The 61,856-nt window shown below is 55.3% G+C and overlaps 3 protein-coding genes across 7 annotated transcripts; 2 read left to right on the forward strand and 1 right to left on the reverse strand.

Moving 5' to 3' along the window:
• Positions 1-3,677: 3,677 nt before the first annotated feature.
• On the forward strand, positions 3,678-7,654 carry LOC123635437 (CD209 antigen-like). Its single transcript, XM_045547597.1, is given in 6 exon segments — positions 3,678-3,708; positions 4,252-4,335; positions 4,719-4,871; positions 5,299-5,450; positions 6,179-6,273; positions 7,105-7,654. Coding segments are annotated over 6 exon segments (717 nt in total). The 3' UTR covers positions 7,307-7,654.
• A 14,654-nt stretch (positions 7,655-22,308) lies between these two features.
• On the forward strand, positions 22,309-50,478 carry EVI5L (ecotropic viral integration site 5 like). Of its 5 annotated transcripts, none has more exons than XM_045547630.1 (21): positions 22,374-22,472; positions 34,127-34,226; positions 34,348-34,531; positions 35,561-35,750; positions 36,083-36,307; positions 36,405-36,479; positions 37,080-37,205; positions 38,411-38,554; positions 38,757-38,846; positions 39,824-39,921; positions 39,999-40,059; positions 42,888-42,941; positions 43,900-43,932; positions 44,957-45,097; positions 46,364-46,492; positions 47,888-48,028; positions 48,115-48,270; positions 48,378-48,524; positions 48,613-48,708; positions 48,783-48,878; positions 48,989-50,478. In XM_045547630.1, the coding sequence occupies exons 3-21, from the start codon at positions 34,395-34,397 to the stop codon at positions 49,265-49,267; spliced, it is 2,418 nt and encodes an 805-aa protein (XP_045403586.1). In that variant the 5' UTR covers positions 22,374-22,472; positions 34,127-34,226; positions 34,348-34,394; the 3' UTR covers positions 49,268-50,478. The 5 variants fall into 5 exon arrangements, with proteins under 5 accessions (XP_045403573.1, XP_045403586.1, XP_045403563.1 ...); XM_045547607.1 differs by lacking the exon at positions 43,900-43,932 and adding an exon at positions 44,624-44,731; XM_045547617.1 differs by lacking the exons at positions 34,127-34,226; positions 43,900-43,932 and adding an exon at positions 44,624-44,731 and having other exon boundaries at positions 22,309-22,472.
• A 2,746-nt stretch (positions 50,479-53,224) lies between these two features.
• On the reverse strand, positions 53,225-57,653 carry PRR36 (proline rich 36). The gene is given in 6 exon segments (XM_045547652.1): positions 53,225-54,094; positions 54,252-56,627; positions 56,718-56,830; positions 57,066-57,165; positions 57,272-57,359; positions 57,361-57,653. Coding segments are annotated over 6 exon segments (3,369 nt in total). The 5' UTR covers positions 57,541-57,653; the 3' UTR covers positions 53,225-53,582.
• Between the last annotated feature and the right edge of the window lie 4,203 nt (positions 57,654-61,856).

Below are 61,856 nucleotides of genomic sequence, written 5' to 3' on the forward strand. Positions count from 1 at the left end.
TTACTGCAGAGGACATCAACCAGATGTGGAAGAACTGCCTCAAATCTGCCTCCCCAACCGACAGGGTCAGGGGATTTTCTAGAGGTGAAATGAATAATGCGTGCAGTGAGTGAGCACCATTACATGTTTGTGGCAGAGTGCAGAGCACGCAAGTGCAGTGAGAAATCATACTGCCACATACATCACATGATCAAAAAATGACAGATAAGCCCCTCTCAGGGCAGAGATTTTAGTAGTATGATCTATGGGTTAATACTGGTCATTCTTTTTGGCCTGTGCACAGGTGAGATGTGGGGAGTAGGTTGCTCAGTGGATCCTCAGGCAAATCTGAGCCGGGGTGTGATGTATCTTGACTTCTCTGAACAAACAGGTGGTGTATGGCATTGTAGTTACCTCGTGGCTGCAAAGAGGTTCAGCTGTTTCTTTAAAAAAAAAAAAAACTCAAAAGGGGATGATTCAGTGAAACAAAGTTACAAAGTTCTGGTCAGTAAATCTTACTGGCCTGGGAACTTGAAACATAATCTGATGGGGGTTCCCTTATATGTGACCAGATGTTTCTCTCTTGCTGTTTTGAGAATTCTCTTTTTGACTTTTGACAGTTTCGCTATAATGTGCATTGGGAAAGACTTTGGGTTATATCTATTTGGAATTCTCTCAGCTTCTGGAATTTGAATATCTAAATCTCTTTCTAGGCTTGGGAAGTTTTCAGTTATTCTTTTGTTAAATAGGTTTTCTATGCCTTTATACTTCCCTTCTCTACCGGTTTGCCCAGCTTAAATATTTGGTCACATTATGGTGTCCCATATGTCAAGTGGGCTTCCTTCATGCTTCTTTTTTTTTTTTTTCACACAGAGTTTCACTTTGCCTTCATGCTTTTTTCAAATGCTTTTTCTTTCTTTCTATTCTGTTGGACTGAGTTATTTCAAAAAATGTGTGTTGAAATTCTGAAATTCTTTCTCCTGTGCATCTAGTCTATTGTTGAAACCCTCGATTGTATTTTTCATTTCATTCGTTGAATTCTTCAGCTCCAGGATTTCTGTTTGGTTCTTTTTCATGGCATCTATCTCTTTGGTGAGTTTCTCACTCATATCCTGAATTGTTTTTGTGATTTCTTTGTTTTGTTTTGTTTTGTTTTGTTTTGTTTTGGAGAAAGGATTGCTTTTTGTTGCCCAGGCTAGTATTCAACTCCTGGGCTCAAGTGATCCTCCTGTCTCAGCTTCCCATGTATTTAGGATTATAGAGACATGCCACCACATCAAGCTAATCTTTCTATAGTGTATCCCTATAATCTCTCTCTTTCTCTCTTCTTTTTTTTGGGGGAGGACAGAGTTTTGCTCCATCACTCCAGGTAGGGTGTAGTGGCATCATCATAACTCACTGCAACCTCAAACTCCGGGGCTCAAGTGTTCCTCCTGCCTCAACCTCCCAAGTAGCTGCAACTAGAGGCATATACCCCCACACCCAGCTAAGTTTTCTATTTTTTGTAGATACATTGTCTCGCTCTTGCTCAGGCTGGTCTTGAACTCCTGACCTCAAGTGATCCTCCCACCTCAGCCTCCCAGAGTACTGGGATTACAGATGTGAGCCACCACCCTGGCCTATATTTGCTTTCTTGTATCTCACTGAACTGCCTTAATATGACTATTTTCAATTCTCTTTCAGGCACTTCATAAATTTCTTCTTTATTGGAATATGTTTGTGGAGAATTATTGTGTTCATTTGAAGATGTCATATTTCCTTGCTTTTTCCTGTTTCTTGTGTCCCTATATTAACATCTGTGCATCTGGTGTAACTGTCACTTCTTCCAGTATTTGCCAATGGCTTTCATAGGGGAAGAGATTTCCCTGTTGACATATCTGTGGTGTTGGTCGGGTAAGGGCACCTCAGTTTTGCTTCTGGGTGCGTGCAGTAGTGTAATGTCTGTATGATTTCTTTGGATGTGAATCGCATCAGTGGTGTCTGTAATTTCCTCAGTGCCTTAGGCTGGGGTTGTTAGTGGAGGCTGTGGTGAGGCTTTGCTGGGGAGAGGAGCACCAGGTGGGCCAGTCCTTGGATCTCAGTGGGACCAATATCAGACCAGGTGTACCTGTCCTTGAGCCTCTGGGAGGAGGGTGCAGATGCCAGTGGGTGAGGTGAACCCAGGTCTCTGGACAGTGTGCTTGGGTGCCAGTGGCAGTTGTCCTGGGTCCATTGTCAGACCGTCTGATGAGGTAGGGTGAGGATAGGGCAGGACAATATCTGGGTCTGTGGGTGGCATTCTCAGGTGGCAGCAGCAAGTGGTGGTGGTCACAATGGGTGCAAGGGAACTGTGGCCCGACTGCTGGACGGGGGACATGCCCATGTCCTTCCATGCCTCAAGTGTTTCCTGTCACCTCTCTGCTGAATTCCAGTTTTCTCTCTCAGATGCTCAAAATGAAGTGTGATCCTCTACTCTCTACTTTCTTTGAGGAGGGGACAAGTCCCACGTGCCTCGACTCAACCATCACATACTGCCTCTGCATTGTCCATTTTTAAATTGAGATAGAACACACAATACCATGCACCAGTCTGCAATATGCAGCTCAAGACATTTGGACATACAGATTCATGCCTGCAAGCACCCCTCTGGTCAAAATGTGGAACGTTTCATCACACAGATGAATCCATTCTACCTGCTCCTGGTCAATCTCCACCGGCTCCTTCCAGGTAACCCCATTTTCAGTTCCCATCAAGATAACTTCCGCCCTCTCTTGAAAGTCATATGAAATCAAATCTTATGCAATGTACTCATTCTCCCTGGGTCCTTTTGCTCCTTTGTGAGATTTGTCCACATTGTTGCATGTATCAGTACTTTCCTTTTTCATATTCCACACTGTCAATATGCCACAATCTTTTTTTTCATTCAACTGCTGTCGGCCACATGAGTTGTTTCAGTTTGGGACGATTCTGAATAAAGGTGCTAAGAATCTTTCTTTGTTTCCTCTGTGATACTATTTGACTCTCTTTTGTTAACCATGTGGACTGTGGAGACACACTGTCTGGGTTCAAATTCCAGCTCCACCAATTACTAGCTGTGTGACCTTGGGCCAGTCACCTAACCTCAAAGTGCCTCAGTTTCCCACTTCTTTAAAATGGAGGGTATATGATCTGCCACACGTTAGGAAGATTAAATGAATGACTGTATGAAGCAGTTAGGAAAGTACTCAACTGTAATGGGCATTAAATAAACAAGTAACTATCATTCAGCCCCAACTACCAAAGTCAGCAGAAATCACCGTAAATGAAGACGTCAGCAGAACAAGGCAGCAAAGACTAGAGGTCAGAGGGCTGATATTTCCAGAAAAACGGGGGGCCCTGCCTGCCCTCCCCAGCCCCAGGTGGAGGGCATAACAATGTAGCTTTCTGTTACAAGATGCTGGATTTCACTGACAGCGTCACACAGCTTGGCCACGTCATGAGTGGACAAGTCCTTCTCCCTGTGAATCTCAGACCACCCCTGACGACTTCCCTGAAATTCCTTGGAAATCTGGCCCATCCACTCTCTGACCACTCCCACTGGCCTTTCCGGTGATATGTCCCTACCCACTTTCCTGTTTCTCTTCCTGTGTGAGAGTAGATTTAAGAAGTAAGGATCGTGGTGTGGGGTATGAAAACCGTGGTTCCCAGGAGACCTGGGCGTTGTGGGACAGTGAGTTGACATGAGTGACTCTAAAGAGCTTGGTGTCCTGGGTAAGGCTGGGGTGGGACTCTGAGGAGGGGACAAAGAGGATGGGACCCAGGGGATGGCCAGCCTCAGCTTGCCCAGGCTCTTAGTTGATGTCTGTCCACTCAGAGGAGGAACAGGTGAGAAGCAGCAGGAGGAGATTTTTTGCAAGAGACTTAGGATCCCACCAGATTCGTGGCCTCAAGAGCTTTGCAGGTAGAGAAGGGTTAGGGGCCAGGGAGGTGGTTTCTGAGGGTCTGGACTCCTGGTTCCTGGAGAGGTGGGGGGCTGGACTCTTGGTTCCTCAGGAAGTGGGTCTGGGGGTCTTGAATCCTGGGTCCTGGGGAGCTGGGTTCTGAGGGTCTGGACTCCTGGTTCCTGGGAAGGTGGGTGGCTGGACGCCTGGACCTTGGGGAGGTTAGGGTCAGGTCTCCTGTGTCCTGGGGAGGTGAGGGGCTGGACGCCTTTGTCCTGAGGAGGTGGGTGCTGGGGCCAGGCTGTCTCTGTGCCAGGCTGAGGGGGGGGACACTGGTGTGCTAGGCCAAACCTCCTACCCCCGCCCCCCGCAGGGTGTCTGGGCCGCGGCCCCCTAGGGCTGCTGTTTCTGGCCTTCATGCTCCTTGCTGTGCTCCTGGTGACCATCGTCATCCAAGGTCAGGAAGGATTTTTGGTCTGGGTCCCAGGCCTGGGCCTTTGGCTGTGGAAAGAAGCAGGGGTGGTCAGTTCCAGGATGGAGGTGGGGCTGAAAGCCATCAGGTCCCTTGGGGTTTCCAGGGGTCTCTCCCACAGCCCCTTCCATTCTGGGCCGGGGAGTGCAGGAAGAAGGAGGAGAAGGAGGAGGGAGAAGAGGAGGAGGAGGAAGGGCCTGGCTCCCCTTGCCCTTCTGTGCTGCCCTCTCAGGGTGTCAGTCTTCCTCATCTTCAAAGGGGATTAACCAAGACCTTGGCTCTCAGAATCCATGACCCTGGAGGCCCAGTGCAGGGCATGGCACACAGTAGGTGTTTAATAATTGCGGTTCCTTTTTTTCCTGGCACAGTCTCCAAGCTTCCCAGCTCCATGGGGCAAGAGCAGTCCAGGCAGGAGGCGATCTAGGAACTGACCCAGCTGAAGGCTGGAGTCCATGAGTTCCCACAAAGGTCCAGGCAGGAGAAGATCCACCAGGAACTGACCCAGCTGAAGGCTGCAGTTGGTGAGTGACAAGTCACCAAGGGTCCTAGCCCTGATGGGGCCTCCATGTGCTGAGACTATGCTAGGGTCATCAATCCTCTCTGAGCCTCAGTTTCCACATCTGTGAAATGGGAACACAGGGTAATAGGCATGATTGCAGTTGGTATTTGCAGGAGAGCAGGTATACAGTTGGCTCTCAGTTAAGGCAGTCTCCTGGCTGCTGACTTGAGCTGTAAAGCCCCTACTACTCCCAGTCTGGAGGAGATAGGGCCAGGAGTCCTGGGTTCTCCGGGGGATGGGGAGCGTCTCAGGATGTGGAGAGGGGAGTGTCCCACCCAGCATGGACAGTCAGGGAAGGACCCCCACCCCCAAGGGCTTGAAGGGCGGGCAGGTGCAGGACTTTGGGCATGCACACCTGGGTCCCAGCCCTGGCCCACCTTCTTCAACAGACCACCTGTGTCGCCCCTGTCCTTGGGAATGGACATTCTTCCAAGGAAACTGTTACTTCTTCTCCTACTCCCAACGGAACTGGCACGACTCCATCACCGCCTGCCAGGAGGTGGGGGCCCAGCTGGTTGTCATCAAAGGCGAGGAGGAGCAGGTACACCTGATCGGGGCCTCGTCCTGGTCTGGGACATGCAGGTGGCCACTGGCCAGCTTGGCTGCAGGTGCTCAGAGAGGACCGTCTGGCAGTGGGGCTGCTTGTTCACTTGGAAACGCAGAAGGAGAAGGGTACACACAGGGGGTCCCAAGCACCTTGCAAGGAGAGACGGTTTCTGAACACCTGTGAACGCTTTGGGGAGCACAGCGAAGGTACGTAAGCCCCAGTGGTGTGCTGGCAAACGCCTGACAAGCAGCTCTCTGGGGGAATAAGTCGTTAGGTGTAGGGTTTGCCAGTTTCCCTGGTGTAAATATTCCCACTGTGGCTGATTTCAAGTTATTGATGTGATTTCACTCACTTGGGAGCTGAAAAGAGACAATTGTTGCATGACCAACAATCCCGATCTGGTACGATCTGTCTCCAGGACATTAAACCAGACATAAGAGAATTCACGCAAAAGACAAAAAAATACAGTATTTCCACGTGTTTGTGAGGAGAGACCAACAGTGCATGTAGGTCTGTAAGTCAGAACCCATGTACGTGGGACACAGATGTGAGGGACTCAGACATGTGGGGGCTCATGACCCAGTATACTAGAGACTTAAGGTTAGACTGAACGCAGAACTTCCTGCCAAGAGATGGGAAGACACTGAGCCTGGCCAATGGGAAGCAGAGCTCCCCTCTGACTCCTCCTGTACCCCCTTACCCAGAACTTCCTACAGCTGCAGAGTTCCGGGAGGAACCGCTTCTCCTGGTTTGGGATGTCAGACCTGACTCATGAAGGCACGTGGCAGTGGGTGGATGGTTCTCCTCTGCCACCCAGGTAGATCCCGGGAGAAGGGGACACCTATGCCGTGGGGTGGGGGCTCTGGGAGCTGTCCTTGGGGATGCTGCCCCACTCCCTGACCCCGTGGGGCTTAGAGGGTGGGATTTTCTCAATCCTGACTGATCTGAGGAAGGTGGTCTCATACTCACGCTCAGATAGCAGCGTTCATGTCGGTGCCTAAAGTTCCACCATCAGAGCTGAAGGAGGAGCTTGTCGCCGGGGCAGGTGTTTTAAAATATCATGTATGAATAGCAGTTGGAGGTATGGTAAGGCCAATGGCTCAGGAGACAATTGCCATTGTAAAGATACTTTGTCATACTCACAGGTCCCAAAGGCGGGGCTCACATCACACTAGGCTGGGTCTCCTGGGGAAGCCCAGGGGTCGCTTCTGAGGCAGAGGAGGGAACGGGTGAGGCAGGGTAAGCAGCCTTAGGATTGGCTAGTTGGAGTTATTTTCAGGGGCTCTGGCATAGTGGGTGTCCCCAGCTGTCTGGCACCTGGCCATGGGGTGATAAGGACAGGGGGACAGGAGCCAGGATTAGAGAGCCCAGGAAGGGAGGTGGTGGGGTGTGGGCTCTGGATCGGTTGGTGTGTGTTTGCAAATCTCTCCGACTCCGGTACAAGGACTCCTCCCAAGGAGGGGTACGATAGTGGGGCACATGAGGCTAAGGCACTCGTGTCTCAGGCATATTATGGGTAGTCCAGGGCAATGCCTGTCAGGCATACAGATGTAGGGCAGGTGTTAAAGCATCAAGTTCACTGGAGGTGGAAACATGATTCCTGTAGTGGGGCGAGGGCAGAGACTCATGTCCTGCAGGGGCTTTGCAGCTTCACCAACCATTGGAACAGCGGCGAGCCCAACAACATCGGGGAGGAAGACTGTGTGGAAATATTCAGCCAGGGCTGGAATGACCGCAGATGCGATATTGCCAAATTCTGGATCTGCAAAAAGTCTGCCGCCTCCTGCTCCAGGGAGGAAGGGCGGGTTCCTTCCTCAGCCCCTGCTGCCCCAACCCAGTCTGCTGAATAGCAAAATTTTCCCCACTTTTAAGGCAGGGTTCCTTCTCCTGTTCCCGGACCTTAGCAAAGCCCTGGGACTGATCTCTATAAGATTCCTCATCCCCCATGGGCCTGGGTCCCCTTCTGTCCTTCCTCTGATGCCTGGCGGTTCTCCTGGCTCAGAGGTTGTGGTTCCTGCCCCTCCTGGGAGCTTTCGCAGTGACCTGGTGTGGGCGCATTCAGGGCATGGTGTGCTCCGTCAATCTACTCTCTCTTCTCCCCAACATCAGAATATTTGAATGGCCATGTGTAGCTGCCACGTGCCCGGGGCTTGACCCCCTCCGTGCACACCTTCCTTGTGCTCACCTTCCACCTCCCATCCCTGCACGCCTTTGCCTGAGCACTTGTTGGTTGCAAGAAGTCATCTCGCAGGCTGGAAGCACCAGGTTATTAAATGCCCCAGTTACCCAGTGGCACCTGTAGATGGCATGGAGCCCCCCAACACCCCCGCACACACATACAACTATTTTTTTGTTGTTCTTCCATCTCCTCTGTTTGACTGTTTTGAGGTGCATCCTTTATAATAAACTGATACATACAAGCAAAGTGTTGTCCTGAGTTGTGTGGGTTATTCTAGCAAGTTCCTAAACCTGAGAGGCGGTTGTGGGAACCCTCAATTTCTCATCAGCCAGGTAGAAATGCGAGTGTCCTGGGCACCCCTTTGCAGCTGGCATCTGCAGTGGGTTCCATCTTGTGGGATAGAGCCCTTTAACCTGTGGGATTCGGGTGCGAACTCCAAACAGCCAGTGTGAGGGGGAAACACAAGTTCCCCAGACTAAGGAGACATGATGACTGATATGAACTGAACTGTGTTCTCTCCGAAATTCGTATGTTGACCCAGGAGTGCAGATCCCATCTCGTACCTCCCCAGGACCCGGGAGTCCAGACCCCATCCCCCACCCCAGTCTTGTGGGATTAAGCCCTTTAAGTTTTGTGATTCTGGTGCTAACTTCGAGTAAGTACAGTGAGGGAAACATGCGAGTTCCCCAGACTAAAGATGAATGATATCAACTGAATTGTGCCCCCAAAATTCACACATTGAAGTCCTAACCCCAGTACTTCAGAATGGGCCCATATTTGGAAATAGGGTCTTTGCAGAGGTGATGAGGTTACGATGATGAGATTGGGTCCTGATCCAATGGTACTGGTGTCCTTACAAAACGGAGAAACGTGGACACAGACACACATAGAGGGAAGATGGGGAGAAGACACAGGGAGAATGTGGCCGTCTACAAGCCTAGGGAAGAAGCTCCGAAGAAACCAACCCTGCCCACGCTTTGATCTTGGACTTCCAACCTCTAGAGCTGTGAGAGAGTACATTTCTGTTGTTTGTGCACCACAGTCAGGGGCGCCTAGTTTCGGCGGCCCTGGCAAACTCTGGCACTGACTCGATGCAACGCGGGATCCTGTAACAGAGAAAGGACACGGATGGAAAAACTGGTGAGATCTGAATGGGGTCTGTAGTCTAGTTCACGGTATTGCACCAATATCAATTTCCTCATTTGGGCAAAGGTACAATGGTGATTCAAGATGTTAGCATTAGAGGAAGCTGGTTAAAGGACATACAGAACTCTCTGTGCTGCCTCTGCAACTCACCTGTACAGCTAAAACTCTTTCAAAATAAAGTTTGAAGAAGACTCAAAAACCCTATACAGCTGCAGTTCCCAACCCCCAGTACTGGCCCGTGGCCTATTAGGAACCAGGCCGCACAGCAGGAGGTGAACGGTAGGCGAGGGAGTGAGTGAAACTTCATCTGTATTTACAGCTGCTCCCCATCGCTGGCATCACCGCATAAGCTCCGCCTCCTGACAGATCAGTAGCGGTATTAGATTCTCATAGAAGCGCGAACCCTACTGTAAACTGCACATGCGAGGGATCTAGGTTGTGTGCTCCTTATGAGAATCTAATGCCTGATGATCTGAAGTGCAGCTGAGCGCAGGGGAGCGGCTGCAAATACAGATTATCATGAGCAGAGAGGCTTGACTGCACAATAAATGCAATGTGCTTGAATCATCCCAAAACCATCCCCTGCACCCTGGTCCGTGGACAAATTATCTTCCATGAAACCGGTTTCCTGGTTGGGGATGGCTGCGGAGGGTTCCATTTCTATGAGACATCTAGAGAAATTTATAGGAAAAGAAAGTAGAATAGGAGGTCGGGCTTGATGGCTCACACCTGTAATCCTAGCACTCTGGGAGGCTGAAGTGGGAGGATCGCTTGAGCTCATGAATTTGAGACCAGCCTGAGCAAGAGAGAGACCCCATCTCTACAAAAAGAAAGAAAGAAAGAGAGAGAGAGAAAAAAGAAGGAAGGAAGGAAGGAAGGAAGGAAGGAAGGAAGGAAGGAAGGAAGGAAGGAAGGAAGGAAGGAAGGGAGGGAGGGAGGGAGGGAGGGAGGGAGAAAGGGAGGAAGGGAGGAAGGGAGGAAGGGAAGGAAGAAAAAGAAGGAAGGAAGGAAGGAAGGAAGGAAGGAAGGAAGGAAGGAAGGAAGGAAAGAAAGAAAGAAAGAAAGAAAGAAAGAAAGAAAGAAAGAAAGAAAGAAAGAAAGAAAGAAAGAAAGAAAGAAAGAAAGAAAGAAAGAAAGGAAAAGAGAGAGAGAGAAAGGAAGGAAGGAAAAGAGATGTGGAGAGAAAGAAATGAGGAAATAGCATTTCATAGGGACAAAGCTTCAGTTTACGAAGATGGTACATTCTGAAGATTGATGGCCGGTGGTGTTAGCACAACAATGTCAGTGTACTTAATGCCACTGCATCCTATGCTTAAAAATGGTTAAAATGGTGCATTTTATGTTTATGTGTATTTTATCACAATAAAAACAACTATCAAAAAATTTCTTTGGGATTTTTATTGGGGTGGCATTGGTTTTAATTTAGGATGTTTAGGACGGAGAGCACCCCTTCAGTGGTTAGAAGAGACAGAAGATGGAAATGAAGATTTTATTACTTACACATCCTGGGCGGTACATGCCATGTCCAGGGGCCACACAGGGAGCTCAGGGAGCACTTGAGGGGGCAGGGGAGAAGGAGAGAGAAAAAGAGAGGGAGGGACCCGTGAACCAGGGCCTTTACTGGGGTCCATGGCTTTACCCAAAGGGATGTCCTGCGGGGGAGATTTAATCGGTGGGTTTAACACAAGCCGGCACGGGTTCCAGGAGTCACGCTGTGACTGAGAGGTGGTCAGTGGGAAACATCTCTGTCGGAGCAGCACAGCAGGGGACAGCAGGCCAGTGGAGGAGGCCGGGTCCAGCTGCTTCCAGGGAGGGGTCCCCCGGAGGAAGTTGTATTAAGCAGATATCTGGGTCGACCCCATTGAGGAACTGAGAGGAGGTGGAGAACTGGAAACCGTGTAGACAGTGAGCGAGCTCTGCTTCTGGCAGGAGAAGGTATAACTTGTATTAGGACTGGATGTTGAGGCGCCATAAAATTACGGGAATGCACTATGGCTTTGGGTTTATAAATGAACTTGCAAAGTGTTAACCTCTTTAAAATATGGAGTGTCCTTTTTGTGAATTCATGCTGTGTCTTTATTCAAATCTTAGTTAAGTTTAAGAGCTTCATCCATATTCATAAATGATTATTCTTTTTTTTTTCTAGAGGGGGGTCCTGCTCTGTCACCCAGGCTGGAGTGCAGCGGTATCATCATAGGTCACTGTAGCCTCAAACTCCTGGGTTCAAGTGATCCTCCTGCCTCAGCCTCCCCAGTAGCTGGGACTACAGGTGTGCACCATGACAGGCAGCTAACTTTTTTTATCTTTGGTAGAGACGAGGTCTCTCTATGTTGCCCAGGCTGGTTTTGAACACCTGGACTCAGGCGATCTTCCCACCTCGGCCTTCCAGAGTGCTGGGATGACAGGCGTGAGCCACCTTGCCCAGCCATCACCTTTATTTCGTTCTCGATTTTACCAAATATGGTTCTCATATTTCATTATCAAATCATTTAAGCAGCATCACTGAAATTGTCTCTCAACAAGCAGTATCATTTTGCTAGGGCTGCCATAAAAAAGTGACACACACTTGGGGGGCTTAAAACAACAGATATTTATTAGCTCACCTTTCCAGAGGCCAGAGGTCTGAAAGCAAGGTGTCAGCAGAGCCATGTTCCCTCTGAAATGTATTGGGGAGCCTCCTCCCATGCTCCTCCCTGGCTTCTGATAGTTGCCAACAATCTTTGTCATTCCTCGGCGTTTAGACACATCACTTGAATCTCTGCCTCTGTTGTCGCGTTGTTTTCTCCCTCCCCCGCCCCACCACAGCTTCATGTCACCTTTCCTCTGTGTCTCTCTCCTCTTCTTATAAGGACATAGTCATATTGGATTGGGTGCCACCCTCACGACAACACCATAACCTAGTTACCATCTACAAAGACCCTATTTCCAAATAAGGTCACAGTCACAGGTACTAGAGGTTAGGGCTCCAACAAACCTTTTTTGGGAGATGCAATTCAACCCACTAAACATCATAGAGTCTTCATTTCATTCTTGATTTTACAAAAAAATGGTCCTCATATTTTTCTATTCACTAAGACATTTCTGTAGGATCCTAGAAATTGCCCCATCTCAAATTAAGGAAGCTTTACCCTATTTCTTGTTGACTAAGCACTTGTCTTCCTGTGTTTATTTTTTTTTAATGACATATCAGTGCTGAAGAGTCATATCTCCTAATTATAATGGGGAGAGGACAATAGTTGCCAGAGGATAGAGATTACATGGTGACATTTTTATACAGATTCTAGATATGTAAAACAACCCAATATATGGTCTATGGATCCATGCATGATTGAAACATTTGTGGGCAAGCCAGCACTTTGGGAGGCTGAGGCAGGAAGATTGCTTGAGCCCAGGAGTTGGAGGCTGCCATGAGCCGTGATAGCGCCACCGCACTCCAGCCTGGGCGACAGAGAGAGAGACCTTATCTCAAATAATTAAGTAAATAAATACGTATTTTAAAATATGGGTCAACACCAAGTTCTTGGAGGGAGGATGCCTCAGGGAAGGAAAGAACGGAATACGAGCTTGGAGGGGAACATGGGACCGCCACTCTATTTGTTAGGATTTACTTACTGTTAAGGGGATCTGAAATGGGTGAAGACGTCAAACCTTGATGAGCTCAGTAGAAGGCATTTTTTTCTGCCTACCTCTTTGCATGCTTAATAATAAAAAAGCAAAGCCCAAATTAACAGCAACAAAGAAAGTGTAACATGCCCTTGGCCTCGAGCTGGGGGCCCTCGTTGAACCCCTCATTTCTGCAGAGAATGGAAGCCACAGAGCAGTCCTGGTCTTGGAGCTGAATCCTAGGACTTTCACCTTCTTCCCACATTCGTCCAAACCCCGTATCCCCAGCATTCAGGTCCTTGTGTGATCCGGTCCTAGCTGACACCCCAGCCCCAGACTGTGGCCCCTGAATCAGTCTCGGCTTCTCCAACGAGTCCTGTTCTTCACCCTCCCAATCTCTGCATGTGCTGATACCGTGTTGGGAACATTGTTTCATGTTTCCATCTCCTCCAGAATAATTCTCACTCCTTCTCCAGGCATTGCCTCCTCCAGGAAGTCCTCCCAGATCCTCCAGGATCAGTCAGGTGTCTCCGGTGGTTCTCATCGTCCCCTGAACTTCCCAGACTCAAAACATTGTCTTAAAATACCCTGGTTACACGTTCCCCACTGTGCTGAGACCCCCAGAAATGGGTCTCCCCTGCCTGTTCTGGGCCAGGACTAGAGGTTAGAGGTCAGCTGCCCCCTCCACCCTCGCACCTCTCTTCTCCTTTCACTTCCCCTGCAGCGAGTTGTGGGCACAGCACAGGGCATGGGCGGCCTCTGGCTTCGTCGCTGAGCTGCACAGCTCCGCCTGGCTCCCCAAGGCAGCTTCAGCCACAGCTTTACGCAGGGGAGACCCACTCTCCTGCCCACTGTGCCTTTGCCCTGGCTGTGCCCTGTGTCTGCTGTGCCTTCCTGTTCCCGTCAACACTGCACGTGTCCTCGGAGGCACAGTTCCAGTGCTACCTCCTCCAGAAAACCTCCTCTGACCCCCAAACGAATTCATTCTTTCTCCTCCATAAGGACCAATGGATCATGTCCGTCTAAATCCTTTCCCAGGAACATATTCTGATGGTTGCTTTGGACAGAGACTGTACAACCCTTTTGGTTTTTTCATTTCCTCTCTCTGAGCTGCCCCCGAGAACCCCAGAAGGAGAGTGTGCCCACCAGAAAGTTCTGCCTCACAGTAAAGTTCTGTTGCTAAGTCAGCTTCCAGCACTTGTTGACTTGGGTTCCATTTCTGATGATGAAGGCAGGATGAGTCTCAGAGCAAGATGATTATCTAGGAAAACAAATCTAGCAAGTTGTGCTTTGTCCACCCTGCATTGTCTTCTAGGCATTGTAGACCTTTAATGTTTAACCCTTCCTCCTCCCTTGATACCACAGACATCCACTCTGATGTGTTTGATACGTGTCCTTACATTTATATGTACTTGGGAGTTGTGTGTGTGTGTGTGTGTGTGTGTGTTTAATTGAATCTGAAGTTATTTCTGTTTCTCCCAACTCTAGGTTATTGATATCTGGACACGTTGCTGCCTGTACAATGAGCTGACTACTGCTTTGGTGCATGGTGTGCTTCCACCATATTTTACTTCCTTAATGCCAGCTCAGAGGCATGTAGATCACCCCAACTCTGCTACTACAAACAACACTGTCCTGAACATCTTTGTAAATGCCCCTTGGGGAAACGCTTCTTGAAAATGTATCTATTTGTTAAATATTACAGGGCAATTGCCATCTCTATTTCTTTTTATTCATTTTTTAAATTTTTATTATTTTTTTAAAGCCAAGGTCTCACCAGGTTGCCCAGGCTGGCCTTGAACTCCTGATCTCAAGAGATTCTCCCCCCACTTCAGCCTCCTGAGTAGCTGGGACTCCAGGAATGCATCACCACATTGAGTCCATTCATAAAATTTCCACATACAGTTTAGAATACACGTACGTGTTAAGGTCCTCAAAGAAGTTGATCTGGAATTCTGATGTGGTTTGTAATTAATTTCTAAATTGAATTGGGAAGAATTGGCACTTTTACTGTGTTAATTCATCTAACATCTGGAACTATGATATGTCTATTCATCTAAATTTCTTTAAAGATATTCTTTAATAGAATTTAAATTTTTTTCTCTATAACAGTCTTGTGCATTCTTCATTGCCTTGGTTCTTAGATACATAATACTTTGAGTTACTATTTTGGAGGTCTTATTTTCCATTATCTTTCTGTTTCATTGTTTCTATTAATTTTAGTAAGATGATCACTCTGTTAAGAACTCTTTTTATTTGCAATGCTTCCATTTGTTCTTCTATGAAGTTGATCATACTATGTTAAATTAACACATTGACTGCCACACAAAAAACCCAGAAACTTTTCCTTGGAGCCACAGTGTTTTATTACAAAAATAGAATTAAAACTTTGAGTGTAATTTAAAGGTAAATGTAAATAGAAAAAAATTATTGACTTCTATTCATTTAATCCACATTTTTAGAATTAAATTGTCCATATTAATTGTAACAATAAGAATATCAACAAGTATAATTTTATATATGCTTCACATGACCCCGGAGTCAAAACTAGAGTGAGTTAAATACAACTCTCATGGCAGTTGATGTGTTAATAATGGTTTTCTCTCTTCCCTTCTGATCCTTACAGCTTTTACACTCTTTTCATGTCTTATACCTTTTGCTAGTATCTCAAACACTATGCTAAACAGTATACTTTAAACACTATGCTAAACAATAGTGGTGATAACAGCTTCCTTGTGTTGTTCCTGATCCAAATTTCTTCCCACTGTGCAGGTGGGAGGTAGAGAGGGATTGGGTCTAGCCCAGCTCTCATATGGCAAGTTTCCTTAGAGTTGGCAACTGCCTACTGAGTACCAGCTGAGGCTCGAAGGGTCAGGAAAATCAGAGCAGTAAACAAAGATAAGAAAAGAGTGGAAAACAAACTAAGAGCCAACTGAAGAGTCCAAAGTGGTTACCCAAATTTAAGAGCCAGAAGCAGTATAAAACCACAAATCTAGGAATCAGGGAAGGTCTAAATACACTACTTGGGCTGGGTGCCTTTTTAGAATGTTAGTTCTTGAACCACCTTCCTAATATCTTCTTGATTACTGTCTGTTGAGACTTTCTATTTTGACTTGGGTTATGTTTTGTTAAGAAACTGAAAACAGTTTGGCAGTTTCTTAAAAAGTGAAACAGACCAACTACCATTGACCCAACCATTCACAACTAGGTATTTACCCAAAGAAATAAAGTCATACACCTACCCAAACACGTGTACACAGATTTTCATACAGCTTTATTTGTAATAGCTAAAAAGTGAAAAAAAAATCAAACATCTATCAACAGGTGAATGTATAAAAGAAACCTGTGATACATCGACAAATGAAACAGAACTCAGCATTGAAAAAGAATAAACTACTGATACATGAAACAACATGGATTGATCCCAAAATAATTATGCTGAGTGAAAGAAGCCAGACTCAAAAGGCTACACATATCCTAACAAATATCCCCTGGTGGGCATAATGGCCCCTGGCTGAGAACCACCATGCTATATAATTTATTTTGCTTTTTATCTTTCTCTTTCTTTCTTTCTTTCTTTTTCTTTCTTTTTCTTTCTTTTTTTCTTCCTTCCTTCCTTCCTTCCTTCCTTCCTTCCTTCCTTCCTTCCTTCCTTCCTTCCTTCCTTCCTTCCTTCCTTTCTTTCTTTCTTTCTTTCTCTCTCTCTCTCTCTCTCTCTCTCTCTCTCTCTCTCTCTCTATCTCTCTCTCTCTCTTTCTTTCTTTCTTTCTTTCTTTTTCTTTTTCAAACAGAGTCTCACTCAGTTGCCCAGTCTACAGTGCAGTGGCATCATCATAGCTCACTGCAGCTTCAAACTTCTGGGCTCAAGCAATCCTCCTGCCTCAGGCTCCCGAGTAGCTGGGACTACAGATGCACACCACCACGCCCAACCAAGTTTTCTATTTTTTGTAGAGACAGGGTCTCGCTCTTGCTCAGGCTGGTCTCAAACTCCTGACCTCAAGCAATCCTCCTACCTCGGCCTCCCAGAGTGCTAGGATTACAAGTGTGAGCCACCGAGCCTGGCCTACAGCTTACTTTTTAAATTATGCTCATTATGTTTAGTATGGGGTTTGTCTCCTCTCATGCTCCACTAGAATGTTGGCTCCAAGAAGAGAGGAATGTGCTTATTTGTTCTCTGTTGTCACCCCAGTGCCCAGCCCAATGCCTGGCACCTGGTGGGTGTGCAATATCTGTTGAAAGAAATGCACCTACAGTTAGTGTTTTTGATGTGCCTGAAATGGTGGTGGGTAGACATGCACAGCCTCATTTCTTCATCACAGCATCCCTTTGAGGGAGATCCTGTCACTGTCCCCCTTTTCACACAGAAGAAATCTGAGGCTTCTAAAAGCTACCTAGAGCTCACACCTGTAATCCCACACTTTGGGAGGCTGAGGCAGGAGGATTGCTGGAGGCCAGGAGTTGGAGACCAGCCTGAACAACATGAGACCCCATCTCTAAAAAAAAAAAAAAAAAAAAAAAAATTAGCTGGGCATGGTGACACTGCACACCTGTAGTCCCAGCTACTCAGGAGGCTGAGGCAGGAGGATCGCTGAAGCCCACGAGTTTGAGGCTGCAGTGAGCTATGATGATGCCACTGTACTCTAGTCTGGGTGACAGAGCAAGACTCTGTCTTAAAAAAAAAAGGAAGAAGAAGAAGAAGGAGAAGAAGGAGAAGAGAAGGAGGAGGAGGAGGAGGAGGAGGAGGAGAAGAAGAAGAAGAAGGAAGAAAAAAAAGGAAAAAGAAATAAATTTTAAAAATGCCTTTCAGTAAAGTTTCCTCATTTTCTTCATCTAACATTTTTAAAAACATTACTTCTGGGTGCATGTATTCATGTCCTATGGCTACTGAACAAATGTCCACAAAACGTAGAGGTGCAAAACAACTCAAATGCATATTTTCTTAACCCTTCAGGAGTCAGAAATCAGCGAATAGGCAAATTTCTGGGTTTCTCACAGGACTGGACAACACGAAGGTGGCTTTGGCCACAAGTTGATGGAACACAGAACACGTCCTTCCTCCGTCTCCCTCTGGGTTGGCTCATCCCAGGCACGTTGAGCCCCGGCCCCTCCTGGCACTGCCACCCCCAGAAACCCAGGATGGAGGACGAGCCCCACCACAGCACTCCGCCCTGCAAGACAGGCAGCTCCGGAGTCCGCCCCCAAGAAGGAGCTCAGATTTCCAAGGAACACGCTTTTCTCCTTTTGTGGGGGGGGGGGGGGAACCTCCCTCAGTCCTCTAGGTGTCACCAAACTTCTTGGAAAGGAGGTCTGGGATTGCACCTGCCATCTCAGCACTTTGGGAGGCTGAGGCAGGAGGATCGCTTGAGCCTGAGAGTTTGAATCCAGCCTGGGCAACATAGCAAGACCCCAATATCAAAGAGAAAATCTACAAAGCAGCAAAAGAAGTGACTCATCACATACTAAGAATCCTCAATAATATTAACAGGTGATCCAAACAAACTAGATACGTTTTTAAAATAATAATATTACTGCAATATTAACAGCTAATTTCTCATCACAAATCAGGAAGGCCAGAAGATAGTGTGATGACGTATTTAAATTGCTGAAACAAAAAAAACTGTCAACGAAGCATTCTATATATTTCAAAACTGTCCTTCAAAGATAAGGAAGAAATTAAGACATTCCCAGATAAACAAAAGCTGAAGGTGTTTGTGACCACTAGACCTGCTTGCAAAAAGTGCCAAAGGCAATTCTTTAGATTGATATGAAAAGACACTAGGTAGTACCTCAAAGTCAAATGAAGAAATAAAAACCGCCAGTAAAGGTAAATACATGGGCAAATATAAAAGCCAGTAGTATTGCATTTTTTTAAAGTTGTAACTCCTTCAGAACTTAGAGAAATAAATTTTTATTGTTTATAAGATACCCAGTTTATTCTATTTTGTTATAGCAGCCCAAAGGAACTAAGATGCTAAGATAGCTACAATTTTTAAAAATAACAAATAACAAGTATTGGTGAGGATGTGGAGAAACTGGAACCCTCATGCATTGCTGGTGGGAATGTACAATGGTAAAGCTACTGTCGAAAACAGGTTGGTGGTTCCTCAAAAAGCTAACGGTAGAATTACTGTGTGATCCAGCAATTCCACTCCTAGGTATCAACCCAAAAGAATTGAAAACAGACTCAAACAGATACTTGTGTGCCAATGTTCATAGCAACATTATTCACAATAGTCAAAGAGTGGAAACAGCCCAAGCACCCATTAATAAATGAACAAAATGTGGTTTATACATACAATAGAATATTATTCAGCCATAAAAAGTAATGAATTTCTGACACAGGCTACAACATGAATGATTCTTGAAGACATTATGCTCAGTGAAATAAGCCAAACACAAAAAGACCAATATTGTATGATGCCACTTATATGAGGTACCTACGATAGGCAAATTCATAGAGACAGAAGGTAGAATAGGTGATACCAGGGGCTGAGAGGTGGGAGCAAGGCATTATTGTTTATGGTTACAGGATTTTATTGTAGGACGACAGAAAAGTTTTTGAAATTGATCATGTTAATGACTGCAAAATTGTGGATATAATTAGTTCCACTTAATTCTACACTTAAAAATAGTTAAGTGGCAAATTTGATGTTATATATATTTTACCAAAATTTAAAATCTTAAAAAAAAATAAATAAAACAGCAAGCACAAAAGCCACAATACTTCTTAAGGTTGAGGTTCCAAACCACTAGGGCATGACTTCTGAAGCATTCTGTCGGTCAGAACAAGACACAAATCAGGTCACATTCGAGTGGTGGCAAAACAGCCTTTACCTCTTGAAAGGAAGAGCTACAATTATTGTGACCATTTTGGCAATCGGCGTGACAAAGTATCGGTTCCAAGTCCACATTGATCAGCATTCATAACAAAAGAATTTTTTTTATTTCAGCTCATCATGGGGGTACATAAGTTCAAATTATATACAATGTCCACGTCCTGCCCATCCCCCTGAGTCAGAGCCTCAAGCGTGTCCATTCACCAGACAGTTCGCCTGGCACTCACCATGTAGTCATACCTCCATCCCCTCCCCCCACCCAACAAAAGAATTTTGAGTCCAAAGCTTCATCTAGAAAAGAAAAATTTTTCATTGTGGTAAAATTTGTTATTGGCTCAACCCTGGCAGAAGAAAGTCTTTCAATAAACTCAAATATGCAGAATTTGTCTCCAAAGAAATGACACTCACCCCCAAAAAAAATCACGATGTTAAAATTGACAGTTTGTAAAAATTGTACAAAACAGCCTGCGGAATGCATGAAATGGTTGTTGTAAAAGTCGCATGAAAAAAATGTTCCTGATAAAAATGACTTCTATCAAATAAAGATTCAAAACTGAAAAATTCTGGAAACCGTTTCACTGCCCCAAATAGAAAAATGATCCAGAAATTGAATTGGTTAAATGCAGTTAATGATGAAAAAGTCTTTTCCAACAGGAATCTGTTGGATTTTTTTTCTCACTGTGCTTATAAAAATGGAATCAAAGTGTCCCCAGAATAAAACCATCCTCTGTGTGAAAATGGTAGTGTGAGAAGGAGAAGGTCGAAAGTCCTGTGCATCTTTCTTGTGTTTGATTTTATCGTCAGACACCATTTACCGACTACGTCCCAGACAAGGCCCCAGAAACTAACTGATCATGACCTCTTTCTGGGGTGGGGGGGTGGAGGGTCCTGGACTCCACCTAGGCCCGAACCTTCCAAGACCACTCTGTCTCCTACATCACAGCTACTATTCTAGGACCAGAGGCCCTGGGTTTTTCTGTTCCTCAGAAGCTGTGGCACATACCAAACTATTATTCCCTGAGGAGATCACTCCTGAGAAGATCTGGTATCCGCAGTGAACCCCAAGACTTTGGCCCTTGTGATGGCTCCTTAGTCCCCCACACTGAGGGACCATGGGCAGCCAGTTCAGGGATTGTTGCTTGCTGGTCGTTTGACCCCTACCATGTCCTGGTCTCACATCTGTCCTTCTAATGTAATTAATACTCCACATCCCATCACTTCCCAAGTATAGCTGGGTCCCCAGCCCCCTCCCAGCCCCATTCAGGAATTAGAGGACAAGGTCAGTGAGATTCAGCTGGCTTTAAAGGCAGGAAGGTAAAGATCTATTCTGAAAACAAAACAAAACAAAACAAAAATTGGAAGGGGAGGGGTATGGGAGTGGCATTATATTTATTATCTGAGTTTTCAGAAATGTTTTGGAGCTTTTGTTAACAGTTCCAAAATAGTTTTTCCCTTTATTTATTTATTTTTGAGCGACAGGAGTGGGGGTCTCACTATATTGCCCAGACTGACCTCAAATTCCTGGGCGCACGCAAGCCATCCTCCAGACTCAGCCTCTTGAGTAGCTGGTACTACAGTGCCACTCTGCTCAAATTCCAGAATAAATGTGCAATGTACATAGGAAGAGGGAGGGAGAGAAGGAAGGCATACAGAGGTGGGGAAAGGGAGGGCAGGGAACATAGCATGCCTGTATGTCAGTCCCCAAGACCAGAGAACCGCCTACTCCAGATCCAGAGAAAGGTTGAAATCTCAGACTTTAGAAAGTCCTGAAACGCCCTACCCGGGGTCCAGCTCTCCAGTCTCCATTCTGAACTTATGACGTCATTCTTTGTTCTGTGACAGAGTTGTTCCCCGGCCTATCCCCCTTCAGGGCCCATCGCTGCATCTGGGGGTGGTAACATGTCCCTTTTGCTCGGTTTTGCCCACTGTCAGTGACTGTCCCTGCTTGTCCCTCCCCAGCTTAAGTTACCTCCACACCTCCCTTTCCCTGTTCACCAAGAGTCATGGGCCCACGAATTCATTTATTCATTCATCAAACATTTATAAGCAGTTCTCATGTGCAGGGCCCCGATGCTGGGGACCTGGGAGAGACTAGACTAGGCCCTGCATCCCCACCCGCTTCTGGGTTGGCGGGGGAGGTATCAATCTGGGAGGGTGGGACATGGGAGGGCCGTGGAAACAGTGGTCACAGTGCGATGAGCTTTGGTGGAGGAACATGCTGCCCTGTGAGCTTCAGAGAAGACACTTAACCTGGACAAAAAAAAAAAACTGGACTAGACTAGGGCAGGAGAACGGCCTGATCCTTCTATGCGATTCCCCCCAACCCCGACCGCCCGGTTCCCTGCGCAGAGCCGGCTCAGACAGGATGCAATCCTATCACCTGCGCCTTACCCTTAAGAATTTCTGGCAACGCCCCTTCTCAGGCCCAACCCACGAGCCCCGCCCTTACCTGGCCCCGCCCCATCGTCGGCCTAGGCCACGCCCCTTCCCTTAGCCCCGCCCTCCATTTCATTCACCTAGGCCTCAAGCCCAACCTCCCAGGACGCTAACCTCACACCAATCTCACATGGCCATTGGTCAGAGAGTGTCACTCTCCCACCCTCCTTCAGTGTCATTGGCTCCCTAGGTGTCAATCTTCTTTATAGTGTCCCATGAGTTGCCTGGGCCGAGGTTTGAGGGGCAGATAATAATGGATGTCTCAGGACGTCTCGTTATTGGGCAGAAAGCCTGGTCTTGGGCGGGGCTTAGTGTCAAACGCTTGGCCGCCTCTGCCTGGGGTTGCTCTGCGGAGGGGCCGCAGCCTTTCCTCAGAGACACACCCCTCCTTCGTCACTATTGGCCCCACCAGGCGTTGCTCGATAGTAGTCTTCATTTCGATAGGCAAAACCACCTGTCCTTCACCACTTCCCTCATTTCAATTCGCTTCTCTCCTCAGAGGCGGCAACCTTCTGACCGTAGCCAGGGCCCGCCTCACGGAATGGCCACGGATTGGCCAGATATCCCGTCACTCCTGGATTGTGGGCGGAGCCAGGGTGCCTGGGGGTGGTGAATTGGTCGACCAGGCCTCGGGGGCGGGGCAGCGGCTCCTGTCAGCGGGTGAAATGGCAGCGGTTGAGCCGGCGGCGGCCGCGGTCCCGGGGGGCGGCTGAGGGGGCCGGGCCGGGGCTGCGAGGCAAGCGGCGCGGCGGGGATCCGGCTGCACAGCCCGGGACGGCGAGGCTCGGCACGGCGATGGCGGCGCGCTCGGCTCAGGTAGGACGGCGCGGGCCGGGCCTCCCGGGAGCCTGCCCAGGCCGGCTGCTCCGCGTTGCGGCCCGCGGGGGCCGGGCAGGACCGCGACTCGGGCCGCCTCTCGCCCCGGAACACGCGCTGGGAGCCTCGGACCCCCAGTATCGGACCCTCGGACCCTGGGCCCCCCCATCCTCGTCCCCGGTCCCTCCGGACCCCTTCCCGGGAGCCCCTGCAGGATGCCCCTCCCCCACTCCGTCCCCTCCGGGTGCGACCCTGCAGGCCCAGGACCCCCGCCCACCCTTTCCACTGACATTCAGGACACTTCCCCAGGAGCACCTTCAGGGCTCCCCATCCCCCACTCTGCAGATGTGCCCCCCCCGACAATCGTTCCCCCAAGCCCAAAACCTCCACCCACCCTCTGCCCTGATCCCTCAGGACCCCTCCCATCTGCACATTTGCCACCCCTTCCCCGCACCCCCTCTTTTCACATCCTATCTTCCTCCCAGACATGCCCCCTCCTATCCCCAGGAGACTAGCGTCAGGACCCTACCCCTCCCTCTGACCCCACAGGACCCCTCCCTGGCCTCTGTCAATCAGATTTCTTACCCGCACCTACAGCCCCCTGCTCAGCTTGCTGGCCCAGCTCCCACCCAACCCGCTCCATGCCCAAGGGCACCCTTAAAAATCACTCCTCGGGGTCCACCCATCACACTTCCATAGCTCCACACACTGACCCTGAACCTGACCAGTCTGAATCCTGGCTTCCTGGAAAATCCACCCATGCTCAGGAGCTCCCAGTGAATATTCCGAACCACCCCACTCCCCACCATAAGCACCCATCTTTCTGGGAGCCCCAAACACACACACACACACACACACACACAGACACACACACACACACACACAGTGGGTCACTTGGATCCCCCAGTATCACACAGAGAAACTTAGGAGCTCCAACACAGACCAGGCATTTGGGATCTGTCTCTCCCTGCCCAAGACTGCTCAGCACTTCTACACTCCCTGGATCCCACCTTCCCAGACCCTCCCAGAGCCCCTGACACCTCCCCCAGCTCAGGCAGAGACTCAGGAGGCCGTGAGATGACTGTCATGCCCCAGGCAGCCGGCCTGCCCCTCCACACCAGCCTCCCTGAGACAGCACCCACTCTGGGGCCCTGGAGAGTGGCAGGGCCCAAGAATCTCCCAACACCTGCCCCTGTGGGCACCTGCCCCATTCCTCTTCCTTCTAATCTACCGCTCCCCTCTGTGCCCTTTTCAAAAGGAAGGACACTCACTCTCTCTCCTACATCAGTGTCCCGAAAGGAACCACTGCCCGCCCCCCTGATTTATGCCACCACCACCCCCAGCAGGGAGGGAGGGGGTTCAGACTGCTCCTGGCTTCCGTCCTGAAGTCTGCCCAGACTGGTAGGACCAGCATCCCGACCCCGTCGCGCCTGCTGGCCTCAGATGGCAGAGCCAGCGCTGCTGTCCAGGCTGCTCCTCCAGGCTGGCCCCTGGCAGCCTGCATGAGTTCTTTCACCCACGACCAGTGTGTTTGGCCAAAACAAAACGGCTTCCTTCTATCCTGGCATTTGAGACCTGGTGGGGCTGGGTTGGGGCCTGCCAGAAGCAGGCAGCTCTTTGTTAAGGAACATTTTCAGAAGGCAAAAATGTGCTGAAGAGGCTCGGGTGGAACATGAGTGAATCGTCTGCTTCATTTTTTTCCTCGGCCGGGTGTGATTGAGATTTCATGTCCCTGCATCTTCCCAGGTTGTGCTGGCTGTTCCCACCCGCCCCGCCACCCCGCAGCTCTGGCCCCCTAGGGTACAACCTGTGACTTCCCCTGGGTTTGTGTGGTCAACTGCTGGTGGTTTGGAAGAAATCGCAGGTGGCTTGGCCCTGGCACAAGGAATGAAGTGAGACAGAGAGGGGATCTCAGAACTGGCACGACACTGTGGCAGGCACCACAGGGTGTAAGGAGGAGGGCACAGCCTGGGCACTGTGTGCTTGGGGCCCTTCTCACAACAGAAGCTTGCCTGGAGAGCCCTAGATCAAAAGCCCAGGCTTCCTTGTGGATACTCATTAGCGGATTGTTGACAGCCTTGGGAAAAAGCTCAGCGTGGCTCAGTGCCTCATCGTTCCCATCTGGAAAATGGGGAAATGAATTCTTAGAACAGTACCTTGTACTACAGGGGAGCCAGTGAGGTTAGGGTGTGGCCTTGAATGTTCTCTTGTGGAAGGGGACAGCGGTATCTAGGAGGGCAGTTCTGTGGGTGCCTATGAATCACTGGCCACTCTAGCCCCTGCTTGTAGTTAGTGGACACCTCCCTGGATAATGGCTGTCTCTCTGGGGCTCAGCTGTATTGCAAGAAGCCAGCTTGGATTGGGGCTGGGAGGATGGGGATGGGAAATGGTCTGCTGTAGGATCTGTGGCCTCCCAGGAGGGCTGAGGGGAGCAAGGTGGGGGTGGGGGCACTACAGGCTGGCCACACTGGTGCCCCACTTAGACCTCTGATGCTGGGTAGGGCGAGGTTCGTTCTGTCCACTTGCCAAAGGAAGGAGTGGATGAAAAGACTCCTGAAGGTCACATGGCACATGGGAAACAAACTCCACGCATCCTCCCCAGGATGGGACTTTGTGCAGATACAGAGGGGTGGGAAGGCTCCCCAGGAATGACTGTGAACTCTGCAGGAAAACACGAGAAGGCTTTGGAAAGGGCTTATGAGCAGTATCAATGCAGTTTTACCCTAGACTGGGGCCAAGATGTATCTCTTTGTGTGTGTGCTCTGAGAGGTGCAGGGAGACAGGGAAGAATATGTTTGCAGTTTCCTCTTGCAGAATATAGATGCCTCCAGTTACGGAAATTGAGTCAGACGCTGGGGTATGAAGGAGTGTGAGATGTGGTCCCTGCCCTGCATCTAAAGCCCCTCTGCCTGGCATGAGATGGCCCGTGCCATGTGTTCGGCACTGTGCCAAACACCATTTACATATTATCTCATTTAACCCTCCAAACAATGTGGAGGGACCAAGATCCCAGCTCATGTCCTTGCCATTGCATCCTGCTGCCTGCTGCCTGCTGCAGGGAACATGAGACAGAATTATGTACAGTGTACTGCAGGAGCCCAGAAAAAGACCCGGTGCATCCCTGGGGCGTGGGGAAGGCGCGGTGGCAGCAGGGATGACGTATGGACTGGGTCACAGGCAGACGTGGCAGGGAGGGATGTTCCAGGCAGCAGAAGCGCTTGGACAGAGGCCCAGGAGGCAGGAGCAAGCATGGTGTGTTTGGGGAGGCATGCCCCTGTGCCTCATTTGATGGGCTCCATCCTCTAGGCTTTGTGCCCCAAATACGATCCACACACAGTGCCTTTGTGGGGCGCTCCTCAGCAAAAGGCATCTGTAGTTAGGAGAACTTGGAACGGTAGCACACGGCACCCTCTCCAGGGAAGACTGTAGCATACACACTCTAAAAGCCAAACACAGGCCGTGAAGGAGGGAGGTTAGTTAGGAGACCTAACTCAACTCACCAGGGTTAGGGAGGAGATGCATGTCTTCCAGGGAGATTTCCAAGGCCCTGTTGGCATGACTCACCTGCCCTTTTGTTTCGTCTCTCATCATGCCATGATGTGTATGTGAGATCGTTTCATTGAGATCTGTCTCCCCTCCCAGCCTGGGAGTCCCAACGAGGGCAGGGTGCGAGTCTGTCTGTTTACAGTTGAGTCCCAGTCTGATGAGGCACATAGCAGATGCTCAGTTTTAGGAGCTGATGGTCCTCCCTGCCCCCCTGCTTCTCAGAGAGGGCCTGAAACTCTTCTACAGAAAGAGTTTGGGTCCATCTGCCCTGGAAAGCCCCCAAAAGCAGGGCTGCCCCCCCCCCCAAACCCTTCCCTCTAGTCCAGTGGCCTCCACAGTGGCACAAGGAGTAAATTTATTTTGGGGGCTTAGAAGGGATTCCATAGGTCTTAGTGGGCCACCCCTCAGGTTTTAGCCTGAAGGCATGTGTTGCTGTAGCTGCTATTATCAGCAATAAAGATGATTCTACTTTTACTGTGTCTAATCTTTAAACAGAGCCACTGTATAAGGGGCAGGCCTGCAGCGGAGGGGAAGTTTATTTATTCATTCCACAAATACTGGATGCCTGGTAGACTCTGGGGACATAGTCATGGGCCCCTGCCCTCATGGAACTTTCCATCCAGCAGAGACCAAATATCATGGGGCAGGCCCTGTCCTAAGTACATGACAGGTTTAAGCACATTTATTCCTCCCAGCAAAACCTGGGAGGTGGATACTGACATGAGCCCTGTTCTCAGATGCAGAAACTGAGGCAAAAAATATTGTACCCAAGATCACAAAGATAAAAATGGGTAGAGGAGGGATTCGAACCCACGGTGCTGGCTCTGAAGTTCTCACCTGCAGCCAAGAAATCTGGGATAACTATCCTCACTCCAAGGCCAGGAATGTGGAATCTTCCAGAGCAGTGTGGAGGAGCAGCTAGACTGGAGACCTCTGAATTCCACCTGCTGTCCTTGTTCTCTGAGGCACAACTTGCCCATTGGTTGCCCACCCCTTGCCAAGGAAAAGGACCCAAGTTGCTAGAGGCCACTTTCCCAGAGGTTGGTGTCAGCCAGGACAGCGATGGCTGGCGATAATCTGTCAGGCCAGGTAAATTGGGGTCATATGGCATCTTTTTTTTTTTCTTGAGACAGAGTCTCACTCTGTTGCCCAGGCTAGAATACCGTGGCATCAGCCTGGCTCACAGCAACCTCAAACTCCTGGGCTCAAGTGATCCTCCTGCCTCAGCCTCCCGAGTAGCTGGGACTACAGGCATGCACCACTATGCCCAGCTAACTTTATATATATATATATGTATGTATGTATGTATGTATATATATATATATATATATATGTATGTATGTATATATATATATATATTTTTTTTTAGTTGTCCATATAATTTCTTTCTATTTTTAGTAGAGACAGGGTCTCGCTCTTGCTCAGGCTGGTGTCGAACTCCTGGCCTCAAACGATCCTCTCACTTGGGCCTCCCGGAGTGCTAGGATGACAGGTGTGAGCCACCACACCCGGCCCATATGGCATCTTTTGAGGCTTCAGATTCAGAAATGAGTTCTGTGTCCCCAGTAATTATAATATTAGAGGTAGGGGATCAGAAATGAGGGGTGGAGGTGGGGCAAAGTTGAAAGGAAAGCCAGGGTCTTTATTGATGCCTCTGAAAATGCCATGCCCTGAAAGGTGGCTCATACACACTCGCTCACCCTCCCTGTTGAAAAATAATGTCTATTAGCCAGGTGTGGTGGTGGCACCTGTAGTCCCAGCTACTCAGGAGGCTGAGGCAGGAGTATCGCTTGAGCCCAGGAGTTGGAGGCTGCAGTGAGCTATGATTACATCACTGCACTCCAGCCTGGGTGACAGTGACATCCCATCTCTTAAAAAAAAAAAGAAAAGAAAGAATGTTTGTGACTTACCGAGTGCCCCCTGCACTTGGCATTTACGTATGAATGTCATTTCTAAAGTAAGAGTGTACAGAAAGAGTGGCAGCACAGTGGGTAGATTTAGGGCCAAGACTCTGGGGTCAGAAATCCAAGTTTAAAACCCTCTTCCCCTCCAGCCTAGACGAGGGACCCTCTGCACAATACCACACGTCTCATGTGTTATAGCTGTCGTTGACTTTTCTGTCCACACTGGTACAGAATCTCTATTTTTTAATTTTTCAAATAGATTTTTATTTTGTAGAACAGTTTTAGATTTACAGAAAAATTTGTGAAGCTAGTCCAGAGTCCTCCCCATACACCCCATATGCAGTCTCCCCTATTGTTGATGTCTGATATGGCACATTTGTTACCATTAATGGACCAGTATGATAACATTTTCAACTAAAAGTCCATACTTTATTCAGGTTTCTTCAATTTTTCCCTAATGTCCTTTTTCTGTCCCTGGATCCCATATGACATAGGACATTTAGGTGCCACATCTCCTTGGGCTCCTCTTGGCTGTGACAGCTTCCCAGACATTTCTTTGCTATTCATGCCCTTAATGGTTTTGAGAAGGACGGGTATTTTGTAGAATGTCCTCTAGTCTGGGTTTGTATAGTGTTTTTCTTGTGATTAGACTGGGGTGATGGGTTTGGGGGAGGAAGACCCCAGAGGCGAAGGGCCTTTCCCATCGTATCCTATCAAGGGCACATGGTAGCCACGTGACCACCTGGCCGAGCAGCGTGAAGATTTTTTGTCTTCATTTATTCAAGAGATGTTAGTTGAGCATGTACTGAATGCCAGATAGTGCATTAGGGGCTTGGAGGAGAGACTGAAGAAGACAGGCCTTTGCCCTTGAATCGTTCATGACCCCATAGGGTGGGCAGGCAGGCAGGTATGGAAGTCCTTGCCATAGAACAGGCATTGGCTGGGGTGCGGGAGGTAGGTGTTTGCAGGGAGAAAGAGGGAAGAAGTGAGTCAGGATGCTGGAGGGAGGGAAGCTGACAGGGAAGATTTCACAGAAAGAATGGCCACACCAGGCCTTGGAGAATGCCCTTCTAGTCAGAAGGAACAGCAAGTGCAGAGACACAGGCAGGAGGAAACCGTGTGCCCGGCGGGCTGGGACTGTAGGGCTGGGAGGGGAGAGCGTGTGCATCCTCCAGAGATGTCTGTGCTCCATCTCAACCTCTGGAGCTGCTGAAGGGTCTTGGGCCAGCAGGTGACATGGCTGGAGCCTAGTTTCTATATGGCTTTCGTGGCCCTGTGGACAGAGCTTCAGAAGGGACAGAAGCCCCAATGAGGAGGGTGAGTGCTAGGCCCAGATCGCAAGTGGGAGGTGGCATTAAGACAGCAACTTTTTCGGCCAGGGCAGAGAAGCCAGCAAGGGGTAAGACAGGGGTAGTGGGCTTGACTGAACTCTGGACAAGAGAAGGAAGGAGGGGGCACCCAGGCCTGGCTGGAGTGGGGTGGGTGGAGGGCGGCAGAGCACCATGGACCCAGGTAGACGCACCTGCAGTAGGAGAAGGTGCCTTGTTTCATCACGAGAGTGTAAAGTTTGAAGAGCATCTCAAAATGCTCTCTACAATGCAAACGCAAGGGCTGGGTGGCAGGGCTCACACCTGTAATCCCAGCACTTTGGGAGGCCCAAGTGGGAGGATCGCTTGAGGCCAGGAGTTCGACACCAGCCTGGGCAACATAGCAAGACCTCGTCCCCACAAAAAAAATACAAAAATTAGCCGGGCATGGTGGCACACCCGTGGTCCCAGCTACTCGGGAGACTGAGGCAGGAGGATTGCTTGAACCCAGGAGTTTGAGGCTGTAGTGAGCTATGATGACGCCACTGCTCTCCAGCCTGGGGAACAGAGTGAGTCTCTGCTCAAAATTATTTCATTAATGAATTAATTTTAAAAATGCAAACCCAGTCAGGTTCATGCCTCAGCCCACAGGCCTTGGGGGAGGAGTCTGGCCCCTGCAGACCCTCCAGCCCTCCTGGAGTCATCACTCTCATCACCCCATTGCTTGCACCCCTCAGTTCCTCTGCCAGCCCACCCCATCCTTTCTCTTTTTTAAATGAGGTTTAATTCACATGGCATAAAGTTCCCCCCCTTTAAGGTGGACAGTTCTGTAGTGTTTAGTCCATTCACAGCGTTGTGTAACTGTCACCACTATCTAATTTCAGAACACTTCCATCAGCCCAAAAAGAAACCCTGTGCCCATTAAGCAGTTTCTCCCTCTTGCGCCCTCCCCCCAGCACCTGGTGACCACGAATCCACTTCCTGTCTCTGTGGATTTGCCTGTTCTGCACATTTCATGCAGATGGCATCACACACCATGTGGCCTCTTGTGTCTGACTTCTCTCACCAAGCATGATGTCTTCAAGGTTCAGCCAGGTTGTAGCCTGCGTCAGAGCCTCGTTCCTGTTCCTGGCTGAGTAGTATTCCATTGTGTGGATGGCCCACATTGTGTTGATCCATTTATCTGCGGATAGACACTTGGGTCTAGGTTCTACCTTTTGGCTCTTGTGAGCAATGCTGCTGTGAACATTCACGTGCGAGTTTCTGTGTGGATGGGTGTTTTCCATTCTCTTGGACAGACAGACCCTAGGAGTGGAATTGCTGGGTCATGTGCTAACTCTGTGCTTGAGTTTTTGAGGAACTGCCTGGCTATTTTCCGTCCTACTGTCTCTCTTATTCCAGACATTTATTGCCATCTGTGATGGGGAGTTTGCGTACTTGTTTCTTGGTCTCTTCCCTCCTGATTCTGCGAGGGCAGAAGTGATTCCCGCCCTGGTGGGGGAACCTGGAAACAGGGGATGGGTGGGTGGGCTGGGGGTTGATGGAAGTGTTCAGGGGCCAGTTGGCAACCTGATACTTGGTCAGTGCTTGGGAGAAAGGAAAAGCTGGTGACATATATTTGGTCATTTAAGCCCTAAGAGTGAGATCCCCATGGGCATGAAGGGCCAAGGCCAAGGGCAGCACCTGAGGAGGAAGAGGGGCCACATGGGAGACTAGGAAGCCCTGACCAGAGAGGTGGGGTAGGACCAGGGCTCCCATCTCATCAGCCAGGTGGGAGGGGATGTCACAGTGTCCAAACAGCCCAGAGAGGGAGAGTGAAAAGGTTGAAGCCACCTAGCATCTGGACCTTTCTGTTCCTTTTGTCCCTATCCATCCCCCTTCCCACCCAGCTCCCCAGCACAGCCTCTTCCCAGCCCTCTGGCCTGGCTTAGCTTCCTAAGCTGGGGGTCCCCCTAAGGAGGCACGGCAGGAGCTGTGCCATCAGGGGCAGAGGCCAGGACCCCCCTTCAGATGGCTGAGCTGGAGTTGAGGACATGGACAGGCTGGGACCCCAAACCTTGAGGCCGATGTCCGTCCATCATGGCGGCATGCAGATGGGCCTCGCCTGCCTCACTCTGCGCCACGTCCCCTGCCTAGAACGGTGCCCGGCCCCCAGTAAGTGCCAGAGTGAGTGACTGAGCCAGTGAGAGTCATGGTGCTCTGGAGGGGAAAGCAGAGCCACCCTCGGACCCAAGACAGCAGCCAGCCTCCACCCCTAAACCCACTCGGTTCCCAGGGGTGAGGGCTGGTTGGTGCAGGAAACGCGTGTATGTGAATGAGTGTGTGGGGGTGAGTGGGTGTGAATGAATGGACGTCTGAGTGTGGATGGGCGTGAGAGAGTGTTATGGGCGTGTACATGTAAGAGAGGGTGTGAGTGTGAATGGGCATGGTGTGTTTTGTGGATGTGGGTGCAGGAGTGAATGAGTACATGTGTGTGAATGAGTACATATGTGTGTCCGAGTGTTTGTTGTTTTGTGTGCGTGTGAGTGTGAATAGGTAGAGATAGATGTATCTCTGAGTGTGCACGTGTGTAAGAGTGTGCGCATGTGTAAGAGTGTATGAATTGCATGAGCACACGTGTGTATGTGTGTGAGAGAGTTTGTATGTGAGTGTGTGGAGTGTGAATAAGTATGTAGGTGGGTGTGTGTGTGTGTGTGTGTGCACGTGTGTGTGCACCTATGTACATGCATGCTCCAGGAGGATGGTTTCCAGGGCTGGGCAGTGTTTACGGAGCCCAGGGATGAGTCAAGAGAATATTCCGGTAGGACCAGAAGGTTCCTGGTCTCGGACTGCAAATTTCAGCCCTGTGTATTTAATACATTTTACTTCCTGTATGAAATGGACATTAATATGTGATAAATAGCTGACAACCTCTGCTGGATGGACCCTCAGTGGATGGACCCTGAGTTTGGGGGAGTGTTTTTAATAAGAAACTCAGGGCTGAGGCCATTCTCTCAGGCTCCTTTTTAGGGTGATCATGGGGCCAACATGCTCTGGGGCTCGGGTCCCCTCAGCTCAGCAAGAGAGTGGTCCCAGGCTACTGCCTTGGCCACATTTCTCTGAGCACTCACTGCTCCTCGAATCCAGCCGTGGTCCTGTGGCTCAGGTCCTGGCCTCCACCACCTCCTTCCCACTCTCCCAGCTCTGATGTCGCCTCGCTAGCGCCCCACAACCCCCTGCCCAGAGAGATCCTTCGATCAGCACTTCTTGTCCACAGCCCAGGTCTCTGCCCCAGCTGGCTGCAGACTTTGCCTCTGCAGGAGGCCCCGGAGCGGCCCCACTGTCCCTCTGGGGAATGATTAACTCCTGCTGAGGCGGTACACAGTGGCTTGGTCTTTAGGGCAGGAGGTCCCTGGCCCACTGGGCGACAGGAGGGTTCCCACCACTCACCAAAACCCAGAGCCCTTGGCACCCAGCAGACTGAGGAAGCAGTTAAAGGCCAGAGGTCGAACCAGTGGCCCTGGGGAGCCACAGAGTCCTGGGAAGGGAGGGTTCTGGGCCCCTATGAGGTGAAGAAAGAATGGTGGTTACCTGCCCCCATGGCAGGGCAGCATGGGTCATGTTCAGCTGACCTGTGGGCCCTCAGGTGTTGACTGCGGGCTATTTGGCCTGCAGGAAGGTTCCCAGTGGCTGAGGATGGCCAGCATGTAGAGTGATCTGCTGCAGTCCTGCCACTGTCCCCCTGATGCCTTAGACACCAGATGCCCCCCTCCAGGGGTCCAGCAAGGCCCACTCTGTGGGCTGAGCTGACAGAGCCAGGCAGGTGGTGTTCTGCAGCACCAGGGGGACCCTTGGTCAGAGTGTACAGGGGAGGGGGCAGGTGTGGGCAGGGCAGGCAAAGCAGTGAGGCAGGCAGTGGGTTTTCTTCCTGCCCCCGTGACCGTGGTATCCCTGGGATCACCAGGAAGAAGCATGAAGGAACACTGTCTCCAGACCCTGCCTCCACTCGCATGGCTGTTTCTGCCCCCTAGACCCCCTACCAGGGTGATGCCCCCCTCCTCCAGCTGTCCCCACATGGGCCATGGCAGAACCCAGCAGCCCCGACCCCAGGATGGATAGCGATGGCTGACGTTTATGGGGCAATCACTAAGTGTCCGATGCTGCTTTGACTTCGTCATGTGCAGTAGCCACCCTCCAAGGTAGGGCCCTGTATGAGCTCAGTCTATGGAGACTCAGAGAGGCCAAGTGACTGGCCCAAGGTCACACAGCCGGTGGAGGGGCAGCCACGCCGCAGACACAGGTCCATTTGAGCCTGGGACCTTTGTTTTCCACATGGTGCTGATCTGCCCCCCACCAGGCTGGCAGAAGGCAGGAGGCCAGTGTCCTTGAAACCCTCAGAAGGATCAGGCCAGACCACACCCTGAAAGGATAGCAGAGATGTGCCTGGCATTCCCCAGCACATGGCAGGCTGAGACCAGGGTACGGATCAGAGCCCGCAGCTCTGGCTCAGCATCTGCCAGGGCACAGATTCCCAGCACTTTCTCTCGTCCCTGGCTTCCCAGCCTAAGGGAGTCACTCTTCCAGCCACTGGCAGTGCCAGACAATTAACAGTTGAGAATAATTGCTTCTGGCTGTGCCAGCAGCCCACTCTCGTTGATGAGACGGGAAGGTCAGATGTTGATGTGGGGCTCCCGGGGAGGCCACAGCAGGGGACAGGGACCCAGCTGTCTGGAGGGGCCACCGAAACAGGGGCTCCTACACCCTGAGGTCCCAGCAGGGTCCTTGAGGCCTCGAGGGATGGGGACCTCTGCCCCAGGCCCTGCTGCAGACTCAGGGGTGTCAAGCTGAGCCTTGGCCTTCATGCCCAGGGACAGCAGGATGGCTCAGGTCCTGGCTATGTCCCCCTGTCTCCATGCAGATGTCTGGCCTGACTGCACAGGCAGGGAGCCTGGTCACCAGGGTCTAGAAGAGAAGAGTGGCATGGCTGTCAACTTGGCTGGGGCATGTGGGGACAAGAGGTGCACAGAGCGGACAGAGCCTGGGCGGGAAGCTCGAGGGCAAGGAAATATCCCAAGGGTGGGCAGGCGGGACGGGGTGGACACCCACCCAACACCGACCACGTGCATCTCCGGCCCCCAGACAGAGCTGTGAACCAGCCCCAGGCGCGGCTGACGAGCCTGCCCACCATGGCGAGCCCCACTCTGAGCCCCGACTCCTCGTCCCAGGAGGCCCTGTCGGCCCCCACCTGCTCCCCCACCTCTGACTCTGAGAATCTCAGCCCGGATGAGCTGGAGCTGCTGGCCAAACTTGAAGAGCAGAACCGGTGAGTTCAGGCCCAGGGGCAGGGGGCTGGGGCGGGGATTTGGGGGTGCAGCCCAGCCACACACAAAGTGACAGCCACCACCAAGTGCTGGACAAGGGACACCTCCTTTCCTTCTCCCAATCTTAGCTGAACAGGTCGGTCCCCACCTGGTTCAGAGGACGACACTGAGGATTGGGGAGGTCAAGGGAATCTTAAGTCCGGCTATCATTTACAGGGCCAGGGTTGGAGGGAGAGGCTAAAGCCCTGCCCCTTTTTACAATGTAGCTTTTAGTATTATTATGGGATAGCTAGGCCAAGAGATCAGGAGGCATCTGCCGTTGCAAAGATAGTTTGTTAGTCCCAGTTCCCGAGAGGAGAGAGTGCACCACACCACGCAGGGCCACATGAGGCAGCGCCATAGCCAGTCGGGAACCTGAGGGCAAGAGCCTTTATTGTGCTTTCCTAGGGGCTGTCCCTAGGCCAGCTGTCTGGCACCTGGCCCTGGGGTGACTAGGGCAGGGGGACAGTGGCCCAGAAGAGTGTGAAAGCCCGAGAAGGGAGGTGGCTGAGCAGCGGGCTTGGGATTGGTTGGTTTGCGTAGGAAAGGCATCTGGGCGGTCCCTTACCCTCTCTAGGAACTAGTCAGCCTGGAAGGGGCCATCGTCCAGGGCCAGCAAGGCCCCAGATGTCAAAGTGTCAGAAACACACAGCTAATACAGCCCCTGGCTAGCTGGGTGCCCTCGGCTGGGGCTCACTCTCCCCACACCTCACCTTGAAAGTGTAGGTGTCCCGAAACCTGGCCCGCAGGGTTGGTCCAAGAATGAAATGAAGTGAATGTGCAGGGTACTGGAGCTGGTGCTGGGTGCAGGATGGGACACAAGATTGGAAGCTCCCAGGAGCCATGGGTGAGGGCGTGGCCAAGTTCACTCAGCAAGAACAACAGGGACCCAATCCCTGGTGTCCTCTGAGACACCCCCCGGGAGGAGGGGCTGGGCTCCCTGTCCTCAGGGAGTCATTGGCACCCCCTTGGCCGGCCCCTCCTGCTGCCAGGCTCCTGGAGGCCGACTCCAAGTCCATGCGCTCCATGAACGGCTCACGGCGGAACAGCGGCTCCTCGCTGGTGTCCAGTTCCTCGGCCTCCTCCAACCTGAGCCACCTGGAAGAGGACACGTGGATCCTGTGGGGCCGGATCGCCAACGAGTGGGAGGAGTGGCGGCGCAGGAAGGAGAAGCTACTCAAGGTGGCGGGGGCAGCCAGGCACATGGGGCAGGGCAGACGGCAGTGTGGTCACTTGGCAGCCCAGCCTGGGCAAAGGGGACAGGAGAGAGTGAGGGGTGGGGCTGGGTAGCCCCCGGAGCCTCAGGTGCCCATTTGCTCTCTGCCCTGCAGTATCCATGAGGAATGGGGGCCGTGGGACCTCTGTCTGCAGCGCAGTGGCTCCGATGAGCTCCGTGCTGCCAGCGAGGCGTGTGCCAGCCACACCTGGGGGGCTGGCCTGGGTGGCCGTGGGGAAGCTGGCCTGGGATGGAGTCCAGCCCCGGCTGCCCACTCCCCGACCCTCCCCCTGGCCAGGAGCTGATCCGTAAGGGCATCCCGCACCACTTCCGGGCCATCGTGTGGCAGCTTCTGTGCAGTGCCACGGACATGCCCGTCAAGAACCAGTACTCCGAACTGCTCAAGATGTCTTCGCCGTGCGAGAAGCTGATCCGCAGGGACATCGCCCGCACCTACCCTGAGCACGAGTTCTTCAAAGGCCAGGACAGCCTGGGCCAAGAGGTCCTCTTCAACGTCATGAAGGTATGGCTCAGGGGCCCCGCGGAAAGGAGCAGGTCCCCCATAAGCCTGCTGCGCCAGGCACTGGAACCTGCCCTCATGCCCCGTTGTTCCCTTCCAGGCGTACTCGCTGGTGGACCGGGAGGTGGGTTACTGTCAGGGCAGCGCCTTCATCGTGGGCCTTCTCCTCATGCAGGTGGGTGGCCAGGCCCACACCAGGAGTCCCCTATCCATTGTCCTCCTCGAGCCTCCCTCTCCATGCACTGTGACCTCCAACAGTCCCCAGGCCAAGCCCTGGTGGGTGGGCTGGCTGTGTCCTGTCCACTGTGCCATCCAGGACAGAGACAGGGGCTGGAGGGGCAGGCCATCCTTCTCAGCCACCTCCAAGGGTTGGAAGTGCCCTCAGACTGGAGACTCAGTCAACCAGTGTGGTGTCTGTAGGGCTTATGAGTTTCCTCCAGAGAAACCAGAGGGCTTAGGACAGGTAAAAGGACAGAGCTGGGAGGGGACATGAGGCCGTCCTAACCAGGTGGCAAGACAGCAGGTGCTGGAGGCGGCCAGCCGTGGGTCCAAGTCCAGCTCCACTGTTTCCTCCCGGGTGGCCCTGCGCAGACAACTTCAGCCTCAAGTTTTCCAGCACTGAAATAGTGGTGACCACATGGCCCAGGGGTTTGTTGTGAGGGTCCAGGGAGCTGGGTACAGAAACAGGCCCCCATGCAACACCAGGGCCTTGGCAAGGGCAGTGATCACAACCCCCACCCCACCTTGAGTCCCCGCCACCTGCCTGTGCCCCCAGATGCCCGAGGAGGAGGCCTTCTGCGTGTTCGTGCGGCTGATGCAGGAGTACCGCCTGCGGGAGCTCTTCAAGCCCAGCATGGCCGAGCTGGGGCTCTGCATCTACCAGTTTGAGTACATGCTGCAGGTGAGCAGGGCCAGGCGGCCCGCCCAGGGCTGACAGCCCTGGCTGTCCCCAGGAGTCTCTTGGACTGAAAATTCCAGGCCTGAGAAATCACGCCCGGATGTTCCAGCTCCAGACAGAGCCCCTATCCCCATGGAGCTGCCCAGCACTGCCCTGAAGGATGCCTGGAGGAGCTGGACAGGGCCACCCGCGTACAGCGGGGGCTCCCTGGGCCTCTGAGGCAGAGAGGTAGGGCTGGCCCTGGTCTGACACACCCACAGCCCCCTCCCTGGCTGCTCCCAGCTGTGGCGGAAAGAAGGAAAGTGGTGTCTGCCTGTGGCTGCTGATTACCAGAGAGCCGCAGACGTCTGTTTATAAATAGCAGCCCCCGCAGGGCCTGCTCCTGGCTAGGAGACACACACACACACACACACACACACACACACACACACACACACACGCCGGCCTGCTCCAGTAGCAGGTAGGGCTGTGTGATCTGGATGCATCTGGTTGGGAGATTTCCACTCCTCAGGTCTGGGGCATGGGTGGCATTATTATAGCTCAAAGGGCCTGGCAGTGCCACAAGCAGGGAGGCCGGTGGCAGGGAAGACTCCATCCCACCTGAAGCTGGATATCTGGGACCTCCTGTAGCCAAGCAGACGAACAAATGAATGACGCTGTGTAAACCCAGGGCACAGAGAGCCCCTGTCATCCAGAGGAAGCTGGGGGTCCTCATGCCTTCTGCAGCCTCGGTTTCCCCAGCCACCTGCCACTTTCCACCTGTCTAGAAAGCTGTCAGGCCAATCAAACTGTGATGTGGCCAAAGCTTCGTGCTGGGGCAGTAGGTGGGCAAGCGGCCGGCAAGTCCCGTAACACAGGGTGAGCAGTCGTGGGCTCTCAGAGGCCGGGGACCCCAACCACCCGGGCTCCACCTCTGCTTCTCTGGGCAACTGTGAGGAGTGACCCAACCCTCCTGAGCCTCAGGAGCTCCCTCACAGGAGGACCCCATGAGCTGCCACCCTGCCTGGGTCCCCACCCCCGGCTACTGGAAGCTCTGGGGTGCTTCGGCCTCCCCCAGACACGGTGCTCAGGGAGCACTGAGGAAGGGAGCGACGGGCTGCCTGGGGCAGGTCGAGAAAGGCTCCCTGGAGGCAGGGGTGCCGAGGCCCAGCACCCCAGGTGGAGCGTGCCCCCCTCACCGTGCCCGCCCGGCCTCCTGCCCTCTGCAGGAGCAGCTCCCGGACCTCAACACCCACTTCCGCTCCCAAAGCTTCCACACATCCATGTACGCCTCGTCCTGGTTCCTCACACTCTTCCTGACCACCTTCCCCCTGCCCGTCGCCACCCGGGTCTTCGACATCTTCATGTACGAGGTGAGAACACAGCGGGGGCCCCCACCTCGACCCCCCACTGCAACCCAGTCCACTGTGGAGGGAGCAAGTCCTGACCCCCACCCCAGAAATAAATCCTGACCAGGCAGAAGAAGGGCTAGGGCCTGGGGAGGGGTCAGAGAGCCCCCCAGAGGGGGGCAGGACAGAAGACTCACTGTCCCCGTGGCTGACGCCGCCTTTGCAGGGCCTGGAGATTGTGTTCCGGGTGGGCCTTGCCCTGCTGCAGGTGAACCAGATGGAGCTGATGCAGCTGGACATGGAGGGCATGTCCCAGGTGGGCCAGGGGAGGGCCGGGGAGGGTGGGACTGCCCCCCATCGGGCACCCAGGCACACCATGAGACGCCCTCCCAAGTGACAGGGAGAGTCTGGCTTCCAGGGAGGAAGGTGGCACTCCTGAGCATCCCTGATCCTCTCCCTGGAGCACCTGGGTGGGTCGGAGGAGCCCCCAGGCTCTGCCAGACACAGGTGGGGGCCAGCAGCCTGGCAGCAGGGCAACAGGAAGCCCAGGCCAGGCCCCAGGCCAGGGAGGTCCCACCCCCTCCCTCCTGCCCCCTCTCCGGGTCCCCCAAAGCCTGACGGCAATTCGTAACCATCGTAACACTGGCCAAACCGCCAGGCTTCGGATGTGGTTTCGGACGCAGCCCCTGGCCTGGCAAGGACACGGCAGGGAACGCGGGATCTGGGGCAGCCTCACGCCCTGCCCGCCCCAGCTTGCCCGGCAGCCCTGCCTGCTGGAGCGGAGGCCAGCCTGTCTCTCACCGCCGTGTCCCCACCGGGCCGGCCCCAGCCCCCTCCGAGTATCCTCCAGCTGGTGCCGCGGGGAAGAATGCACAAAGGCCACGGTTGTGTCCGTGAACACGGACGGCCATTGTCCGCAGCTGCCAGAGGGGGCCAGCTGGGCTGGGGAGCGGGAGCCGTGTCCACCCTCAGCTTACCTTAACCCTTTGCAGAGACTTGGGGGACCCCCTACCCCTGGCCTTCACCCGCAGGAGCCCCCTCAGCCTGCTTTTCACCTAGAAACTGAGGCAGCTCTGCATTCCAACTCCACACACTCAGGCTTTCCCTTGATCCCTGACAGGCTGGGTCCTAAACTGGGGACATAGGGACGTCCAGGCAGACCAGTTCCTGCTCTCCTCCAGGGGCGCAGCAGGGGATCAGGTGGTATCCTCCAGGGCAGGGGGGCACAGCAGGGGCTCGGGTGGTCCCCCGTGGTCAGGGCTTGCGTGTCGGTGACCGGCTGTTTCCCCACAGTACTTCCAGAGGGTCATCCCCCACCAGTTCGACAGCTGCCCAGACAAGCTGGTCCTCAAGGCCTACCAGGTCAAGTACAACCCCAAGAAGATGAAGAGGTCAGTGCCGAGCAGCTGGGGTATGGCGGGAAGCCGGGAGTCCCTAAGGGCATGACAGTGACCTTGCCCCTCTGCAGGCTGGAGAAAGAGTACGCAGCCATGAAGAGCAAGGAAATGGAGGAGCAGATCGAGATCAAAGTGAGCCCAGGGGTCTGGGGGCGGAGGGGTGAGGACAGGGATGTGCTGTGCTTGGGGGCTGCCCTCCCAACTCTAGGGGTCAGCCGCTAGCAGGCAGCCCTGCCTGGCACCCAGGCAGATGACCCCAGGCTCTCAGGGGCCGCCTCTCTGTTCCCCTGGCTGGCCCTTCCTTCCCCTGCCAGGCCAGCGTGTGAGCGCCTGGCCCCACCGGGCCTGATCTGCCACTGGCGACACAGCGGCAAACAACACAGTCAAGGTCCCGACCCTCCTGGGGCTCCGGGCGTTGCAGGGAACCACTTAGTAAATTGCTTAAGTAGAGTGTGGACTCTATAAAGTGCTCTGGACCAGCTGCCCTGGGGAGGTGGCCCTCCCTGGCATTCCCAGGCCCTGGAATCAGTCGAGGGCAAAAGGTCTGGGGCAGCAGCGGGCCTGGAGCGCTGGAGGAATTCCAACGAGGCCGTGGGTTGGGGAGCCCCCAGTTTCCCAGGTGCCTGGCCCGCCCGCCGGCCCTGCTAGGCCAGAGGGTTCCCTGAGTGTTCGAAGCCTCTCTCTCCTTCCTAGTGCTTTCATCCCTGCACACATGATTTTAGTTATTCACCTAACAAGCATGTATTGAACACCTGCTGTGTGCCAGTGTTACAGCCAAGACTGAGGGGCCCCCAGGCCAGTGAGGGGGACAGACACAGATACAAGCCCCAACACAGCCTGGCTCTGTCCTCTTCAGGAGCAGAGCCACACAGTGCCTGAGACTGGAGTCCAACAGACCGGGACTAAAATCCCGGCTCCACCCCGGACCAGCTGTGTGGCCCTGGCAGGTGAACTCACCTCTCTGAGCCTCAGGGTCCCCTTCTGCAAATGGGGGTGACACTGGCTCTGCTGTTCCAATTTTGAGTATTACTATCATCATCATCATCACTGTCATCATCCCCACCTTGTCTAGAAAGGCAGGGACAGAACCTAGATTAGAATCCAGGTCACCTGCCACTCATACCTAAGTGGAAAAGTAGGCATTACTGTCCAGGCCCCCTTTGTAGTTTTGTGTCCTGAGTTTTGGGGCATCCCCCTTTCGCAGGACTGACGCACCAGTCCAGACATGTGTGTCTGTCTCTGTCATATACAGACAAGGGCCTGTTCCCACCTGGTGACCATGAAGGCCGGCAGTAAGCAGGGACACCACTCACCCTCAGGCAGTAAGCCCAGCCTGGAGATGTCCCCTGAGAGAAACTGGGGAGCTGCAGAGGCCTTAAAGGATTCAAACAGATGCCTTCTCACCCAGCCCTGCTCTTTGCTCTTTCATCTTTAGCCTGTTTTAGAATGTACCAGGGATTTGTTTTAATCAGGCGAGGCAAGGTGACAGACGTGGTACCACTGCCTTTGAAAGAAGAGTTCATTACTTAACAGCAGTAGGAGTAGGCCACGCCAGGCAGGGTGCACGTGGGATACCAGGGTCGGCTGGGAGGCAGAAGGAGTCGGGGAACACGTGGTTTCTGCAGGAAGGAACGAGAGAGGCAGTGTAGGCAAGTTTGAACCGGCTTAGGACCTCCTGGTTTGAATACCTCTAGGCTGTAGGGGTGGTCCCCCGTTTTCCGATACCTGGCCCTGGGATGGTCTCGGGCGAGGGAAATATCGTAGTGGGGTGTGAGAGTTGGATAAAGGGGGTGGTTGGGGCTTTGGGCTCTGAATCAGTAGGTTTGTATCTGAAAGGCACACTTGCAGGCAGGTTGTTTACTGTCTCTGGAAGTAGCTAGCACTGACACCCCAGGATGTCACAGCATCATAAAATACAGAGAAAACGGGGAGTTGTTGGTCAGACATGTCCAACTCCTGCAAGGATGGCTCTGCTTGGGCCAGTGACAGGTTGACGCCAGAGAGAGGGCAGGGTAATTCAGGGGTCAAGGGTCTAGATCACAGTAGGGGACAGAGGCCTGTGCCTGAAACAGCTCTGACACAGCTAAGCTGAGATGCTCAGGCAAGTCCCTTGCCCCTCTCTGACTCAGTTTCTCCACCCATGACATGAGTCAATGACAATCAAGGTCTGTGATTCTTCTGACCACAGTTGCTTGCTGGGAATGTTCTGGGTGTTTCCATCCTGGAAACCCAGGAAATGTTCTGTGTGACCCACAGCGAGGCAGGACCCTCACTCCCCTGCAGATCCAGACTATTTCTGTACCTCCTTCGTAAGGCAGAGGCAGGTAGAGACTAGGTACGATCCATATGTAAACCTCACCTGCTTCCCAGAGAGTCGTGGGGGAACCTAAAGCCACGGATATCTAACAGATATCTAACCACAAGCCACCAACATAGCGCCAGCCAGGGGAAAGTGACAACCGTAGGGGACAGCTTGCTCTCAGTGGTCACGGAAATGTAATTGTCAATCCAAAGGAAGTGTGCTTGTCACATGCTGGACCCAAACTCTGAGAGGAGCGTCCTCCAGGACCCAGCCCAGGGGCTTGGGGCTCTGGCGCGGGGTGAGGCTGTCTGATGGCCCGTTCCCCAACAGCACAGGGCTTTGAGCCCAGCACAGGATGCAGACGGTCTTCGGAGGAGGGTGTGGGTGCTGCCTGCCCCCCCACCCACACACACACAGAGCCTCGAAAGCATTATTTTTACTGAACCGAGGTTTGTTTGTTTGTTTATTTTTTTTAATGAGCCATTCTAAACAGAAACTGGCCCTGTTTTCTGAAATCGCTGACCCAGAACGCAAGACGTTGGCTCCGTCCTGCCCTGCCTGGAGGTGGCCTGGCCCCTAAGGTGAAGGGGGGGTACGTGTGTCTAGGAGTGGGGAGCAGGCTCTGACATGCTCTTTTTACTCCCCTGTCCCCCAATAGAGGCTTCGGACCGAGAACCGGCTCCTGAAACAGCGGATTGAGACCCTGGAGAAGGTGAGGGGCGTGGTCAGCGTGGGGCGTGGTCATCGCGGGGGTGTGGTCACTGTGAGGGCGTGGCCACCGACCTGGAGCCCCGACTCCTCCTGGCATCTCCCTCTCCTGAGGACCAAACAGCCCTGTCTCCTGTCCCAGACCCAAGCCCCACCCTGAACCCAATATATAATGGTTGCCCTATAATGGGGGGGAAGAGGAGCCCCGACTCTCATTGTGATTAACCCTGGGGTCAGGGCTGAGTTATAACCCGGTGAACTGCGACCTTGGCAATCCATTTTTGTACCGGGGCCCTCCCAGGCCGCCTGGGTGGGGCCGCGGGTTGGGGGAAGGCAGAATGGCTATTTCGATGGAGGCGCCCCGTAATTGGGCCATAAAGCACCCCACCCTGTAATTTGGAAGTCTCGCCCTCAAAAGAAAGGAAAGGAGGCTGGGTGGAGGAGGAGTGTACGCCATAACTAGGGAGCCATAGCCTTGACCCTGAACCCCAACATGTTGAAGGTCGGGGTGGAACTGGGGGCTTACTGAGCCCAGGCCCCAGCGTCCCCGTTTCCTGCGCCTCCTTCGTCCTCACTGACCCTGAACTGACTGCAGAGGGTGTGTCATCAACAGGATTTTATTCGCCTTACTCCAAAGTCTTGTTCTGCCATAAAACTCAAACTAAAACGGGATGGGACAGTGGGTTTCCCAGCCCTGCAGCGTCCCCCGCAGCCGTGGGCACCCCCGACCCTCCCGCTCACACGCGAACCCCTCTCCAGGATGGAGCTGGCTCTGGCTTTGGCCTTCCTCCGGGTCCTCTCCTGCTGGTTTTCTCTGGTCTTCACTCCTCTCTCCCCCGCTTCTAGAGATAGTCCACTGCGTTAGTGACAAGTGGTTCTTGTCTGTCTCTCCCCCTCTCCTGTCCCCGCAACTTCTGCTCTGCCTCCTCCCCCTGTTGCTGGGAACCCCCTTCGCCGGGTAGGAGAGCGCTGCTCTGGCTGATAGGTTAATCCAGGTACTGTAGCTCTTCATCGCCTCTCCGGGTTCCCTCCTGGCCCCTCCCCTGGTCCCTGCACACGACAGCCAGTAACCGCCTCTTCCCTACCATTCTGGGGGCAGGCCTGGCTCCATGCATGGGGACAGCTGGGGACTGCTTCTGAGGGACCTAGGCTTTCTGGGGGGCACGTGCGTTGGGAGAAACGCAGTGTATGTGTGGGTGTGTGTCTGGGTGTGAATGTATACGCGCATGTACAGAAATCTTCCTCCCTCCAGGGGACATGGGTAGGGACCCAGGAGGGCCGGGGATCCTAAGGGCGTATCTGCATCAGGCCCTGGCGTGTGCACTGCGCTGAGCACACACATGCACACGGGCGCGCACACACACGCACACACGCCCCTCTGGTCCTTCACGCTGCTGCTCTCTGCTCCTACCTGCAAAGCGTGCCACCTTCTCTCGCTCACCTGCCTTCTGCTGCCGCCTCATCTTGAATGGCTTTATCTGGAAGCTTCCACCCGCCACCTGGTGGCTCCGAGCCTGGAATGGGGGGGCCCAAATTTGGGGGGATGAGATGAAGAGAGGGGATGTCTTAGCCGCAGGCAGTTGGAGGCCCCAGAGGCCAGGACTGGAGAAGGCGCCCCTGCAGGTGTACTCCACGGCTGGCCCCGGGGAGCCGCTCCCTGAGCACTGGGACCTCCGCTGTCCCCAGACCTCCACCCTCACCAGCAGAGCCCAGCATGAACGGGCAGAGAAGGCCTCTACTGTGCCCTTGGCCCTGGAGAAGGACTTGTTTCTCTTCACTTGGGACAGAGGCCGGGTGGGTCCGTTCCTCCCAGGCTCCTCTGGGTGTCCTGTTCCTCCGTGTCCCCTACCCCCCTACCCCCAGGCTCGGTGGGGCGCCCCATCCCAGGCTCTGAGTGCCGGAGGCCTCCCCCTTCTCACTTCCCAGCACCTCTGCCCTCTCTGGGCCTCCCCCTGTGGCGGGAGGCAGGGTCTGGGATGGGAGCCGAGGGTCACGGCCCCCCATCCTCGCTGTGCTCAGGGGCAGGTGACACGGGCACAGGAGGCGGAGGAGAACTACGTTATCAAGCGGGAGCTGGCGGTGGTCCGGCAGCAGTGCAGCTCGGCAGCGGAGGACCTGCAGAAGGCGCAGAGCACCATCCGGCAGCTGCAGGAGCGGCAGGTACCGGGCGGGACGGGACCACGTCCTGTGGCCACGCCTCTAGGCCACGCCCCAGGACCTTCAGGGCTCAGATTGGCCCTGACTCAGCGCCTGGCCTTCGTGTTCCTTTCCTGGGGGCGGAGGGGACCCAGAGACAAATGCAGATGCTCCCTCAGCAGCGAGTGGCCCCAGACTCAGGGGGCATTCTGTGATTCCTAGTTCCTACCACCCCGTGGAGTGTCCAGCTTCAGCACAGAGGCACCTGAGAACCAGGCTGCCCCTGCAGGGCCACCGCAGATGGGACTGTCACTCTTTGGGGAGGCCTTGCATCTCCCCAGGGTCTGAAGGATTCTTGGGCTTCCCTGGGTGCCATCCATGAAGGGAGGGAGCTCCCTTCCCCAGTGGCCAGGACATTGTCCTCAGAAGAGAGCAGCAGAGCAGTCGAGGGCTGTTTGGGAGCTCTGAGCTGACAAGGTGGGGGTGAGGAGGCACCCTGCATTGGCGGTGGGGCCTGAACTCTGGATCCAGTGGTGGGTGGGCCCATGAGCCAGAGCCCGGTGCGAAGAGTCCCCTTCTCTGGGAGACGGCTTTTAGGACTTCACCACAGCTGTACTCAGCAGGCAGCTGCAGCCCCCAAGCCCGGCGTGCCCTTATACAGGCCCTGGAGGGCAGGGAGACATCCTGTAGGCCCTGCTGGCACCGGCCACCACCCCCTTCCCCAGCGAGGGTCTCCTGCCCCCTGCCCTGGACAACTGTGGCCCTGCCTCAGCCCAGATGGGCCCAGGCCCCGTGTGGAGCCCCTGCCAGGCTACACCTCCTCCAGGCCACCTCTTCCTGCCTGCAGCAGCCTCCCTTTGGCCTGAAGATGTGGCCCTGGGCCTCACCCATCTCTGCATCCTACCAAGGCCAGAGCTCAGGGGCAGCTGGTAGAGTCTCTCTGACTGGCCTGAAAGGCCATATTGTGCCATGGGTGGGACAAGCCCAGCCTCAGTTTCCCTATCAGCAGAGCTGGCATCACACTGATGTGGTTCATGGGGGCAAGTGAGAAACAGTGCAGCTCCACCTCCCTCTCCCCAGGAGCAGCGGGTCAACTAGAATCCCTCTGCCAATGCCTGAGCCAAGGTCTCCAGGCCTGGAGTGGGGGAACCTCCTCAGTGGACGAGCACCGTGTGGTTTCTCCAAAGCAAGGACCCACACCCCACTGCCGGGCCCTGCCGGCTTAGGCCTGGGCTCGCAGCCACATGGCATGGAGGCTGCCCATTCCCCAGCAGCCTCTCCCTCCCCCAGGAGAACCCGCGTCTCACTGAGGACTTCGTGGCCCACCTGGAGACAGAGCTGGAGCAGTCGAGGCTCCGGGAGACAGAGACGCTGGGGGCCCTGCGAGAGATGCAGGACAAGGTTCTAGACATGGAGAAGGTGCGACTGGGTGGGCAGGAGAGCAGATGTTGGGAGGCCCTGGGGAAGGGGAGGAGGTCCTGTGGAAGCTTTCACGGGTGACCCTGGGTCAGAAACCCCCACCCCTGCCCTGTCAGTCCCTGCCATGGTGCCCAGGGTGCCTCTGTGCCCTCCTCCATGGTCTCACACCAGGGTCCAGGGTCACAGGAAGTTGGACCCCTCACCCCCAGTCCCTCCCAAGCCACGGGAGTACATGCGCGCACGTGCACACACACACACACTCAAATGTACATGCATAGGAGGACATGCTCATGCCTGGTCACCCACACACACACTCAGCACACCCCCCTCACATACGAGGCAAACACCAGCAGTGTGGTGGCTTCTGTGAACTTCTTGGGTACCCTGACCCACCTGTGTGTGTCTCCCCCAGGCCCTGAGTTCCAGGAAGAAGGGAGGCAGAGGGGGACAGGAAGGCCCAAGGCCCATCAGTGCCACCCCCAACACACTCCCATGGAGACACCACCCAGGGACAGACTGGGGTCCACCCTCTCCTGCCTTCAGTTCTGGAGAGAGTACCAGGCCTCCTGGGTCCCTCCTCAACTGCTTTTTGACTCTGCATTGACTCAACTCCCCCACGGAGCTGCCAGAGCAAGGGAGGTGCCCAGGACCCACTCACACCATGCAAGGAGCCATGTCCCCCCACAGCCTGCACTATATTGGGAAGTGCCCCAAAATGGGGGACTGACAGGCCATCATCCTCTCAAACCCCCCCCCCACCATCCAAGAGCTGGGCTTCCCTCCCTCCTCCCTCCACATCAAAGAGCCAGGTGCCTCCAGTACATCCTGCTAGATCTGTCCCACCCCGAGATCCAAACAACAGTCACTGGGGACCTCATCCAGCAAGCTGGATTTTGGTCCAAGAGGCTGGAGCACAAATCCCCCATCACTGAGACCTGGGACACCAGGACAGGGCACAGGCTGGTGTTCAGCCTGTCCCCAAGGAGAGGGGCTGGCCTGGCCTGGGGAGGATCTGCTGATTGGGCCCCAAAGGGGGTAGATCTCAGACCCCCTGGGGGCATGAGCCCGGGCCCTGGCCCTCACTTCCTAGGCCTGCCTGGTGTTCTTAGCAGTAACACTTATGGAGGACCCACGATTTATGGGGTTACCCTAGGACAGCCTGTGAGGGTTGGTGCTGTTATAGCATCCATTTTACAGCTGAAGATCTCCGCTGAGTTCCACAGGTGGGATCTGCACCCTGGGAGCCTGGGCTGGGGTGCTGCCCTCCCCCAGCTGAGCTGTCCAAGACAGAGCACAGAAGGAAAAGTGGCGACGGGGGGGTGGGGGGAAGGGGCAGGTGCTATAGGTCCTGCAGGAAGGAGCTCCCCAGGGCCCTGACCACCTCTCTCCCCACAGAGGAACAGCTCCCTGCCCGACGAGAACAATGTAGCACGGCTGCAAGAGGAGCTGAAGGCCCTCAAGGTGCGGGAGGGCGAGGCGGTGGCCTCAGCGCGAGAGCTGAAGCTGCAGCTGCAGGAGCTCTCAGACACCTGGCAGGTGAGGGCCGGGTGGGAGCCTCTTTGGGCCACCCCTCTGGGCTCTTCGGCAGAGGCTGACGGCCGGCCGCTCGGCCCCTACCCCAGGCCCATCTGTCCCGCGGCGGCCGCTGGAAAGAGTCCCCCCGGAAGCTGGTCCTGGGCGAGCTTCAGGACGAGCTGATGAGCGTGCGTCTGCGCGAGGCCCAGGCCTTGGCCGACGGCCGCGAGCTGCGGCAGCGCGTGGTGGAACTCGAGACGCAGGTGGGCCCAAGCGTCAGCCTGTCAGGGGAGGGGGCTTGATGTCAGTGGGTCGGGGGCCGGCCCCTGGGCTAGGCCATGACCCCCGCCGTCTGCCGTGCCTCGACCAGGACCACATCCACCGCAACCTGCTGAACCGCGTGGAGGCAGAGCGCGCGACGCTGCAGGAGAAGCTGCAGTACCTGGCGGCGCAGAACAAGGGGCTGCAGACACAGCTCAGCGAAAGCCGCCGCAAGCAGGCGGAGGCAGAGTGCAAGGTGACGCCCCGCCCCGCCCCGCCGTGGCCCCGCCCCGCCGTGGCCCCGCCCCACTTGACCCGCCCTCTCCCCCTGCACCTACCTGCAGAGCAAGGAGGAAGTGATGGCTGTGCGTCTGCGGGAGGCGGACAGCATGGCCGCGGTGGCCGAGATGCGGCAGCGCATCGCCGAGCTGGAGATCCAGGTGAGCGCCGGGGTCCCGGGCGGGGACGGGGGCAGGCCCTGCTCTGAGCCCGCGTGACCTGGCCCACCCCGCAGAGGGAGGAGGGCCGCATCCAGGGCCAGCTGAACCACTCAGACTCGTCGCAGTACATCCGCGAGCTCAAAGACCAGATCGAGGAGCTGAAGGCCGAGGTGAGCCGGCGGGGGATGCGGGGACCGGCCGGGCGTCGTGGCGGAGGCTGCGGCCGGGGATGCGGGGCCGGAAAGTCGGGCCACGCCTCCAGCGCCGGTCCCCGCCCCAGGTGCGGCTACTGAAGGGCCCGCCGCCCTTTGAGGACCCACTGGCTTTCGACGGGCTTGGCCTGGCGCGGCACCTGGATGAGGACTCGCTGCCGTCGTCGGACGAGGAGCTGCTCGGCGTAGGTGTGGGCGCCGCCCTGCAGGACGCGCTGTACCCTCTGTCCCCGCGCGACGCGCGCTTCTTCCGCCGTCTCGAGCGGCCAGCCAAGGACAGCGAGGGTAGCTCAGACAGCGACGCCGACGAGCTGGCCGCGCCTTACAGCCAGGGCCTGGACAACTGAGGCCGTGCCCCGCGCGCCCGGAGGCAGAAGGCCGCAGCCAGCCGGGGGGCGCCCGGGAAGTCAGCGGCTGCGCCCTTTGTGTGTGGCTTGCCCACCCCTAGGGCGAGGCTTGGCTTGGGGCTCCTCAGGACCCCTGGGCAGGCTCTCCCTCCCCGCAGTGTTGACCCATCTTGGGGGTTCCTGAAGGGGCTGCCCTCTTAACAGCGAGGGCAGAGGGCAGGGGTCGGACGACTCAGTAGCCCCAGGACTGAACAAGCAGGAAGTTTCCCCTCCCAGCAGGCTCCCTTTGGGACAAGGGTGGCCCCGCTGGAAAGGGCCTAGGAGGTAGGGGAGGCCTGAGGACGGAGAGCCAGCTCTGGGCTGGACATTAAGCACCCCACGATGCTCCTTGGGGCACAGAGACCCTTGACCAGCCCCTGGCCGCCTCCAGGGGAGTGTGGCTGCTGGGGACAGAGAGCCAGGCTGGGCTTCTCTGCCTGGTGCAGGCATCATGGCCCCTGCAGCAGAAACCAAAGTCCCCCGTACTGTGTGCAGGGCCACTTGGGGTGTGAGTGGCCAGCGGGAAGTAGCCCAGGCCCGAGGAGTCTCCTGCTTCTCTGAGGCCAGAGCAGCTGCGAGGAAGTGAAGAGACCCCTCTCCCTGGCGCACCACATCCTCCTCTGGGAGACACTCTCATCACCCGTCTTGGCCAGTGATGGACAAGCACCTCTCCACGGGGGTCCTCAGCCTCCATCCACTTCCCCTCTCCGGCCACCACCTCCCCACCTCAGGCCAGGGCCAGGCCCCAGGGAAGGAGCTTCCCAGTGGAGTTTCCCCCCCTCCCCTCCTCCTGGTGGCCCCGTGGTCTCTGCTGAGTCAGAGCTCAGAATGGTGCCAAAGTCCAACGCTGCCCCCCAGACCCCTCCTCTCCGCCCACCCTGGGCCTTGTGATCCCCGGGGCTGGCCCTCTCGGTGCTCCTGGAGCCTCGAGTAAAGTAGCGTCACAAGCAATCTCCCTGGCACTTCCTGGGGTGGGGACTCCTGCTCAGTCCCCCCTTTCTGGTCGCCCACTCTTCAGTGTTACACAGCCTGGGGACCAGGGCAGGCACCCATGGGGCTCTTCCATGGGCTCCCCACACTGCCCCCCACCATTTTGCACACTGCCTGTTCACACTCCACATGTCGCCCAGGCGGGAAAGATGGAAAATAAAGTGTATTTACACAGTCTCGGACAAGGGGCGCTGCGTGGGGCAGGCCCAGGGGTGCCCAGCCCCTGGTCCGGCAAAACAGTGCCAAGGGGGTGGGCTGTCCTTGCCCTCCAGAGCTCCCCACAGTCTGATGGGGGGAGTGGAGAGGAAAGAGGGGCAGTCAGTACTGGGGCAGGGTATGATTTCCCACCTGGGTGACTCAGCTTGGGACACTCAGCTGAGAGACACGCAGGGATGCCGAGGTGCTAGCTTCAGGAAGAGCAGGATCTGCTTGCATTCATTCATTCATTCATTCATTCAGCACACACTTGGCGGAGGTCTCCCGGGTGCTTTGCCCTATGCCTGGCTCTGAGGCATCCGCAGTGTAGTGGAGGAGACCAGCACAGGATTGGGGGCTCCTGCCCACCACTAACATATAGACAGATGTGCAGGGAGGTCAGGAAGGCTACCTGCAGCAGGTGGTGTCAGAGCCTTTTCCAGGGGCAGGAGCATAAAGGCCAGACCAGCAAGAGGCATGTGAAGTCCAGGAAGGAGGAACAGGGGAGTCTGGGCATGGCTAGACCAGGAAGGGGCTCTCACCTCAAAGGAGAGTTTGGGCTTCGAACTGAGGGTCATGAGAGCCCCTGGAGGGCTTAGGCGAGGGGGCACTATCAGGTAGACGACGGTGTTGGAAGGCTGGTGCAGAGACCAAGCTGCCAAGCTGAGCCAGGCAGTGGGGACAGTGAGTGGGGAGCTTCCTGGGGAAAAGAGGAGCAAAAGAGACAGAGTCCCTTGTGGGGTTCCCCACAGAGCAGAGGCAGAGTCCCCGCTGGTGTGGTGGGTGGGGAAGGACAGAACCGGGGTGACAAAGGAAGGCTTCCTAGGGGCAGAAACTTAATTGGGTCCAGGCAGATGCCATGCAGGCCCTGCCCCTGCACCCAGTGTGGGCCCACACAGAACCCTGGGAGCCACCACCCAGCAGGGCATGACACTGGGTATGAACCAGGACGGCCAAGTCCTGTGTATTATCCCATCTCATTCTACAGCTTCTGTCACCACATGCACCATTCCCATCCCATGACTTAACACTGAGACCCTGACAGTGACAGTCGCTGTCTGTGCCTCCTGCTCCCACAGGGTAATTCTACCCCAGCTCGTTCCCCAAACAGAGCAGTGCCCCCAGAGGAACACTCAGGTTCTGCGCTATCCTTCCTGGGGGCTGGCCTTGGGGTTCTGGCTGGCAGGCATGTCAGGAGTCAGCCCCCTGCCATGGGCTTGTCTCTCAGAGTGGAAATAAGGGCACCTGGGTCCCCCCTCCCCATGGCCCAGCAGGAAGGACATGCCTGTGAATTGCCATGAAACTCCGAGCTGGAGAGAGGGAGTGTGCCCACCTCCTTCCCCTCCATTGCCTCCGGGAGATGGAGGTGTCAGTGCCCCTCTGGGACAGAGCCCATTTCTCCTCAGACCCCAGGCTAGGAGGTGGCCACATCTGGGGTGGGGACAGACAGGACTTGGTGGCCTGTGCCTGACAGGAACCTGGCCACAGGGTAGAGTAGGGGGACCAGGTCTAGGGGCAGAGACAGGGCTGAGGGCCCAACACTGGATTTCACTCTGCCCTTTACCCACCTGGGGTTGTCTCTGTCATTCTTGGTGCCAAGCAGGAGACCTTGGGGAGAAAAAGCCTGGGAGAATGCTAGGCTGGCCACAGTGGCTCATGCATGTAGTCCTAGCACTCTGGGAGGCCTAGTCAGGAGGATCGCTTGAGCTCAGGAATTCAAGGCCAGCCTGAGCAAGAGCAAGACCAGGTGTCTACCAAAAATGGAAAAATTATCCAGGCATGTTGGCATGTGCCCGCAGTCCCAGCTGCACCAGAGGCTGAGGCAAGAGGATCCCTTGAGTCTGAGGTTGCAGTGAGAGCTACCATGATGCCACTGCACTCTAGCTGGGGGACAGAGCGAGACTCTGTCTCAAAAAAGAAAAAGAAAGAAAAGGAATTCTGATTGAAGGGGGCTACTGAAGACATGGCGGTGGGGCGGGGGGCTGATGAGGATGCCTGGGATAGAGGACATGGCAAGAATGCAAGAATGCCCGTGGGGGTGGGATACACAGTGACATGGTGAGGGTCCCTGGAGAGGACAGTGCAGCGTTAGGACAGCGGGTCACCCCTCTCCCGCCCCCCAGCCCTGGGAGAGGCCACTTCTTGCAGGCCCCTAAGGGGCAGTCGCCTGCGACCCTACAGCCGCCGAAGGTCCTCTTGAGTAGCTCCCGGCCCAGTCTCAGTCCTGCCGTGTGTACTGCAGCCTCCTTGGTGAGCGGAGAGCGGTGCGCCCCGGGATTGGGAGGGAGCAGGAGGAATAGAGGACGCCAAAGACCCCTTCCTCGGTCTTGGGCCGCACAGAGTTCCCACCTCGAGGCCCCCTTGAGGGGGTCCCTCTACCCGCAGCAGCCGCACGCGCCCAGAGCAGTGCCCCAGGACGCACAAGGTAAGATGTCGTGCTATGAAGAGAGGCCCCCAGAAGGGGTTTCCGTCCCCACCCTGGCGCAGGGCAAGTCCTTCCCGCTTGTTCCCCGCCCGGAGTGTAGGAAGAGCTTCTTCAGTCTCTCCTTCTCCTCGACCATGCACTGGCTCATCCACTGGGGCGCGCGGCCCAGCCGGGCCCCTCCTGCACCTAACGTTACCAGAAGTCGAACACGAAGAAGCAAAGCCACGCAATTCAGCCAGAGCGCCAACCTGCTCACGCACAGCCGCCCCTAGCCCCAGGCGCCGCCGCAACAGCGAAGGTGCACAAGCTCCAGTGTCCCGGTTTTATTGCAAACTCGGGCAGCGTGGGGTGGCCAATATACGGGACACAGGGCAGGGCCTAGCCGGGGGAGTGGGACCAGACTAGAGGGGAGCAGGAGCGTGTCCTAGGGCAAAGGGGCGGGGCCCGAGGGGAGGGCCTAGGCCAAAGGTGTGGGTGAGTCCTGAGCCTCCTTGGCCAAAGGCAAGGTTGGAGCCTGGGCCTAAAGACTCAGTCTCGGGAGCTGAGAGCAATCACCTGACGGCAACGGCGGGCTCCAGGGAAGTGGGGGTGTCTAAGACAGAGGCGTAACCGGAGGGGCGGATCCTAAGGCAGGGACAGGGTGTAGTAGGCGGGCTGGGGGCTGGCTCAGTGGAAGGTCTCCACCTCCACTACCGTCCAGTCACCCTGCGGGGAGGCCACATCGTCTGGGGAGAAGCTGGTGACCGAGGTGATGCTGGCACGGGACTCATCCAGGGGAGACAGCAGTTCGGCCCAGCGGCCCAGTTCGGCGTCGCTGAGAGCAGTCCGGGCGCCCCCTGTGACGCTACCACCCCCTGGTCCCCCTGGGCCACCACCGCTGCCCCCCGCGGCACCCTCCGTCGCCGCCAGCAACAGCGTCCGGCTCAGCAGATGCTGCACGACGCTCGCCTGCAGCGCCCCCAGCGGCAGCTCGCCCAGGCGCGCCGACTTCGGGCTCCGGGAAGGCGCGCCCGCTCCGGCCCCAGCCGCCGCCTTCCCACCGCCCGCGCCGGGCACCGGCCCCGCATCCAGATCGCCTGGGGCAGGGGTCGCCGACTCGGGCCCTTCTGCCTCGTAGATGGTGCAGAGGCCGTCAGCAGAGCCCGGCCCGGAAGCTGGAGGCCACTGCAAGGGCGCCCCTGCGGGGAGAGGCGCAGGGTGGACCGAGGAAGATAGACCCCGCCCCCGCATCAAGACCATGCCCCCCCGCCTCAGCCCCGCCCCCGGACCAGACTGTCACGCCCCCGAGCTCCAAAGCCACGCCCACAGCCTTGCCTGGTTCGAAACGCCACTTACCTGGGACGCCGCGGAGGGCCAGCGGCGGAGCGGGGCCTCGGCTCCAAGAGGCCGGGTGGCAGGCGGCTAGCTCCGCGTCGGCGGGCGGGGAGGCCGCGGCGCCGCCCTCGGGCCCGCTGTCGTAGCCGCGCAGCTCCTCGGGTGTGCTGGTGGCGCTGCTGCTGTGGCCGGCCAGGTCCGGGCCGCTCAGCGTACTGGAAGGGCTGCGCGACGGCGGTGGCGGCGGCGCCGGGGCCAGCGCCAGGGTCAGCCGCGGACCCGAGATGGAGGCGTCCGGACCCGGGGTCGGGGGACGGCGTGGGGCCTGCAGAGGTGGTGAGGCAGGGGGAGTGGGAGGGGCCTGCAGAGGTGGCAAGACCAGTGAAGGCGGGGCTTGATGAGGGGGCGTGGTCCGGGGAGAGGGCGGGGCCTGCAGAGGGGGCAAGGCCAGAGCAGGTGGAGTCTGTGGAGGGGGCGTGGTCACAGGAGACTGAGGGGGTGTGGCAGAAGGAGACAGAAGAGCCTGCAGAGGTGGTGAGGCAGGGGGAGAGAAAGGGGCTTGCAGAGCCGGCAAGGCCAGAGCAGGTGGGCTCTGTGGAGGGAGCGTGGCTAAAGGAGACAGAGCAGGTGAGGTAGGGGGAGAGGAAGGGGCCTGCAGAGGCGGCAAGGTCAGAGCAGGTGGGGCAGGATTAGGGGGCGTGGTCAGGGGAGAGGGCGAGGCCTGAAGAGAGGGCAAAGTCAGGGCAGGTGGGGCCTGTGGAGGGGGAGTGGCCAAAGGAGACCTAGGGGCCTGCCGTAGAGGGGGTGAAGCAGGGGGAGAGGGAGGAGCCTGCAGAGGGAGCGTGGTCGGAAAAGAGGGCGGGGCCTGCAGAAGAGACGAGCCCAGAGAAGGTGAAGCCTGCAGAGGGGATGTGGTCAAGGGTGATTTGTGGGGTGAGGCAGAGGGAGAGAGAGAGGCCTGCGAAGAGGTTGAGGCAAGGGGAGGAAGGGCCGGCAGAGTGACCGAGATCTGAGAAGGCTGGATTTGCATAAGGGGCGGTGGCAGGAAAGAAGGTGTGGCCTGCCGAGCAGGTGACCCCAAAGAAAGTGAGGCCTGCAGAGAGGACAAGGCCACAGGAGAGGGAGGGGCCTGCACAACGGGTGTGGTCAGAGAGGGCGTGGCCTGCGTAGGGGGCATGCCTAGTGGAGAAGGAGGGGCCTGCAGTGAAGCCAAGAGAGAGGGAGAAACTAGAGGAGGTCCCTGCAGAGAGAGTGTGGTCAGAGGAGAGGGAGAGGCCTGCAGAGGGGATGTGGCCACAAGGGGAAGGTCCTGTGAGGGAGGCATGGCCAGTGGTGGGGGCGTGGCCTGGGGGAGGGGTGGAGACAGGGAAGGGCTGGCCCGTAGAGGGGGCGTGGTCATAGCAGGAAGGGCTGGCAGAAGGGGTGAGGCTGGAGGAGAGGGCGGTTTCAGCAGAGACGTTGTGGGAGAAAGAGGTGCTTGTAGAGGAGGCGTGACAGGTGGCAGAGGAGCAGACAGAGGAGGTGTGGCCACGGGAGAGGGGAGAGTTGGAAGAGAGGGCACAGCCGGAGAAGCCTCGGTGGGGGACATGCTCTGCAGAGGGGGTGAAACTGATGGAGTGAATGGTGCCAGAAAAGTGGCTGTGGCCAGGGAACAGACGGATGCCTCCGGAAAGGCTGTACCCAGGTGTGTGGGTGGAGCTTGCAAAGGGGGCGTGGCCGGAGGAGAGGGGAGGGTCTGCAGAGAGAGTGGAACAGAGGGAGAAGGCAGCGCTACAGGAAGGGGCGTGGCCAACGGACCGGGGAGGTCCTGTGAGTGGGGCGTGGCTGGTGGGGAGGGCGGGCCCCGAAGATGGAGCGAGGCTGGCGGAGGGGGCGTAGTCGGTGGAGAGGGCGGGAGTGTGGCCGGCAGGGAAGCCGAAGGGATGTGGGGAGAAGGTGCCTGTCGTGCCACAGGCCCCGGTGGAGAGGGTGTGGCCTGAGGAGAAGAAGAAGGCAGGCCCTGCGTTGGGGCTGCGTCCTTTGCGGCTGCGGCCTGCGGGGGGCGCAGAGCCTGCAGCCCTTTCGACTTGGGCTGCAAGGGATACGTAGGAGCCCGGGGTGTTCCACGCGGTGAGACCCCAGAGCGGGCTGGGGAGGACAGAGGGGTGGCGCTGGAGCCCAGGGGCCGCGAGGCCGGCTTCTGGAGGCCCCCGCCCGCGCTGGACCGTCTCCTGGCAGTTGGGCTCTGCTCCGTGGTACTGTGCTCTGAGGCACTGCTCGCTGATTTCCTGGAGGCCTCGGACGGGGGCCGTGGCCGGGCAGTCGGAGCTGGCCTGGGGAGTCCCACCTCGGTGCCCCCTGCCCGGGACCTACGGGCCATGGCTGGGGAGGAGGTGCCTGGAGTAGGCCCGGCAGAGTCTGGAGACAGAGAAGGCCAGAGCATCACTAATACCTCTTAGCCAGTCGCCCTCGCTGCCCAGCAACCTCAATCCTTTCCAGGTCTCATACCTCTCCTTGCCCCAGCGCTCAGGGTGCTCTTTCTGGGAGCTTCCAGGGCTTTTCCTTTGGCCACAGGTTCCTCCGCTGGGGGCCGGGGTCCCTTCTGGCCAAGAGGGCCTGGCCTGGAGACAGAAGGGGCCATTCTCAGGGCAGAGCCTGAGGTCCTTGTTTGGCTTCCCAGGTCTCTATTTTTCCATCTGTGAAATGGGCCATGTACCGTCTCTAAGGACCATTAACAGCTTTCCCCCAATTTGCACCCAGTGATCTGAAAGAGCTCTGGCGCCCCAACTCGTGTAAATTTAAAGATTGTGATGCTAACCCTTGCTTTAGGAGACTAGAGGAGAGGAAGCATGTTACCTGGTGGTCCCGCTGGCACGCCCCGGGCTAGAGAGAGAGGCCAGGCTGGGAGTCTTGGCCGGGGCCCGCTCCCCTCTCCCAGCTGCTGGAGGCCTGGTGGCTGCAGGGAGAAGGCTGAGTCAACTATGACCCGGAAAGGGGTAGGGGGATGTTTCAGAAGGAGGGCGGGAAGATGGAGTTGGAACTGAGGAATGAGGTTGAGGTACCTGGATTCCGGGAACCTGTCCCAGCACTCCGTGGTGGTCCTCCTCGGGGTGCATTCTCCGAAATAGTGGCTCCTCCGATGCCCCCCGCCTCGCTCCACCAGAGGCCTTCGCCCCGCAGCTCCCGCTGCTCCCAGAACTCGGAGGGCTGCAGGGGTTACTGGGGGAAGGGGTCGTGGAGCCCCTGGGGGCCTGGGGGTCGGAAGGCCAGGAGGGCGAGACGCGGGCGTCCGCGCGACGGCCCCTGCCTTGGCCTTGTCCCTCTTGTCCATCCTGCACCTGATGAGACAGACAGATCAGCATCCCAGGTCTTGGACAGCTAGGCGGCGGGTGGGGACCTGGATCCCAGCATCGCCACCCACGGGCACCCAAACCTCGGCCTCCGCTTCGATCCGCTCCCCTCCCACCCACGCCCACTTACCAGCTCGGCGGCTCCCGGTTGTCCCCAAGTCCCAGCCCCACTGCTTTCCCCCAAAGCTGAAAGACCTTGCCCGCCACAGCCCACCCTCTCCCCTGCCTCGACTCCCTTTCAGGACAACATCCACGCCTCTACCCTCGCCCCCTCGGGCTCCAGGCGACCAGCCTCAGGAACAGCGGGCTGCCGCGGGCTCCAGATGCTGGGATCGGAGCGCACGCCCGGGGCTCCCCGCCGGCCCCCAGGGCCCTCCCCGGGCCTCCCCGAGGGATGCTGGCACCTGCCGGGAGGAAGAGCCGCCCCGCTGCCTGCGATCGGGCTCCCGGAGACAAAGAGCCGAGTCCCAGGCCCTCCCCCTCCCCCAGCCGGGCCCTGGCCAGCTCGCGGCCGCTCCACCTGCTCCGGGCGCGCTCACCTCGGCTCCGGCCTCCCGCCGCTCCACGCAGGGTCGCCTGGGGTGGGGCCCGGCGCAGCGCCGCGGCGGTCGAGGGCGGCGAGCAGGCGAGGGGAGGGGGCTGCGGGCGGCGGCTCCGGGGGAGCAGGGCGGCCCCGCCTCTCGGCAGCGGGCGGGGGAGCCGGGGGCGCGCTCTCGAGCCAAACCCGGGATCGCGGGCTGCGGGAGCGCGCCAAGGGGTGGGGGGGAGACGCACGTTGGAGAGAGGGGCGGCTTCTCCGCGGTCAGCGAGAAGCCTGTTTCCCGGGCTGCGCCTGAGGACCCCAGAGACAGACACAACGGGAGGGACTGAGGGCAAATCCCTGGGGTCCCCCACCTGTGCCCCCAACACATACACCTGCCCGGACCCCCCACCGCAAATGCCCGGCTAGCAAACACTGCCTGGACTCGGATAGGCTGGGCCCTGGCAACCAGGAGGCGGGACCATCACGCCTCCGGCCCACCGACCAATCCGGCCGCTTGGTGTCCTTGGTCCCTGTCCTCGCCTATGCATCTGCGGAGCTCAGGCCGCCCAGGAGCCCTGGGGCCATCCGCCTCTCTCATACCTGAAGGTTTTTCCCAGACCCCAGGAAACTCCCCAACTGGGTGGAGGGGAGTTGAGGAGGGGTCTGCCGGGGGAATGCAGCCCTGGAAATTTCGGGATGCCAGGTCGACCCCAGATTTTGGGGAAGAGAGGAAGAAAGGAAGAAGGAGGAGAAAGAGGGAAGGCGACAGGAGACACAGAATGGTGAGAGGTGACCCATCTTTCTGCAGGGCAGAGCCCCCCACCCTCCACACCCTCCTAGCTCACAGGAGGTCCTGGCGAGTCCGGCTACCGGGGGACAAGGTTATGTCAGGCTGGGAGGGGTCATGAAGGAGCAGAGAAGATCCTCAAAGGGGATGGCCATCCTCACTGCCCTGTGCTGGCCACCTAATGAGCCCCCCTCTACTTCCCCTTATACCTGAGGACCTAGCCTTGTCACCTCTGTTGGCCAAGTCCCAACCTCATGCTACCTCAATGTGCCAGACCCAGCCGCTCCTTATTCCATCCCAACGAACCAGCTCCCTCTGCCTCACTGCTGCCCCAGGATGCACACGTGCACACAGCTCATCCCCTCCTAGAGCTCAGGGGCCTCCATGCACAGGAGACAGAAAGGTGGACTTGGCATCTAGGGGTGACGAGGGGGTACATTGTGCCCAGTTGAGGTTCCAGAAATGGAGAACAGAGAAAGATGGCAGACTCCAAACTGAATGCCCTGCTTTTGCCTCTGCATTGGATCATTCTAGGTCTCATATTCCCAGGTTTACCAATCATCACCTGTGTGAGCCCCTTGTGGCATGACACCAGCCTGGGTACCCTGCCCACCCACCAACCAACAGGGCCCTCCTCCCAAGTCACATTCTCACACCTACCTGCACTCTGGGAGGCAGAGGCAGGAGGATTGCTTGAGCTCAGGAGTTTGAGACCAGCCTGAACAAGAGCGAGACCCCATCTCTACTAAAAATAGAAAGAAATTAGCTGGACAACTAAAAGCAGAAAAGAAAAAAACTTAGCTGGGCATGGTAGTATGTGCCTGTAGTCCCAGTTACTCATGAGGCTAAGACAGGAGGATCACTTGAGCCCAGGAGTTTGAGGTTGCTGTGAGCTAGGCTCACAAAACAAACAAAAATTGTTTTAAAAATTAGTCAGGTGTGATGCCACATGCCTGTAGTCCTAGCAACCCAGGAGGCTGAGGCGGGAGGCTTGATTGAGCCCAGGAGTTCAAAGTCACAGTGAGTTGTGATCATGCCACTGCACTCCAACCTAGGTGACAGAGTGAGACACCATGGCACTGTAGCTGGGGCAACAGAGTGAGACTCTATCTCAACAAAAATAAAAAATAAAATAAAAATGATTAAGATGGTAAATTTTGTGTGATGTGTATTTAACCACAAGTTTTTTTTAAGCTGGACATTGTCATGTGGAAAGGCTTACACACTAGCAAGGGAGTGGAAGTGGGCAGCCTCTTTGGAGAACAGTTGAAAAGCATGTTGAATATGTTTGTCCTATGACCTATCCATTCCAGTCAAGCATCTATACCTACAGCAGGTGCCACCCTGCTCCCCGCCCTCCAGCATTCTTGAGCATACACAGTCTTGTGGATGAGGAAGTCAGAAGTGCCAGGGAATTAATGCCCTTCCACCCACCCCCTTCTCCAGAGCAGCTCTTACACAATCACAGACAGAAACTTCAAGTCCCTTGCCCCTTGGCGGGGACAACTTGAGGGTGTGACCTACACCATCGCTGTGATCTCCAGCAGAATTGAGCCCTAGTTGCCCATAGTGGCAACCTGCTCGATCTCCCTCAAGAACGCTTAGTGGCTTCTTTCTCCCTCCTCCCTGTGTCACTTCCTCATTGCCATAGTGGTGCCTCCTGGGATAATTTTCTAGGTAAACTATTTACATCCAATTCCTCATCTCAAGGTCTGAGCTCAGAGGAGCCCAAATCAAGACAATATATGATCGATCACACATCAAGCATTTATTGAATATCCACTGTGTACCAGTTACAAGTGTGCAGCTCACAGGGCTTATAGGCTAGTGACCTCAGACTCTTGCACAAGCAAAGCAATATGTATCGAGATGCTTATTTCAGCATATAGTTCAAACAAACCTCCAGGGCATGGATTCCTGGGATAGAAGAATTCAGTAGAAAGAAAACATAACCTTTCTCAAATGTGTCCTCCCTAAAAAGGTCTTCAGGAATGCCTTGTCCCTTGCTACCACATCACCCTGCATGTCACAAACTGCCATTACCTTGTTCCTTCATCTGTTTGTGTGCTTAGTGTATGTCTCTCTCCACCACCAGGACAGAAGCTCTGAGAAAGTAGGGGCCCTTTCTTATTTTGTTCTGCAGGGAAGCTTCTTCAGGGGCTGGCACACAGTAGGTGCTCTTAAAGATCTGTAATCCCAGCACTTTGGGAAGCCGAGGTAGGAGGATGGCTTGAGGCCAGGAGTTGGAGACCAGCCTGAGCAACATGACAAGACCCCATCTCTACAAAAAATTGTTTTAAAAATTAGTCAGGTGTGATGCCACATGCCTGTAGTCCTAGCAACCCAGGAGGCTGAGGCGGGAGGCTTGCTTGAGCCCAGGAGTTCAAAGTCACAGTGAGCTGTGATCATGCCACTGCACTCCAACCTAGGTGACAGAGTGAGACCCTGTCAAAAATTAAAAAATATATAAAATAAAATAAACATCTACTAAATACACAAGGAAAGTCTGTCTTCAGACTGCCTGGGGTCAGCATGCCCACTGAGTCCCTGGCTTAAGGGGTTCCAACTGGGGCATCTTTTTCCCTGTGGGGGAGGGGTCTCACTCTTCCACCCTAGCCCAGGTGGGAAGTTTCCACTGAGGGACTTCAGACAGAGAGCAGATCAATGTTCAACCACACAGGTTTGCTCCCCTGAGATTAGGCCCAGGACTTCCTAGGTGGGGAGGAGAGAGTGGGGGCTGGGAGGCAGAGTGTCCTTTAGAGAACTTCATCTCCAGCTCCCTAAACCCCCAGGCCCTGTGACCCCCAGGACCTGGGAGGGAGCAGCTTGTCCCCTCTCTTTGAGGGCAGGCACCAAGACTGGGCAGGGACAGACAGGGGAGCGCCCTCACTCTGCTCAGCCCAGCTCCTGAGCCTTGGCCAGAGTAGGAAGGGAGAAGCTGTCCCTTTTCCTCTGCCCCCCTACCCTGGCGCCAGGGCACCTGAAGA

Source organism: Lemur catta, chromosome 1 (genome assembly GCF_020740605.2).
Source record: "Lemur catta isolate mLemCat1 chromosome 1, mLemCat1.pri, whole genome shotgun sequence".
In the NCBI taxonomy this organism is placed as follows: Eukaryota; Metazoa; Chordata; class Mammalia; order Primates; family Lemuridae; genus Lemur; species Lemur catta.

Coding starts and splice junctions, on each gene's coding strand:
- EVI5L (XM_045547617.1), top strand. CDS start 34,395: ATGGCGAGCCCCACTCTGAGCCCCGACTCCTCGTCCCAGGAGGCCCTG. Junction 42,942..44,623: donor GGATTGAGACCCTGGAGAAG/GTGAGGGGCGTG, acceptor CGCTGTCCCCAG/ACCTCCACCCTCACCAGCAG. Junction 48,709..48,782: donor TCGCCGAGCTGGAGATCCAG/GTGAGCGCCGGG, acceptor CCCACCCCGCAG/AGGGAGGAGGGCCGCATCCA.